Source organism: Primulina eburnea, chromosome 5 (assembly GCF_022965805.1).
Source record: "Primulina eburnea isolate SZY01 chromosome 5, ASM2296580v1, whole genome shotgun sequence".
NCBI lineage: Eukaryota > Viridiplantae > Streptophyta > Magnoliopsida > Lamiales > Gesneriaceae > Primulina > Primulina eburnea.
In genome coordinates, this window is record NC_133105.1 from 9698503 (window position 1) to 9770591 (window position 72089).

The window sequence follows — 72089 nt, forward strand, 5'->3', positions numbered from 1 at the left end:
TTTAAGAATTATTTAAAATTCATGTTTGTTTATGTTGATAATATTTTAATAGCATCTAAAAAATATAACATATCAAACATTTATAGACTTTTTCTAAAGTCTGTAAGAAAGAAAGACCGGTTTTATCTGAAAAGAAAGTAATCATTGCTACAAAAAATATTTATTTCATCGGAATAGAAACTGATTAGTCCAGAATAGTTCTACAAGTACACATAGTGGAAAAAGTATAAACTTTTTCAGGTAAATTGAAAGAAAATGAACAACTAAAAAGTTTCTTAGGAGTTGTTAATTTTGTTTGGATGTTTATTAAGAACCTAACAAAACACAGTAAAGTATTAAGTCAATTATTGAAAAACGATGCAAAATTTATATGGAAAGAAGACCACTCAAAATGGCCTAGCCAACTAAAAAAAATATGTAAAAATCTTCCAAAAATAGTTATTCCACATGATGAAGATGATATGATATCATATACGGTTGTCAATGATTATTGTGGACAACAGTTCTTACAAAGCTCACATCAGATGTAGAACAATATTTTAGGTATTCCGGTGGTTTATTATCAGAAGCAGAAGACATGAAATGACATATCAATGAAAAGAAATTTTATGCAGTAAAAGAGCTTTCAAAAAATGATAATTACTTTTAATAGCAAAAAATTTACTTTGAAGGCTGGTAATACACATGTTAAAGCTTTCTTAAAAAATAGAAGCCACTAACTAGATTATTAAGATGACTAGTGGAAGATGGATCACTCAACCACTCATAAAAACAAGCCACTACCTATTGTTAAAAGGGTCACCACTCACAAGATGCTATCAGCCACAACTAGCAAAAAAATTCACAAGATTTGAAGTCCGAATTTTAAATCTACCAAGAATTCTATATGTACCAAGACAGAAAGAAGATGAATATATCATTCCATTTCTTCATTTTTATTCCCCAAATATAAACTTGTAATAAATATGTGTGTTGTAATTTCGGCTAATATAAGTAGTTAAGAAAGTTCTTCTTCCTCTTCAATAAGTTATTATGTCTTAATAAATTATATGTTTAAATAGAAAGACAAAGTCTTATTGTCCCTCTCATGTATTATTTTTAAAATGAACTATTTACTTTACATAATGAAGTAAGAGACGAAACATGGCTATGCTAGGTGCTGTGGAAGCAATCTATGTCAGGAACCATATGTTGCGACTGTGTGGTTGGACTGTGATGAGAAATCTATAAAACCCGGTGGATACAACCTGACAACACTCCGGTCAAAGATGTAAAATGTTCAATTTATTATACGGAATCATGATGTGCGATTTTTTTTAAAAAAAAATCAATCATCTGAAATATGATGTATATTTTAGAAACCTTGTATAGCTGAAATGCCTTTGTGCTATATACCTTTAAAAAAAGGTTTGATTGATATAATAATGTCACATATCAAAATTACGAAAATTGATGGTATTTTTGAAAAAATTAAATGATTAGTGAGTTCAAACAAATATTTAGAGGAATAATGAGTGAAAAGAAAATTATCTACGAAGATGAAGTTTTATTAATAATCTGTCCCCGTTTCAATGTAGTTTATTAGAATATTATATAGACAATTTTCTAATTCTAACCTCTTGTATGATAGAAAAAATATTGTTAATTATGGAATTTATTTATATATACAAAAAAAATATATTAAATCAATGATAATTATCGTTTGATGTGTACTTTGTAATAGCTTAATTATTTAATTCACCAACTGGGATGTCATTGGTTTGCATGATCATTTTGTCTAACCACATGAAACGCTATTATAAAATTCGACATAGAACGGCGGAGTGATCTGCGCAAAATCCGAATCCACAGTATTCAGCCTAACAAAGCAGATCAGATCCTTCTGGTTTCTTCTGCTTCAAATTGTCAAAATAATTCAAATCAGTTGTATTTATTATCTGTTAATGACACATTTAAGCCGAAGATATTTTCTTTCCGCTTCGTCTCCCTAGTCTGTGAAAATGATAATGGGATTACAGTATTTTCTTCTTCAATGTGAGAAATGGGCAGCATGGTTTTCCACCTCTTTTTCTGCAATAAAAGCTGTTACTTTTACCAATTTCTCGATACCAAACGTGGTCTGTAGTCCTGCCACTGAAATACCAACTACGGTTTTGCTTGTCTTGTCTTGCTCCTTTGTCAGTTTAATAATTAATAATTATAAACTACTCTGGTTCGCACGTGCTTTCTGGCGACTCACTCATCAATCGCCGCTCCCCCAATAATATATTTTCTTTGACCAAATTCATACCACCACTCTCTCTCTCTCTCTCTCTGCGTGATATGATGTATTTCTATGTGTGATTTGGAGCATTGAAGCTTTGTTTTCTTGAGTCGTATTCTGGAAGGGAGGAAAAAGTCAAATGCCCAGATAGTGAAATCGATTTCATTCGTCTGGGTTTTCAAGAATTTGTAGTGAAGAAAAATGGTGATGGAGGTTTTGCATGAAGAGATGGGGGAAGGGAGCATGCAGTGTATGAATCATCTTTACAGGAACAGCACCCCAGGTGGGATCTGCGCCTTTTGCCTTCAAGAAAAGCTAGGAAAGCTTGTGTCTTCATCGTTTTCTGTGGGAGTTTTTCCTTCTTCTGCCTCGTCTTCGACTTCTTTCAGATCTGAATTTGGTGGCACCACCACCACAACCAATGCACGAGCCACCGCCACTCAAAGCCACCACTTCGTGTCTTCATCTACCAACACTGGGAGTGTCAAGTTCGATGACATTGGCTATTACAACAGGAGATCAAAACTGTCATTCATTCTGACTCAGAGGAGAAAGAAAAAGAAAGATGAAGCGATTATATGTTCAGATTCGAAAAGCGTTGTTTTCAAGAGAAGCAAGTCTACCTCGACTCTTAGAAATGGTGTGCAATTCTTGGATGATGAAAACTATTCTGAAGATTTTGACCGCCAGAAAAGAGGATTCTGGTCATTTCGTTTTTTATCAAAGCACTCAACCAACAAGAAAGCTGGTAAGAACTGCAAAGATATGAACTTTCCACCAGCCACTCATAGTAATGTGAGCAATAGCTCTGTAACAATTTCTTCATCTGTGAACAACTGCGGTGCTGCAGTATTATCAAGAAACAGGGAAGATTTGCTGGTAGTGGATGAAAATGGTAGCCCGGATGAGATCTCGTTTGAGGGAAAGGTGTCCAGATCTAGATCTGTTGGATGTGGCAGCAGGAGCTTCTCAGGTGATTTCTTCGAGAGGATTTCCACTGGTTTTGGTGATTGTACTCTCCGCAGAGTTGAGTCTCAAAGAGAAGGAAAGGCCAAAGTTACATCACTCCATAGAAATGGTGTCAATAACACCAGCAACGGGCAAGATTACATGAAGGAAAGAGTCAAATGTGGTGGGATTTTCAGTGGTTTAATCATCCCTTCATCATCATCTTCATCGTCCTCTTCAAACGAGGATAGTAATCTTCATGGAAAATCATCAATCTCCGCAGCACATTCATCCGTGAGAAATCCATCTCATGTCAGAAGTAAAAGCTGGGGATGGGTATTTGCCAGTCCAATGAGAGCTTTTGGTAAGCCTTCTACTGGGAAAAGGGTTACTGTTTCAAGTAAGAATGCTACTCCTAACTTGGCTGAGATCCCTCACTGTTAGCTGCCAGTGGCTAAGAAACAGGATGAAGCTCAGATTTCATGAGTAACTAAGCTAAAACTATAATAGATTTTCACATTCATGGTATGATTTTGACTCTATCAATCCATACTCTGGCTATGTTCAATGCTTGTTCGGGTGCTTATTTCATCCCTTGATGTGAATTATTTTGTTGTTAATGTGATATGGCATGAGATACATGAAATGTTGGGGGCAGCAGACTTGTATCCATTTGGTCAATTTTCATGATGATTTGACCTACAATGTGACATATTAGAAAGGATTTTCTTAATGATAATGGTATGATTGTTCCCTTTATGAATGGAGTTTTTGCAGAAAATTTTTCATGAGCTTGCCCTTGTTGGTTTGGGTCAGATTTCCTTGATGTCTCATTCTTTAATGCTTGCATTTGGATCAATGAAATTGGGATGATTTGCTTCGAATCCGAAGCCCTAATACATTACATTTGTCTGGCCTAATATAAGAGGAAGGGGGTTGGAAATTGGTTGGTCCAAAAATTTTTGACCACCAAATAAGCATCTAATAACCATTAGAACTTATACCTGTTGTCCCATGTATTTTGTTTACGGGTAAATTCGATGCTGGAGCTCGAGATCATTGGCAAGCATTTGTTCTTTCATGTGAGATTCACTTGAAAAATTATGTGCCCAATGTATGTCCTTAGATACAAAGTGAGGCCAGTGGTCTCGTTGGGATCGTCGTCCCATTTTCTTTGGTCGTGTGTGGATTGATGGATTTGATTTGAAAAAGGATTTGACTAATTTCGATGTTTCGTTCTTGACCATAGCGATGTTTCGTTCTTCTCCATGGATGCATTTCATTCGACGGATCCCCTTGCCGGACTTTTTCATGCTATAACAAGAGAAATACTCTACCACGATTGTAATATTCTCATGGTAGCATCTGAGCACCCAAAAATATATTGCCTCCATCTTATCATTGTAAGATAATGTAGGGAAGTGGAAGAAAAACTTGTGGACTCATTTCATCCTTCGTTGCAATTCATAAAAGTTTACCCAACATGTTTGTATCAGTTAAACTAAACCTTCCAAAAAAAAAAATACAACAAAATTAATATAGAAGATGAAAATATAGTTGAGATGGGTCACTAAAATTGTATTGATTCGGTTTATGATAAAAATTTGAATCAAATAAATATGACAAAAACTTGTGTGAGACGGTCTCACGGGTCGTATTTGTAAGACGAATTTCTTATTTGGGTTATCCATGAAAAAGTATTACTTTTTATGCTATAAGTATTATTTTTTATTGTGAATGTGGGTAGGATTGACTCGTCTCACATATTAAGATTCGTGAAACGGTCTAACATGATATCCACTCAATAAATATTATCAGTTTTGGGAGAAAAAAAAAACTAACAAAACCATTGATAATTACAAACTAATGGTTTGATTTGATTTTCTAGTTTGATTCAGTTAGGTCATCTCTACCTCAAAATTTTATTTTGGTGTAAATTCTGCATTAAAATAATGTGATTTCTGCCTCAAATACCACGTCTATTTCTAACCTATTTACTTCAAGATATCTGCCTCATCGTCTATTTCCAATCCATTTATTTATTTCAAATCTTATGGAAATGACTAACTGTGAATTTTACAAAAGAGATGACTACCGGGCAAAACCGGAAAAACATTTTGGTGTGTGTGACCAAGCAAAATCAATTTATTCTGACCCCAACTTTAACAAAATAGAATAAAATATTATCTAAAAAACAATTAATAAATATTTATAATAATAATTAAATATTTAATTTTTACCCCACCAGGGAAGTTTGATGACGACATAATTTTAGTTAAAATGTGGTAATTTTTTTTAATAAAATAAACATGAAAAATATTATAAATTCAAATGATCTTCAATAAACCTCATCCCAAAATAGGGTAGATGAGATCTTATCATGTGAGCATTACTTTCTCTTTATTTCAACAGATAAGATTTTGCCACACATATAATTTTCAAAAAAAAAGTGGGTCCTATATATGCATGGGCAATCTTGACCATCTATCATATCATGGAACAATGCCCACATGGGTAGGATAAAATGAACCCCAAAATAGGTGGATTTAATTCTTTTCGATGATGATATACATAGAATAATCGTCCTTGTGGAGCATAATCCATTCTCATTATAATTTATAGACAACGAGTCCAATTATTTGTGCTAAAATTGGTGAAAATTTGTTCGGATCAATAAATAATTGGCAAAAACTTGTATGAGATGGTCTCACGGGTCGTATTTGTGAGACGGATCTCTTATTTAGGTTATCCATGAAAAAGTATAAATTTTTATGCTTAGAGTATTACTTTTTATTGTGAATATGGATAGGGTTGACCCGTCTCACAGATTATGATCCGTGAGACGGTCTCACGTGAGACTCACTCTAAATAATTTATACCCATTTTAATAGAAGATAGAAGAATGTTTAAAAAACATAAAAATCCCATTCAAGAGAACTCCAAACATTATATTAAACATTGTCTTTTGAAATATTAAAATTTACACAAAAAAATCATATGAGATCATAATACGAGTCAATTTTGTAAGAGTAATATTAATCCGACCTGGTCCTTGACAAATTATTATTTTTTATGTAAAAAAATACTAATTTTCATTGCAGATATGAATCGTTCAACTCGTCTATGACAAAAACTTGTGTGAGACGAATATTTTATTTGTGTCATCTATGAAAAATTATTATTATGCTAAGAGTATTACTTTTTATTGTGAATAACGGTAGGCTTAAACCCGTTCCACAGATAAAGATTCGTGAGATCGTATCACAAGTTCGTCTATTCTAAAATTTAACGTATCATATCTTTAAGAATATAAGTTATTGGAATATAAAAGGATTAAGAGATATATTAATAGTAGAAGTAGGATTATCTGTTAGAAAATAAAAATAACAACACTGAAGAAATATTTGTATTAATTAATTAATAAATCAGTTTACTTGCTACTTATATAACTAGTATTTCATCAGCACGCGTAGCTTGGACTTTGTAATATTTTTTGTATAAAATTAATATATATACAAATTAACTGTCTGCTTAAATTTATTATTTTTATTTCTGATAAATTTTTTTTTTTACTTTTTTTATCAAGTTTATTTTTTTCAATTTGTGTTTTTGTTTTTTGTTTTTTCATAGTTATGGTTTTTTTTTTAAATATTTGGAATGTTTTCGTGTTTCTATTTTTTAAAGAAGTTTATTATGTTTATTTGTGAGTTATAGGTTTTGTTTTGTTGTGGATTAATTTTTTGATTTGAGGGGGTTAGTTTTGAAAAGAAAAAACACTTAAGAACCTTGTCAAAAGTTCATGTTTAATAATAATTAGTGAAAAATACACACACATTGTGTGTTAGTATTTTTTAGGTTGATCAAATAATACTAAACAATTAACACAAAATTATTTTCAATTTAGAAAAATCTCTCAATTTAAAAGGGACGTTTAGTTTAGAAAGTTTTATCTTATGTAAAATGTAGAGTGACTTGAATATGTTTTTAGTGAGGTAATGAGTTAAAAGAGTAATTTCTTATAAGATAATTACTATGATGGTATATTACAATATATATACAAATAATAACATACTGGTGGTTAAAAAAAAATACACGTTGTACGTATAAAAATCATCTATAAATCCGAATCATAGAGATTTGATGTGGTTATTATTTTTACTGGAATTGAGATCGTAAAAGGGTATGACAATTTAATTTTGATATAAAAAAAAAAGTGAATAAAAATGGGGGAAAATTTAATTAAATTTGCAATATATTTTACATTTAAAAAAATATATATGAAATATGTTTGTGGAATTTTTAAAAAGTTTTACCAACACACTATTTTTGGAGGATAATTTAAAAAAAAACCTCAGTCAAATATTTTTTTGAATTATGACATTTCTTTTAAATAATATTTTTGTAAAATGACTTTCAAACATAAAAAAAAAAAACATTTAAAAATTAAGAAGGTTAGATTCGAATTCATGGTTTCAAACGACTTTGGTGAAATATTAGTTTTGAACTATGACATTTCTTAAGGGTCGTACAATATTAAACTCGGCTGATGGACCAACAGCGATAAACTTACTTGATGGTCTAACCATGTTACTCTCTCATTCTAATGTTAAATGATGTGAATAAGGAGAAGATGTATTGAAATTTTATTGGACATTATGTTGTTCGGGAAATATATGATATGGATATAGCCGAAAACCAACACCATGCACTGTAAGAGATATAAAGCGGACAATTTTTCGCTCATACCATTTGGAAATAGTCACCATCAGTTTGTCTCGATCTCCCATGTCGTTCTCCTTGAAAAACATATCTCAACTTTCTATTTCATCACTTGCATGTTGATGACATTCTTTCCTATCTAGGTTGCGATGACCAATGTCAAGAGCAGATATTGGAATAAATTTTCGTATTTTGAATTGTCTCGTCATCCGATTGGGTCGATGTATCTCCACGATTTCAAAGCAAATGAGAGGGCAAACACATCGTCACATTTTGTTGTCTTATTATGAATAATTGTCTTTATATCTATGTGATTTTTCTTGTAAATGGACTAGTTAAACTGCACAAAAAAAGTTAAATTTTAAAATTCATATAATTATACAAAATTTAAATGATTCAAAAATATCTCATTATTGTTCATATTATGAAGACATTCCCTTATAATGTTTACATCATGAGTCGGTTGTGTGTAACTAAACACATTTTTCACCTATAATTTAACAAATATGATTACATATTGAAAAATTTAAAAATAGTCATTGATTATATTAGGACAACAAATTTAAAATATTACCATGCACCATTTGGAGTAACTGGAAAAAATTCACCGGGTTGACTTGGAGGCGCAACAGCTGTAACCCCGTATCGGTCGGGGTTAACTAATTTAATCATGCTCTATGTCCATATCTACTAATAATAATCCGGGAACTATATTCCTCCAATGATCATCAATTCTACATAGAGGGTATATTCACGACATTTACTTCAGAACTATTATCATCAATAAGAGTAGAAATGCAATGATTGTGTATGACCACCTTTAAAATACGATGATGACGACGCAAATTTCAACAAGTCAAGACATATATGTTACCATTGACCAACTGTATGCAAACATCTATTCCAATTATCCGGTCACCATCAATTGTTAGACCCCAAATTATCGAAACGTATTGCAACGTCACAGTTTGCTTCACTACATCTAAAATGAAATGTGTGTGTCTTGCGTAGCCGGCGTTCAACAAGAGCAGTAATCAAATTATTGCCAATCTCTCGAAAATTACATTATAAAATCTCATGACTTAAGTACGTAAATACACGATTGTGTAAATAATTTTGTACATAAAACATCTAAACCAGATTGTTTGATCGCTTAACTCTTACAATATCATCAATAGAACAGTTTCGGAACAAATTATTGATGACATATGTGATGCTTGTATGTAGATGATATCAGGATCTTTCGGACTTCGATTTTCTATCATTCTGAAATAAGTTGTCAAAACAATAAGTTAATACAAAATATTCTAATAAGAAATAAAATAACACATAAAAAATTAAACTTTAAAAGTTATTAAGCATAAATTTAAAAAATAATATAATATTTAAATATACAAAATAAAAAGTCAATCTTCATTTTTCATATAAACAAATACTTGATCTTATATGAACAAATACTAGTTCTTCTTTTTTCGTTTGATTATTTTACTCACTATTCTCTCTTTTTTATAGTAGAGTTTTGAAAAAGTTTCGGAGAATTATTACTAAAACGTTAGCTTACACCAATCGTGGCAGTGTCTCACAAGATCTGGGCAGTTGATTTTAAAGAATTTGATAGACCCCGCATATGAAATGATGGACCCAGCATATGTGTGGTTAAAATTAGGTCTTTGATCTTCTCATGGGGACAGTGCCCCCATAAGGTAGAGTGAAATATTCCGTCAAAAATTGGTGGTGTTTTGAAGCATTAAAATGCTACCATACACATTATTTTTAAAATTATTAATAAAAAATGGTCCAAGTATTTTGGTGAAAACACACAAAAATTGAAAAAAAAAAAAAGTAAATTAGTGTTGTGGAATCATGATCGGAACTTACCAAAAATAGAAACATATATTTATATTATCAAAAATATAATTTAAGTTTTTAAATATGAAAAAGTTGGGCTATATGATGCATATATAAAGTGTAAAAAATGTCATTTTAAAATAAACTAAATATTTGATGATAACATTAAATTATTTGTGATGGATTTAATTTAACTTATTTTTTTATTATGCTCTATAGAATTATATGAATGTAATCTATTAAAAAAAATCCAGGAAAGATCAATTTGATGAATACTTTTTGTTTATAATTTTTAAAATTTTTACATTTTAATATTTTAATTGTGCAAGATAGAAAAGTCCAAAACGAGTATTTTAAAAAATAAATTGAACACGGATAAAATAGACTTTTCATCCATATTTTTAAACTTCCAATTATTGATAGTGATATTATTTATAACTTAAATGGTTCGATATTAATAATTTTTTTCCAATTCAAACAATTACTTGAACATCAAATAAATAACACAACGACCATGAAAAGATGGAACTATAGTTCATTAATAGCATATGTATATAATCAAGAATTGAAAAATATGCCAAGTGCACGTCTAAGGATAATGCCTACGTACGAGTTTCATCTTCAAGTGAGACGATCTCACGAACCTTTATCTGTGAGACGAGTTAACCAAACCGATATTCACAGTAAAAAGTAATACTCTTATTATAAAAAGTTATATTTTTTCATGGATAACCCAAATAAGAGATCCGTCTTATAAAATACGATCCGTGAGACCGTCTCACACAAAATTTTGTGTTTTTTTTTAAAGTTTTAAACTTTAATACTAAGTACCCAAATAAAATGACCACAATGAAATAGTATCAAGATTTCGAACCTATATTTCAAGGTTAATTCAAGTATTAACATATTTAATTATAAACAATTTTTGATCGGACCACCTCTTGCTGACAAGGTTTTAAAACACATGAAACGTAACGAAGTGGAAGATTAAACGAATTAAGTACAAGATTAAACGTGAAAAATGTTTTAGTTTTTATTATAATTGTAATTATATTAAGTCAATAAATAGATAAAGAATATATAATTATAAAAATTTAAGAACAAACTATCAAAAGTAACTATCTAAGAACATTTAATATTAAAGATTTAAAAGTTAAATTTTCGAAAAAAAATTAACTTACAAAGTAATCTAAAAAGTTCTTTATTTTGTGCTTAATGTGGTCTTAAAACTTTAGATTGACCTAAGATAAATTGATGACTCATATTTGGAGTCAAAAATAACATTTTAAGTATAAAAAACAATATATTTTCATAGATAAAGTCAGAAAAGGTCTATATCATAATTTTTTTTTGAGTATGTCTTATGTGAGACGAATCTTATCTTTGAGACAGGTCAATCTTACCGATATTCACAATAAAAAGTAATACTCTTAACATTAAAAGTAATAATTTTTTTCATGGATGACCCGAATAAAATATCCGTCTCACAAAATATGATCCGTAAGATCGTCTCACAGAAGTTTTTGTCAATTATTATTATTTTTTTTTATTGTGTAATTTGAGAGATATTTCCTTATTCTATATGACTAAATTACACGACAATCCCAGCTCGATCGAGAGTACAGTGAATCTCAGGAAATGACTGCGAAAACTTATAAATTAGAAAGTATTTTTGAAAACGATCATTTGTGGGGCCCAGAACGATTTATAATTTTCAAATAAAGCGCGTTTCATGCCTCACATGCCAAACCAACAGCCCCCACATATATAACACGGCATCCAACTCCATTCACAGCCCACCAACTCAGAGAAAAATGATAGAAGACCGCCGCGCCGGAGCTCCCCACGCCGCCATCTTCGCTGTGGTGGTGGTCGCAGTGATGCTGCTGCCATCACTCATCGGCGATCAGGGTGAGGCCATCACAGGCTTCATCGCCGAGCTCCTCACCCCATTCGGCCTCCTCCTCCTCCCGGTGATCCTCATCCTGGTCATCCAGTTCCTCTCCTCCGACAGCGGATCCTTTGTCACCGGGTTGTTCTCCACCGGCGATCCCAACACCATCCACCGCGTCGGCGGATCGTCGGTCGGAGTCGCGCTGTTCCTCGCCCTCGTTCTTCTGCTTCTCTTCAGCCGCGTCTCCATCTTCGGAGGCGAAGATGACTCCGGAGAGTGATTTTTCTTCTGTATATATTTTGTATGGATATTTTTTCGTTTTTATTATTTATATATTTTAATGCTTTCTTCCCTAAATATTTAGCCTTCAGCTCGCCGTTCTGTACGGACGAAATGGGATATACACATATTCAGGCAGAATTTGTAAAATATCGTCCGTCATTTTTTTAATTAAATAATTGATCAAAATTTAAAAAAACAAAATATCTTATTTATATAATTTGAAGATTTATACCGAATATTTTCCAAAGCAACTTTCCATTTTTTGATTTGTTTTGGAAATATTAAAAAAAAACATTTCTCCATAAACTTTCTTTGAAGTTTTCATGATCTTCCATTTTTCAAAAGATAAATATTTAAAATGATACAAGGTTTATTTTCAATAATTAATTCTTCGGGAAATTACAGCGATATTTGTTTTTCTATTTTGATAAAAATTTGTGTGAAACGGTCTCCCGGATCGTTTTTTGTGAGACGGATCTCTTTTTGAGTCATCCATGAAAACTATTACTTTTTAGAGTGGTCTCATGTGAGACCGTATCACGGATCTTAATATCCGATATTCACACTAAAAAGTGATACTCTTAGCATAAAAAGTAATACTTTTTCATGGATGATCTAAATAAGATATTCGTCTCACAAACACGACCCGTGAAACCGTCTCACACAAGTTTTTGCTTATTTTTTATGCTAAAAAAATTATTTTTTAATGTGAATTTCGGTATTGTTGATCCGTATCACAGATAAAGATTCGTGAGATCGTTTCACAAGAGACCTACTCTTCTATTTTATAATATAATCCATGAAAATATGAGAAAAATATATTCAAAAAATTTGATTTCTAATATATCACCAGAGAGATCCAAAACATATAATAAGATTACGATCGAAGAGAAATTTTATTATAATATTTTTTGGTTGCATAATAGAAATATTATATGAATATTAAATTGATAATGATGCCATTTCGCTTTTGATGGGAAGCTACAAATACCCAAAGCCTAATGGCATTGAATTCCGATGTCCCAAAAAAGTTCAGAATTAATGATGGCAAGGGCATTATTGTCCTTACATTTAATGATGGAAAGAAGACGGGCATGGTTGACGTTTCCATTTCACCGACATAAAAACTCCGATCTAAACAACGGTGAGTGCAATGGTGGTTTCTACGTTAGAATTTATTATTAAATCCAATGAAAATAATATATATAAAATCTGACGAGGTTGGTGAGATTTGAACTCCAAATAACTTTTGTGAACTTAGATTTTAATAACATTTATGTTTTTTAAACTTGTGTTATGTTATAAATATGGAATTTATCCTAACTCAACCTAAAATTTAGTTTAAGTGGTAGATGGGATCCTATCTATCTGGGCATTATCCTCATTTCATTTTAACGGGTAAGATATTGCCACACATACAATTTCAAAAAAAAGTGGATCCTATATATGCATGGGCAAATCTTGGTCATCCGTCTTATCATGAGGGCAATGCCCACATAAGTAGGATGAAATAACCAGTTTAAGGGGTATATATATATCCACCCCACCTCATCCCACCCCACATGTCCAATAATGAACATTTGAAATATGAAATTTACAAACCATTTAGCGAGTGACCCAGAGTCGTACTTGTGTTAGATGAGGTTGGAAACGAAAATTTAAAAATGTGTTTTCTTGTTGCTATAAATAATGCTAAAATTCAGTTAGCAAATAATAAATACAATAAATACACAAGAAACAATGTATTACATAAAAAAACAAGTCGATAAATATTTGAAATAATTACATAAATAATAATTGTCTAGCTATTTTAAAGGAAAAATATATCGAATTTGTATAATTCAGTTTTCGAATCATTTCTTTATCAATTAACAACACAGATAGCTCATTTAGTCTATTTTGTGACTTTGTTGATCGAAGATAAGTTTTTATTAATTTCAATTTCAATAAGCTTCTTTCGCCTTATTCAATTATTATTAGGATAGTTAACAAAATCTTATAGATAATATAAGTATTTGAGAATAAATCATTTAAATTTTTCAACAATAGCATCTTAAAAAATTGATAAAGTTCTACACAATATTTCATCAAACTAGTTAAAGAATAACTCGTTAACTTCTTCAAACTCAACAAATGGCTCAAAGTGTCTTGATATTGTTTAAACCGAACTTGAAGAAAATATCGAGTTTTGATCAGTTATAAACCAAAATATTCAAATTACTTTCTTTCTATTTAATATTAGGCTAAATTTTTTTTATTTCAATAGGTCATAAACTCAAAATAAATGTGTTGAACCTCCTCAAGGACCGGCCTGAGGCGATGACCTCCTTGGCCTCATAAAAAGTTCGGCCCTAGGGTCGCCTATAAAACAGTCAAACACATAATGATGTGTCTAAACTACGAGATTATGTTATAAAGATGGAATTTGACCTAATTTCATATCAAAAGTCAGCTCAACAGGAAGATTGTCCAATTATACAATTATATATATAACTTAGTTATATATATATTTATATATATATATTATTTAGATTGTCCAATTATATAAATATATATATATATATATATATAAATATATATATAACTTAGTTATATAGTTATATATATCAACTTGGTGACGTTAGTGTGTGTGTGTGTGTGTATATATATATATATATATATATATATATATATATATATATATATATATATATATATATATTAAACTTTCAACTTGGTGACATTGACCAAGTCTATGAAGTTTAATCAGTCTCTTTGGACGTAATTAATTAAAATACATTTTAATTGCATGCATTCCAGGTCAGGTTTTTTTAATTTATCAAAAATATACTATTTTTATATTTAAATCTCCAACTGAGTTACGTTACTACTTGCGATTGGCGAACCAATTTGGTTTGAATATCTGCGTCAATTTATATCGAAATATTTTGAACAATATTAAATAATATATTAATAAGATTTGAATATTTTTATATGTTTGGTAAGATTTTTTAAAATAGTCAAAATATTAAACACCTAATTAGACAGAAAATAAATGCAAGAAATGCCCCCAAAAAAACTCAGCTTTGGTGAACCTGGGGGTAGCCAAAATTTTAAAATAAGATGGACTGTATATTAAAAATGTAAATATTATTTAATATATTTTTTAATTTTTTTGTTATATTTTGTATAATATAAACTATATAAATTTTAAAAATCATCTTAAGAATTTAATATATCAAGATACATGATAAATATAATTTATAATAATTAACTTTTAAAATAAATTAATAGAAAAAGTAAGTAAAAAAAAAATAATGTACATATGACATTATTTATTCAAATATGATTTTTTAACACATCTAATCCCATGTTTGGTACGTTTTTTATTTAACCAATTCAATCCCTCCTATGAATGATTAGGTTATACTAAGTGGGTTAAAATAATCACTGCTCACCCCATAAGATTCTTATCTCACTCTTAATCCATCTTATTTTTCCAATTTTACCATTCTTCTAAATCAAACTCACCACCACTCTCCTCCACCGACCACCCACCGACCGCCGGACTGTAACCCTCTCCGTTGGCCGCCCGCCGACTGCCGCCAACTGCCGACCCCCGTCGTCGCTACCACCACCAATCGCCTGCCACTGCCTGTCGCCGCCGACCGCCGACCACCGCCGTCGTCTGCCACTGCCTGTCGCAGCCGACCGCCGCCGCCGACCAACCACCGTCGCCGCCGACCACCGCAAAAGTGGAAGGGCAATTTTGTCAATTCATCAAAAGATTATTAATTATCTCATTCTTAATCATCATACCGAATATAATATTATTTTATTATTATATATTATATTTATACTTCAATCATTCTTTTTATCATTTCTTTATTTTATCCTCCAACCAAACGTAGCCTAATAATTATCACTTAATTTTATTATTATTTAGTACTTATATATTTTTAGTTTATTCAATATATTTATGTAAATACATATTTATAATCAGAACAACACAAATATATATATATTTATTTATTTATTTATATATATAAGTGTAGAATTAGCTAGAATGAGTAAATATATAAATTAATATAATCGCATAGATACCGAATAAGTTCAAATGTTAGATTAATTAAAAAAATTATTATTTAGTATTTTGTGAATAAAATTTTGTATAAAAATAACATAGCTTACATATTAATTGAAAATGCTAAAATGAATTTAAAAAATCATCGTTGTTACGAGACCATTCAATTATTAAGAATTAAGCAACATTTTGTTTGATCATCTTTTATTATTATTGAAGATTATATTAATTTGCATAAATCATAAATTAAAAATCACAAAATCAATTCTAGAATTCAAAATTTCTTATGATATTAAAATAACAAATTATTAAATGAGCAATCAGCCAAAAAATGAAAAATTTGAAAAGGTGAGATGAAAATATATATAGAGATACACTTCGAAAATTTGAGAGAGTAATAGAGATAGATGTGAGGAGATAAGATAAGAAGAGAGGTGATGTGAAGCGACAAAGAGAAAATAAATAGCTTGTGTATGAGTTAGAAGTTTTAAAAATCCGTCCAAATCTTTGGGTTGAACCAAATATAATTTTTTACAATTTATAGTTGTATCTTAGGCTTTAATGTTTGTATGTTAATGAATTCCATGAAGTTATTAAAAGTCTATGGAAAATTTGAATACCTATAGACTTTTATAGAGTTTTAAAACTCAAAGTTGAATACCACTTGACTTTTTAAAACTTTATGAAAGTATATTTTGAATACCACTATACTTCTAAATACATCTAGACTTTTAAAATCTACAAAAATAATTAAAAGTCAATACATCTCCTATATTGAATACACCACCCTATGTATAAAATTTTTGCTCAATCACTAAAATGCCTTAAATACATAACTATATATACATATTAATCCCGAGATTAGGCTTGGCTAAAGCCCACCCTAACCCATAGTGAAGCTACGCCCCTGTGGTGGACTAAAGTCTTCAATCTCATGTTGGTGTTTGAGCTAAGGTAAAATGTGATACGTTTGTCCCACATCTTAAAAAATGAAAGATTTAAAATAAGTTTATAATGGCTTACAATGGACTTATATAACAACTTGGATTAATCATTTTTGTAAAGCGAGGACGAATACGAAATAGTTGCTATAGGGGCCCATTATACAGTCACGCAGGCTCGGGCCCGGACTCGGGGAGTGACAAAATGGTATCAGAGCCGGTCACGGGCATGGAACACCGAGAAATAAGTGTTATACGAGGCAAAGTGCTACGTGCATGGGAGCCACCTCTTGACCTGCGGGGCAAAGTGCTATATGACGGGAGCCACCTCTTGAACCCGTATGAGCCACCTCTAGATTCTCAGCACTGGTGGATCAAGGGATCAAGCTGTGACGAGGACGTCACATTCACAAGGATGGGTGATTGTGATACTCTTATCCCACATCTTAAAAACTGAAATATTTAAAATGAGTTCATAATAGCTTACAATAGACTTCTATAGCAACTTAGGTTAATCATTTTCATAAAGCGAGGACAAATACGAAGTAGTTGCTATAGGAGCCCATTGTGCAGTCATGCAGCCGCGAGCCCGGGCTCGGGGCGTGACATAAAAACTTTATGCTCAAGCTTTTCCTCACTTTCTCTTTAATTTGATTTTTTTTAATATGTTTATACTTATAAAAAAAATCATGGAGATATGCTATATATCGTGTTCGAATTCAAGCCGGCGAAACGAAAAGTGTTAATTTTATGAGATCCATAATTTTAATTCAAATTTGATAAGTTACAAGCATAAATATTCAAGACAATAGGGTTGAGCTAAAATGCGTGTTTCGAATTTTGTAAATTTTATGAGAAAATATATTTCATGTTTAGATGTTATACGTCTATTTTATTGAATTTCAAACTCAAAAATAGCTCTTGCACAAAATGTTAAGTTATATGTTGATGGAATGAATAAAAAATGGAGAAATGGTTTTTTTCGTCAATCAAACCGGTTCCAGTTCCAATATTTAAAATCTTGGAACCAATACAATCTTGGACCGGTTCGATGACTGTTAGATCGGTTCCGGTTCGGTTTGGACCCGTTCTGAGTTCCTTGTCTGAATATTATTATTTATAATATATAATTACTTTTATTAATGAACATTTTTTTATTTAATATTTTGAGTGGAAATAATACTGAATAATCGTAAAAATAAAATAATTGAAAGATTAATTTTACAATCGAAAATCTAAAATTCATCACGATTTATTAAAATATATTTTGAATATTTCGGATCTTCATCGAAACTTGAGTTTAATGCCAAGTTTGTTTCGGTTTTGGGAAGATCGCGTGAAAGGGGTTTGAGTTGGCGGTGCAAGGGCCGATCCAAGGCTTGAAACATACCCTGGTGGGTTTGAGACATGGCTTAGGATGGCTCAAACGCTGCTGGAGCTGCCCCTGAAGCTGATCGATCGTGGATAAGGGAGGTTGGCCGCGGGTGTGCATTCCTTGGTGACTAGCGAGTGTAGGCGAGTTACGGCTTGCATGGGGCTTCGGCCGTGGGTTCAGCAGGTCCAGAGGGGTCTTTGGATGGTCAAGGTGAGACTGGTTCGGGGCTGGTCATCCTGGTCGTGAGCTAGATGAGAAATTATGGAGCATGGTTACATTAGTTGGAACTCGGCACTTGCTGGAAATTCCAGCAGCTTGTGGCCTAGTCTTCGTGGATCTTAGTGGGCTGGAATGTGAGGTTTAGAGGCTGGTAGGATGTATTTTAGGCATGGTGTAAGTTTGGAATAATTTGGCTAAGTTTCGGGTCGATTCGGGTTAAAACGGGGACCCCGGTCCAATTTTTAAAACGAATCGGATAAGTTTTGAAACGAGCTTGAGTTTACGTCAAGAAATACATTAAAATTTGTATTGAGATATTTTAAGGAGTTTGGTAAACTTCGGATCGAAATTTTGAGGTGTAGGGTTAAAACGGTCATTTTGGATCTCTAGGGGCAAAATTGTCATTTTGCACTCAGAGTGAGATTTTAGTCCTGGCAGCACCCTGAGCACATATTAGTCATGTTTTTAAATGTTTATGCATCTTGATTATGATTTTTACAAAATTATGAAAATTACGTTGCATGTTTGATTTTAAGAAAAGTTTATGTATTTGCATGTTTTATTAAGTGATGAATATAATGACATGTTTTTGAAAGAATGAAGTTGGTTGTGACTAATACGAATACGTTAATACACTTATATGTAAAGTCAAGGCTCAGTGGGCGGGTAATGCAGTCGTTGATGTCTCCGCCCTCGGGTACTGCGGTTATAAATAGATGGATCCATCGACTGACATGATAATACGAAATTCCCAGCTAACGAACGGAATTCAAGTTCAAAAAATGAACACGTATATGTTGATATGATGATATGCGCTATGGTTATTATTATGTTTTGACAAGTTACGATTATGCATACTTTTTCCATGAACATGAAATTTGTATGTTGAATATGATATTTTTCACTGCTGAGTGCTATGTATATGTATTCGTTATTAACTGTACAGGTGTGTTGAGTCTTTAGACTCACTAGGCATGTATGATGCATGTGAGCCATTGGATTAGGAGACTGGAGGTGCCGAACTCTGAGTAGGCAGAGCTGGATGTGCACGCACGACCCGAGGACCACATTTTCAGCACATAATGTTTTGAGTTAGGAGTGGACATGAATATTTTTTAAGCTTGTTTTTACATGTTAAGGATTTTGTCAAGAATTTTACTTGTTCCTTGTTTGCATGATTTCGAAACGTACGTCTAGGTTTGTCGACTTGTCTTTTATTTAAACTGCAGTACTTTATCAGTTAATTGAATGCTATTATTTTAAATGTGAAATTTTCAATGGTATTGCGTGCATGCATGAGTTAGTAATTTTCGAAAGTTGAGCTTACAAAAAAAAAATTAGCAGCATCTTAAATTAGTAGACGTTACATTCAAACTCGTCACCCTTTATGTATTCAAAATACTCCCTACATGGAGTTGCAAGTACAACACTTTATAAAGGATATTTGGGATCTTCAATATAAAATTTGTCTAGCCAAGATGAAAGAGTCAGATTTTAATCCAATTCTATTGAGGTTTACAAGAACTCAAGATCATCTATTGTAATACCACCATTATTCTCCACCAACTTATATTTAAAAATTGGAATTTGAAATTTGTGGTAATCAAGTAACCATATTTCCTCTATAACTCCATATAAAACCATATTTCATAATAGGATTTTTATCATTTGCACTAGCAACTTGCATTGTCTTTGTGACTAAGCTAACTCCAGAGTTTTGAACAACTCGTATATCATCACGCTCTTTTGTAGCATAAGTAACCCCATCAATCAAATAACTAAAGTACTTTAAGTCTTGTTTGCTAGGTTCGCGCGCTATCCACTTCATTCTTTCTGATACTTGATGTGTTGTGATAGAGGTGGATTTTACGTGTTTTTGCATATCGTTATGTCGCATTGTGTTGCATTTATCATTTAGATTTCATGCATTTTGTGTTATTTTAGCATTAGTTATGTTTTTGGTTATTTATGAGTTAAGTTGGAGAAAATGCAGGTGAGTTGGGAATAGATTGAAGCTTTAAAGAAGAAATTCGAGAGACCCTCTCCCGGGCGCACATTGCCATCCGCCCGGGCGCATCCAAGGTGTGGAAAAATAAATTTTGCGAGAAGCATCCGCCCGGGCGCGCCAAAGAAAAATAAAAAGGCCAGATCTGCGAGAGTTGTCCGCCCGGGCTGAAATTTATGTCCGCCCGGGTGCGATGTAACTTTGGAAAATATTTTGCGCGATTCCTTGCCATTTTCAGACATATTCAGACATCATTCTTCAGCCACCGGATGCCTTGGAGAGCACTTTTGCGCTTGGATTGAAGAATTGAAGATTCCGGGCATCGTTTCTCGCGTTTTTCGTCAATTCTAGTATTTCTAACTTAGTTTTTATCTTTTAAACATTGTTTTGCTTAGTTTAATTATGGATTCTATTAGCTAACTTTATTATTTGTTGGGATTAAAGGGGATCCTACCCCGAACGTTGATTTGAATTAATTTATATTTCGATTGTGCGTTATTCTTGATTTTACTGCTGTTTTACTGTGTCATTAAAGCGTAGCTAACTTTAACGACGTTTTCATATCACGAGTGAGTTCGAGAGAATAACGAGTGATAGGATCGAGTAGTATAATCCGCGGATCTACAATTTACATAGATATATGAAATTGGATACGTGCCGATAGTCATAGTCTTTAGGATCGAAAACTAGGGGATTTCATAGATCGAAATGCAATTTGCTCTTGATAAATAATTAGAGACATTTAATTACTTCATTGAGTAGAATTAGTTTGGCATAGCTCGAGAGAGTATGTTCAATAGATTAGGAAATCTTGTCGGAAGCGTAGATCACGATCGAACGAATCGATTAATAAACGAGGGGTAGGTGAACCGAGATTCCCAACAAATCCATTTCTTATTGAATTTTAACTCAACATTTTAGATTAAATTCTCATTCATTACTTATTGAATCATTTTAATTGCATATTTATTTGAGTATAGTAGGAATAATCACACAACTCAATTTTCGTTGCTAAATGTTAAATAACTGAAAATAATAATTGTTAAACACAGTCTTCAGTGGAACGATACTCGTACTCTTGTACACTATATTACTACTTGACATCGTGCACTTGCGATTAATTTTTGAGCATACAAAATCATATTTTTATTGGGGATTTTACTGTGCAAGTTTTGCTCGATCAATTTTTTGGCGCCGTTGCCCGGGACTATTAATCTACAATTTTATTTTAAATTATTTATTTTAGCATTCTCTATTTCACTTTAGTTGCACCTTCGATTTTTTCCGCAGATATTTCTCGTGTGCATGCCAAGGTCTCTAGAGTCTGAACTAAAGACATTCGATCCCGAGATTGAAAGAACCTTACGTAGAAGACGACAACAGCAGAGACTAAGAGACATAATGAACATGAACGAACGTGAGGAGGAGCATCACGAAGATCCAAGGATCGAAGAGCCAAGGCGCATGCCCATGCTGGAGTATGCGCAACCATCGCTTGATGGAGCACGTCCAAGCATAGTGCGACCAACTGTTAGGGCAAACCAGTTTGAGATCAAGCCAGCAATAATTCAAATGATCCCGAACACTGTCCAATTTGGGGGAAGTGCGCTAGATGATCCGAACACTCACATCGCCGACTTCTTAGAAATTTGCGATACTTTTAAATTTAATGGAATTTCAGATGATGCTATTAGACTACGTTTATTTCCGTTCTCTTTGCGTGATAAAGCTAAATCTTGGTTGAATTGTTTGCCTGCAGGTTCAATCACAACTTGGGAGGATATGGCCAAGGCATTCCTCTGGAAGTACTTTCCTCCATCCAAAACCATGAAGCTGCGAGCGGACATAACCACCTTCTCTCAATTTGAGCAGGAGTCACTCTACGAGGCTTGGGAGCGCTACAAAGACTTATTGCGAAGATGCCCGCATCATGAGTTGCCTCTTGGGTTAGTGGTCCAAACTTTTTACTATGGTTTAATTTCATCTAACCGAACCATGATAGATGCTGCGGCCTGCGGAAATCTGTTGAGGAAAACGGCCGAAGAGGGGTATGAATTACTAGAGGAGATGGCTGCTAGCAACTATCACCCTCAATCTGAAAGGAACCCTCAGCGAAGGAATGCAGGAGTACACCAGGTAACTGACCTTTCAGCTGTCACTGCACAATTAGAAGCACTCAACAGGAAAATAGACAGCATGAACGTAAATCGGACAGCAATGCGCCTGCAAGAGATATTTTGTGAAAAATGCGGAGGAGATCACTATGTTAAGGACTGTCAAGACAGTGGTCCTTTCTATGCAAATGAGGAGGCACCAGTGAATCAAGTGGAGGTTCAAAACCGTCCGAGGAATGATCCTTATTCAAATATATATAACCCTGGATGGAGACAACACCCAAATTTCTCATGGGGTGGTCAAGGCAGTCAGACTCGACCACAAGGGGGACAGCAGTATAGTAAGCAACCGATGTATCGACACGAGCCTCGAGATGAAAAATCTAGTCTGGAGCAAATGATGTCTAAGTTCATTTCAGCCACCGAGACTAGATTGCAAAACCAGGATGCATCAATAAAGGGCTTAGAGAATCAGATAGGTCAGTTGGCGAAAATGATAGCAAGTAGAGAGCCAGGCACCTTGCCAAGCAACACTGAGACTAACCCGAAAGAGCAAGTGAAAGCCATAGCATTGCGGAGTGGAAAAGTGCTTGAAAAAGAGGGTCAAGGAAAAGAAGCGGTTGGTACGCACACAGGTAAATGTCCTAACTCTACACCAGCACCCACTGCACAATCCAAAATTGTTATACCCCCTCCTTTTCCTGCAGCACTGAAAAAAGCAAAACTTGATGCACAATTCGGTAAGTTTCTTGAGATATTTAAAAAATTGCATATTAATATTCCTTTTGCTGATGCTTTGATGCAAATGCCGAGTTACGCTAAATTTTTAAAAGACATCTTAGCTAATAAGAGGAAGTTGGAGGATCACATGACGATAAAATTGACTGAGAATTGCTCTGCATTGGTACAAAACCAGATCCCACCAAAGCTAAAGGATCCAGGGAGTTTTTCTATCCCTTGCATGATTGGTGATGTTGTTTTTTCTAAAGCTTTATGTGATCTTGGTGCGAGCATTAATCTTATGCCTTTATCAGTATTCAGGAAACTTGGATTGGGCGAGCCTAAACCAATACAGATGTCCTTGCAACTAGCTGACGGATATGTCAAACATCCACGAGGAGTCAAAGAAGATGTGTTAGTGAAAGTAGAAAAGTTTACATTTCCTACAGATTTTGTGGTGCTTGACATGGAAGAGGATAGGGAGATGCCTTTGATTTTAGGGAGACCGTTCCTTGCAACTGGCAAAGCCGTGATCGAAGTGCAAGAAGGGAAGTTGAGATTGAGAGTGGGAAAGGAAGAGATTACTTTTGATGTTTTTAATGCACTTAAGCACACACTGCATTCTGATAGTTGTTATAGAATTGATGCTTTTGATGCCTTTGTGTCTAATTATGTGCAGGATGCTCTTAGGGACCCTTTGGAGGCCACTCTCACTACTGGAATGAGAGAAGAGGAATCGGATGCAGAGAAAGCTGCAAGGGTGGCGTACTGTAATGCCAACCATCAATGGAAGCCAGAAGGATGATCTTTGAGAGGGGAGTCACTTCTGTCCCTGATTTTTATTTCTTGCATTTCGTTTAGATCATTCTGTTTATTTCTATTTCTGTTACTTGCTTAGGTCATATTGCATTTGTTTTGTTATGCACTATCTGTCTCCTTTCTATCGTCTGTTACATTGGGGACAATGCTCGACTTTAGTATTGGGGGGTGAATGGTTGTTGTTGTTGTTTTTTTTTTTTTGTTCGTTTGGTGTTTTGTTGGTTATAGTTGTTGGCATTTAGAGTTAGTCATGTTTGCATTGGTGTGTGTCAGCCGACAGTGTTTGATGTAGTACTTGTTAGCCAAGGATGATTAAGAAGTGATGAGACATGCCCTGTTGATCGTGTACTCGCATTTCTTTAGCATTTACTGTGGTAGAGACATGAAGTTTTATTTCGAGTATTAAACTTTCTTTACACGAATGTTAGAACTAAAAGCATGCAGGATAAGAGGGTGAAAATTTTAAACTAAATTGGGGAACAAAGATGTTTGAAGGCGTGAATTGAGTTTGACTATATTCTCTCGAATCGAGGTATCTATCAGCAACCAAAAAAAAAAAAAGAGAAAGTTGGAGATGTAAGGTGAGGGGGAGCCGAATAAAGGAATGCAATCATATTCCTGGCTAAAGTTGGAGATGTAAGGTGTTGTTGAGCCGAATAAAGGAATGAAATCCTATTCCTGGCTAAAAATGAAAAAAAAAAATTAAATAAACTCATGTGATTTCACACATAACATTTCAAAATCTTTGTAGGACCGAGCGCTTGTCGTTTTACCGAAAGATATAGCTGGTGGTAATGGTGCAACTCAAATCTTTTAAACCTCAGATCAGCTCAAGCATCACGGTTCGATTGTTCTTCTTGAAAGGACAATTATTACACCCAACAATATCCCTCCCAATAATTACACTCCTTGCAATAAATCGGAATCGAATCCATGACCTTGGCTCTGATACCAATTGTAGGATCGAGCGCTTGTCGCTTTATCAAAAGCTATAGCGTGATAATAGTGCAACTCAAATCTTTTAAACCGCACAGCAGCTCAATTCGGTAAGTTTCTTGAGATATTTAAAAAATTCGGTAAGTTTCTTGAGATATTTAAAAAATTGCATATTAATATTCCTTTTGCTGATGCTTTGATGCAAATGCCGAGTTACGCTAAATTTTTAAAAGACATCTTAGCTAATAAGAGGAAGTTGGAGGATCACATGACGATAAAATTGACTGAGAATTGCTCTGCATTGGTACAAAACCAGATCCCACCAAAGCTAAAGGATCCAGGGAGTTTTTCTATCCCTTGCATGATTGGTGATGTTGTTTTTTCTAAAGCTTTATGTGATCTTGGTGCGAGCATTAATCTTATGCCTTTATCTGTATTCAGGAAACTTGGATTGGGCGAGCCTAAACCAATACAGATGTCATTGCAACTAGCTGACGGATCTGTCAAACATCCACGAGGAGTCAAAGAAGATGTGTTAGTGAAAGTAGAAAAGTTTACATTTCCTACAGATTTTGTGGTGCTTGACATGGAAGAGGATAGGGAGATGCCTTTGATTTTAGGGAGACCGTTCCTTGCAACTGGCAAAGCCGTGATCGAAGTGCAAGAAGGGAAGTTGAGATTGAGAGTGGGAAAGGAAGAGATTACTTTTGATGTTTTTAATGCACTTAAGCACACACTGCATTCTGATAGTTGTTATAGAATTGATGCTTTTGATGCCTTTGTGTCTAATTATGTGCAGGATGCTCTTAGGGACCCTTTGGAGGCCACTCTCACTACTGGAATGAGAGAAGAGGAATCGGATGCAGAGAAAGCTGCAAGGGTGGCGTACTGTAATGCCAACCATCAATGGAAGCCAGGAGGATGATCTTTGAGAGGGGAGTCACTTCTGTCCCTGATTTTTATTTCTTGCATTTCGTTTAGATCATTCTGTTTATTTCTATTTCTGTTACTTGCTTAGGTCATATTGCATTTGTTTTGTTATGCACTATCTGTCTCCTTTCTATCGTCTGTTACATTGGGGACAATGCTCGACTTTAGTATTGGGGGGTGAATGGTTGTTGTTGTTGTTTTTTTTTTTTTTTGTTCGTTTGGTGTTTTGTTGGTTATAGTTGTTGGCATTTAGAGTTAGTCATGTTTGCATTGGTGTGTGTCAGCCGACAGTGTTTGATGTAGTACTTGTTAGCCAAGGATGATTAAGAAGTGATGAGACATGCCCTGTTGATCGTGTACTCGCATTTCTTTAGCATTTACTGTGGTAGAGACATGAAGTTTTATTTCGAGTATTAAACTTTCTTTACACGAATGTTAGAACTAAAAGCATGCAGGATAAGAGGGTGAAAATTTTAAACTAAATTGGGGAACAAAGATGTTTGAAGGCGTGAATTGAGTTTGACTATATTCTCTCGAATCGAGGTATCTATCAGCAACCAAAAAAAAAAAAGAGAAAGTTGGAGATGTAAGGTGAGGGGGAGCCGAATAAAGGAATGAAATCATATTCCTGGCTAAAGTTGGAGATGTAAGGTGTTGTGGAGCCGAATAAAGGAATGAAATCCTATTCCTGGCTAAAAATGAAAAAAAAAAATTAAATAAACTCATGAATGTGAATCTGAAATGAAAAGTTCTAATATAGTCCTTTCATTGCTGTATTCCAATTCAGAAAAATAGAAAGATAGTTGCCGATGAATACCAATTGCAGAGGAATATAGGAGAGTAAGATTTACACTAACAGGCTGATTTAATTCTCTTACAATAGTTGGAAATGGATCTCTCTGTCATGTGCGCTGCTAGGACTAACAAAACACACACACACGTTCATGCTTTATTTGAAACCATGTCTAGACCTAAGGAAGTGCGAAGATTTTATATTTGTGTTGATCGACGAGGGAATATGTTGAGTTTCGATGAGGCTAGTTGCTGACTATGAATTCACTATCGAGCTATTTTGTGTCATGATATATTTTTTTTGTCACCTGTTTTGCTCGAGGGCGAGCAAAAGGTTAGTATTGGGGGGTTGATAGAGGTGGATTTTACGTGTTTTTGCATATCGTTATGTCGCATTGTGTTGCATTTACCATTTAGATTTCATGCATTTTGTGTTATTTTAGCATTAGTTATGTTTTTGGTTATTTATGAGTTTAGTTGGAGAAAATGCAGGTGAGTTGGGAATAGATTGAAGCTTTAAAGAAGAAATTCGAGAGACCCTCGCCCGGGCGCACATTGCCATCCGCCCGGGCGCATCCAAGGTGTGGAAAAATAAATTTTGCGAGAAGCATACGCCCGGGCGCGCCAAAGAAAAATAAAAAGGCCAGATCAGCGAGAGTTGTCCGCCCGGGCGGAAACTTATGTCCGCCCGGGCGCGATGTAACTTTGGAAAATATTTTGCGCGATTCCTTGCCATTTTTTCTGGAGAAGGCTGATATGGAAGGAAAAAGGCATGAATTCAGACATATTCAGACATCATTCTTAGCCGCCGGATGCCTTGGAGAGCACTTTTGCGCTTGGATTGAAGAATTGAAGATTCCGGGCATCGTTTCTCGAGTTTTTCGTCAATTCTAGTATTTCTAACTTAGTTTTTATCTTTTAAACATTATTTTGCTTAGTTTAATTATGAATTCTATTAGCTAACTTTATTATTTGTTGAGATTAAAGGAGATCCTACCCCGAACGTTGATTTGAATTAATTTATATTTCGATTGTGCGTTATTCTTGATTTTACTACTGTTTTACTGTGTCATTAAAGCGTAGCTAACTTTAACGACGTTTTCATATCACGAGTGAGTTCGAGAGAATAACGAGTGATAGGATCGAGTAGTATAATCCGCGGATCTACAATTTACATAGATATATGAAATTGGATACGTGCCGATAGTCATAGTCCTTAGGGTCGAAAACTAGGGGATTTCATAGATCGAAATGCGATTTGCTCTTGATAAATAATTAGAGACATTTAATTACTTCATTCAGTAGAATTAGTTTGGCATATCTCGAGAGAGTATGTTCAATAGATTAGGAAATCTTGTCGGAAGCGTAGATTACGATCGAACGAATTGATTAATAAACGAGGGGTAGGTGAACCGAGATTCCCAACAAATCCATTTCTTATTGAATTTTAACTCAACATTTTAGATTAAATTCTCATTCATTACTTATTGAATCATTTTAATTGCATATTTATTTGAGTATAGTAGGAATAATCACACAACTCAATTTTCGTTGCTAAATGTTAAATAACTAAAAATAATAATTGTTAAACACAGTCTTCAGTGGAACGATACTCGTACTCTTGTACACTATATTACTACTTGACATCGTGCACTTGCGATTAATTTTTGAGCATACAAAATCATATTTTTATTGGAGATTTTACTGTGCAAGTTTTGCTCGATCATGTTGAATGATCAACTACATGTGCAACCTATATTTTTGTATGTGATAAATTATTTTTCATGCATAAATCCAACCAAAGAATGTATGCAAATATGTAATACTAAAGGAACTTACACGATCACGCAACCAAATAACAAAAGTTCAGTTATGCCCATATCGTAACCACTTCTTGGACTTAGCCCTATGAAAAAATTTTGCGATCAAATACTCCATGAGTTCCCTAATAAAATTATTATTAAAAGTATATAAACAAATAGAATGTAAGCAAAGCGCATGAAAGTATTATTAATTTTGAGAAATTAACAGATATAAAGATCAATCTCAACATCATTTGCCAATACATAACGAAGTGTTTGCTACAACTCACCGTGACAAGCGGAGTGCACTAATGCACCTGAAAGGCTTCGGAAGTTCTATTTGTCGATGACTTGATGGGATCCCAATTGTGTGCACACTAGACAGATATTCTGAGCAAAATTCAATATCATCTTCAGCAATATAACATTAATCTATACAACCTTAAGGTCCATTGTGATTTCACACATAACATTTCAAAATCTTTGTAGGATCGAGCGCTTGTCGCTTTACCGAAAGATATAGCTGGTGGTAATGGTGCAACTCAAATCTTTTAAACCTCAGATCAGCTCAAGCATCACGGTTCGATTGTTCTTCTTGAAAGGACAATTATTACACCCAACAATATCTCTCCCAATAATTACACTCCTTGCAATAAATCGGAATCGAATCCATGACCTTGGCTCTGATACCAATTGTAGGATCGAGCGCTTGTCGCTTTATCAAAAGCTATAGCGTGATAATAGTGCAACTCAAATCTTTTAAACCGCACAGCAGCTCAAGTACCACGATTCGATTGATCTTCCTGCAAAGACAATTATTGCATCCAACAATTTTCATGTATCTTTCAACTGGTACATGTACCTATACTAAACCGGTCCACAAAATTTCAGCTACCGTACAAGATGAACAGTCTGATGAATCATTATATCAAAAAATGAAGTTGGAAAATACTTTTCAAGTAAACACAATATAGTCACAATCTCTCTTTGCATTTCATCCAACTTTTACACATCTACCACTTTATTACATAATACATTGAAGAAGAAACAATCGAGTGATAGTGTCTCTGACATGTTTGGGCAAGACACAACGGATGGCCAATGGAAGAAATTGTTGTATTAAATTGTGGTAATTGTGTGACTTAAGGCCAACAAATCTCAATTCCTTCATCGATACAAGGTTTCTTTGGATGTGTTACATGCAGGGAATTGTATTCCAACCAAAGTATTAAAAATCATTCTTTTCTCATCCTTACTAAGTGTATAACAGGTTGCTAGCAAATATGTTCTCTTCTCCCCAATATTTGGTACCAAATCTGTCCGCATATTCATTTCCACAAGGTTTAATCTCGCGGTTACTCCATCCTTTGTTTTCTAGGAATGTCAAGTAACGTACCAATGAGACTTTCATGGACATTATTTTTCAATGTGCATCATATCAAGAACATGTCGAACATGTAGATATTACTAATAATCAAGTTCAAAAAATATTGATTTCTTTTTCCAGCAGGATTTGACATCATCCTTCTTCAACTTAAGCTTCCCAATACTTTTTCCCGAGTGACAATTAATTCTTTCAAGACTTTCCAAAACTTCATGGCCTCGCAGTGGTTTTGGTCTAGGGTGGAACTCTTGGTTGCCATTAAATTCCTTTCTTTACCTTCGATAAGGATGAGTTGCATGTATAAATCTTCTATGGCCTGTATATGACATTTTCCTATTATGCTTCAATCTCGTTGAACATGTTTCTTCACCACAAATAGGACATGCATGATATTTTGTCACAATACATCCTGACAGGTTCCCATATGCAGGAAAGTCATTGATCGTCCATAGTAATACAGCTCTCTGTGAGAAAGTTTCTTGTTGATATGCATTATATGCTTCAACGCCTGTATCCCATAAGCATTTTAAGTCATCAATAGAGGTGCTAAGTAAACATCAATATCATTTCCCGATTGTTTGGGACTAGAAATTAACAAAGTGAGCATCATAAATTTTCTCTTCCTACATAACCATGGAGGAAGATTGTAAGTGATCATTAAAACTGGCCAAAAACTGTATGCACAACTCATCAAACCATGGGGATTGATCCCGTCAGCTGATATGATCAATCTAAGATTTCTTGACTCATTAGCAAACCCAGGTCACTTGCGGTCAACTAATTTCCAAGATGGCGCATCGGCTAGATGACGTAAGTAGCCATCAGGAAGTCTTTTATCAGCATGCCAAGTCAAATCCTTCGATATCTCCTTAATCCGAAACATTCTTTGAAATATAGAAATAGATGGGAAGTACCACATGACCTTCGCAGACACTCCTTCCCTTATTTTATTTTTTGGCCCAACTTTCACCTTGAAATCCTGCAAGTAAGGAAAGTGATCAAATTGGCATACTCCTTTCGGTATAAGATACAATCATTAGGGCGTAATCATGAATTTTCATGTAATCCATCCCTAATGTACACAAGATTTTCTTTGCATCATATAAGGATAAAGGCAATTTATTGTCATCTGGAAGAATTTCTCCAAACAAACTGAGAAGGTCAGTGAAACTTTTATCACTCCAACCATATTTTGCCTTCAAGTTGAATAATTTCACAATTTCAGATAACTTAGTAAATTTACTGCATCCAAGATACAAAGGTTTCTCTGCATCTTCAAGTAGCTTATTGAATTGGGTTAGATTCCCAGCATAACTATCTTATGCAGCATGTAACATATCTATCGGTTCCTCATCAAAATATTTTTGTCCATCTTGCCCTACTCGATCACTAGCATTCATTGAGTTCCCTATCATAAATCTTTCCCCATGCCATATCCATGTATGATATGTCAAATCTATACCATCAGAATACATATGTGCCCTTTTAGTTTCTACATTTTTCTTCTTTAGATTACCACATTTTGTACATAGGCAAGATATTGTGTCAAGATCGTTTGCGTTTTTCATTGTAAATTGCAAGAAAGACTCTAATCCAGACTCATATTCACGTGATAGTATATCATTTGACATCCATTCTCGGTAATCACAAATTCCCCAGAGCTTCATAGTGTAGGGAATTTTGACAAAATGTCTACTAATAAAATGGAACAAGAGCTCTTGAATTCCTAAACTAGTAAAATGGAACACACGCTCTAGATGGAAAAGAATCGCATTAACCTCTTTTTTGCTCGAACAATTAGCATTGAAATATTCTCGTCTCGATTATTTACAGTTTATCCAATCAATTTTACCATGGCGGATTTAACAGAGATTTTGAATGAATTACTATCGTTCATTTTTATACAAGAACAAAAAAATTAATTACATTATGGTTATAAATGAGGAATACACTAAGAATAATAATATGGATAATACAAATTGTACTATGAAACAACAACAATAAAAATAATAATATCAAAAATATAAAAAATAACCATATCAACAAATTGAACACTAATAATATTTGTATCTATTCGTTGGAAAGATCGATGCTACCTGTGGGGGCAGTGCCCCACTGGATCTGGGTCGTTGATTTTGAAGAATTTGGTGGACCCCGTATATGAATTGGTGGACCCCGCATATGTGTGGTTAAAACTGGGCCTTTGATCTTCTTATGGGGGCAGTGCCCCATGAAGTAGGGTGAAATATTCCCTATTTGGGAAAGCAGTTAGGGTGAAATATTCCCTATTTGGGAAAGCTGTAAATATATCTCATAAATTCCAACAACCAGAGAGAACCGATGATTCTGGCATGAAATCGAAGAAGAATCGATTTGGGGGCGGGAAATAAAATTTGGGAATTGAGCTTCTCTTTCTTTCTTCACTTTGTTTAAGAAACGATTTGGGGCTTAGCAAATTTTTTTCTGAAAAAGATCCACAACATCGGCTTTTTTTTTTTTTAAACAAACCGTTGTTAATAAAGGAAAATTTTTAGTATATAAAACAACTTTTTAAAAAAAAAGTTGTCATAGATAAAAAAAAATTAGATAGACAATAGTTGTAAAAGAAAACGTTGTTTTATACAAAAAAAACGCTCATAGACAACGATGGTTAAAACCGTTGTCATAGATAAAAAAACCACAACAATTTTACCAAAACCGTCGATGCAAAAAAATACATAAAAGACAACGCTTTATTCCAAAACCAATGTTGTCTTTTAACCGATGTGTATGAACAAATTCTTTGCAATGACGTTTCATAATATCTATCAATTCTTTTAATAAAATAAAATTATATTATGCATAATAAAAATTTTGTGAAGATATACTTCATATACAAAATTATAATAACATCATGTTCAAAAAAAAAATAAATAATTATAATAACAACAAAATATGTTTCAATATATCATCTATTAATATATTACAAACGATGAGCTTGACGTGAAAGCCGGCTGTGGATTCCAAAGTCTTCATCAACCGTGTGTCCACACAGCTTCCTCTTCATTTCCTATTCGTTTAAATAAATAAATGACTGTTCTGGCCATGAATCATTGAAGCAAAAGGAAAATGGAGATTCCTGCGAGGGTTTTCTTCTGGTTTTGTTGGCTAATTGGCTACATATTCATGGAGATCGGATTACATGTGGCAGAAAGACATTCTCAGACTCTGTTTCTCCAGGAGTGATGAATAACATCAATACCTTAATCCGAGTCTCCTCGGCCTTTTTAACACTGTACACTATTGTGCTTCATCCCCACTGTGGCGTAATCGCAGGTACGAAAATTTTGATTTCAGGTTTTATCTCTTTTCGAATTCATTTGGCCTCGTCGATGCAGTATCTAGGTTTAAGCTCATCGTTTTGCTTTAGCTCTTCTTCTTCTGTTGTTTATTTCTTGGAAAGAGACTACAAACATGCTCCATCAGAGGAATGTCTTCATTTCAATAGAAGTAAGGTGAAAAGTGGGTTGAATTTGCGGTGGGATGGCGGGACTTCTTTTCAGAATTTTTAAATACATCGTTCATCAAGTGGTGCGTTCCTCACTCGCGTGGTGGCTACCATCGTGCTGGTTCAGCTTCGCATGATGCGGGGTTTTCAACTTTCTGTAGGAATCGTGGTTGCCGGTGAGTGAATATGGCTTCAGGTAACTGATTGCTAGGGCTGCTAGTTCTTACGGCTGAAGTAATACAGAGCTCGTTTGTTATGGTAAATAGAATTACGAGATCACTTTGTTAGACACGGTTCCATGAATAAAAATGCTGTTATTACTATCTTTTTTAAAACAACTGCACAATGCTCATGTACAATTCGAGATTGCTAAATCCTCCTGTCAAAAAAATAATTTATGAATTCCATGTGTTTTTAATAGAATCTCATCCTTGACCCGTTTGTTTTGCAGGGAGGACATGTGTACTCAAATTTGAAAACCAGAAGTTTGTCAATGAGCTTTTCAACAATCTCGTGATTCATAAGGATAAATATGATGTATGTGTTACAATGGCAATTTGTATCTCATTTATTGTGGATAGTGTTGGAACATATAGTTTTGGTGTTTGGTAAAAAGATCCCAACTGAATTCGAGCAAGAAATTGAAATCAGCAACCTAACTGATCGCAAGCCCAAACTGATATCCAGCGTAAAATCAACTTACCAAACTGATTACTCAAATAGTGAAACAAATCTTCCTGGTCTGGTATGACACAGTTGCTTGTGTTCTCATCGCAACTATAATAGGTAGTTTCTTCGCCTGGGAATTTAGTTATAAGAACATCATTTATTTCGTAAACAAATTCATTCCTTGTCGTAAGTATTGCTCGATTCACGAACAAAAAAATATCCAAATTGGGATCTGTAATGTTTGGGAATACCATGTCAATTAATATATTCAAAGACGTAATGTCATCTATGAATGAAATGTTTATGCAAGATGGGATTTCGATTTCATTGTCTTTGTTACTGGGCTCAATACCATTACCTACTTTCGACAACCATGATGAAAAGTCAAAATCAAATAATGCATGCATATTTATGTCGAGTTTTATTTTCTACTTAACTGACTCCATAACGGTGACATGGCAATAAAAGAATCTATGATTTCATCCCTTGTGCTCTTTAGAATAAGAGGCAACGTTTGCCGGAAATCACCTCCAAGCACAACAAGTTTACCGCCAAATAACATTTTTGAATCCATAATGTCTTGTAACATTTCATTAAATTTTTCAAGAGTACTACGCCTAGCCATCGTAGCCTCATCCCAAATAATGAGTTTTGAAAGGTTTATTAAATGTGCTAATGCGCTTTGTTTACTAATGCTACATGATTTGATATTGCTTTCTTCTAGAGGAATTTTAAATCTTGAATGTGAAGTACGGCCTCCTGGAAGCAAAGATGCTGCAACCCCTGAAGTTGCTGTAGCAATTGCTACGTGGCCAACTGATCGAACTGTAGCAAGAAGCGATTTATATAGAAAAGTTTTTCTAGTACCTCCGGGGCCATCAATAAAGAAAGCAGTGGGAAAATAATTGTAAACATGATGTAAGATTCGATTGTAAGCATTCTTTTGTCCTAAATTTAATTGGTCAACAGCTGATAAGTCGTCTGCAGGTATAGCAATGTCGCGTTCAGTTTGTAACTCTTTTTCTAAGCTATCATCGAAACTTTGGCTGACATCTTTGTTTATATGGAAGAAGTTGTCCAATTTTTTTCCCATGGAGTAAATAATTGTTAACTATGTCTAAAACTTTGTAACTGATTACATCTGGAGTAAGAGATTTGTTTTGAGAGAAATCTTCTGAAAGGAAATCTTGATATTTTAGCCATAGCTGAATAGGATTTTTTGGGGAACAAAAAACAAGAACGGTAGCAAACAATTGACGCAAAGCATTAAGGCATTAGATAAGGAGCAGCTTCTTCAATACATAGATCAGCAGTATTGTCACTTTCTATCAGGCCTAACATTTGTGCAGATTCTCTAAATGTTGTAAAAGTTACCTTATTGACTGTTCTTAAAGCTGTAAAAGAAGATGGTTTCCTAACATGCATTAGCAGCAATTTCAAATAAAACTTTTCATTGTCTAAAGGACGACAACTAAAAATTCGGCCTATGACCTTCTTCTTTTTACGGGGTTCCCACTCTTTGGAGTCGTTGTGCCAAGTAAAATATTCAGGAAATTCCACATACAAGCAATTTAGATTTTGAGCGTAGTTGTATATTGTTCATATGGAAAAATTGTGTTAACATAGTTTTTTAAGTATTGGATCGTTAGCAATGCTACACAATGATTGATTACCAGCAAATGTAACAACCTGTTCATTTTCTAAATGAATTGGTAAACATATAACAGATGGATGTACATGGTTAAGATCAAAACAGAAAATTCGCCAAGTAGGTTCAGGAGGTGATATCCATCTAGCAGATTGAAAAATCTTTGCTTCGTCAACAATATGATGTTGTTCATTCTCAAGTAATATATATAAGATCTTGTCATGTCCTTTGTATATATACTTGTAGATATATTTTATAGCTTGGATTGTTGAACATATTTCGACATTAATATGACAATTAAATTTGCAAGTAAATATGAATTGTAAGGAACAACCCAACGGCTATCAAGTAATGCGCCCTTTATAGTAATAGCATGTTTGGTGTTTTGGGCGCCGATATATCGGGTATGAATTTGTCCCATATCTAGTGCTATCTGAGAAATATTTAGGGTAACTATATTTGCAACAATTTTTTTCCATACAAGGACATGTTGGATTAAATAAACCACATGGACCATGTATCATATGTTTAGCTACCAACGAAAACAATTATGGATTAGAATGTGCATCAGGCAACTCCACACAAACAATTCTATCAATTGCCTTAGGATGAAACAATTTTGAAGCTTGATTTAAAATTAACAAAAAATGAGCATGAGTTAAGCCTCTTTTTTGGAATTCTATTACGCTTGTGTAAGCAATAACATGCCCGAAAATATCTTTCTTAAATAGTTCATCTCTCAAAATTTGAAGCTTTGCATGAAAAATCCTAGATATTAAATCAGGTCTATTCTGGATTTCATCAAAAGAAGAACAAAGAGATTTTATTTCAGGCCAATTTGGATTTGATGTTATTTTCAGGAAAATGTCAGGTTTCCCATAACGTTGAACTAAAGCGATAGCATCCATATATCTTTTACACATATCTCTAGGGCCTCCAATGAACGATGTAGGTAATATTACACGTTTCCAATGTCGGAGCCTATTTCACACCCTTGTGTAATGCTATCTAATAAGCCATTGTAAACTTCATTTCGTAAACGATTTTGCATGTCTGAAGTTCTATGTATTGCTGTAGAAGCCTACCGATATGCAATAAGAAAGACTTACCATTATTTCTTACTTGCAACTTGTAACAATAGTACTCATGAAGCTACACAATGGAAAAAGTATTTATAAGTACAAAACACCATAACAATCATATAAGGGGCTTACAATGTTAAGTAGAAAACACCTTGTGCATCACTATCTATAAAAGCTTCTGTGTTGGTTGCGTTTCCTATGCAGTTGATTATTTGTATATGTTGGCTAATGTATTGATTTTCATCGTTAGCTTCTAACCACATTCCAGCAACATGAGACACAGTGGGTCGATTAAAAACCCGTTGATCAATATCAGGGTCAGCCAGCAGAGTAAGCTTATAGTCGTTTAGATTCTCAATGCTATTAAGGCTACGGAAAAATTTGCCATACGGATTGTTTGCTAAGATGCATATTAATTTTTTCGTAAGAGTTTCCTTAAATTTTGAGCTAATACACACCCGATTAGACAATTCATGTTCAGTGTCAAAAAAATATGATTGTAAGTTTTTTGGATTTTCATTTTCTGGAGGGGTTAATTGGTCTATGAAATAATAAAGCTGCCCTTGGACACGAAATGTATAAATTCCAGCATTTCTTCTAGCAAAAGTCTCGTCGCAATGTACTCCCATTGAAGTGAAAGCAAATATGTTATTATAATTACGAACACACGTATTAAACTCCTTTGCATCGTCATCATTACCAACATACAGTTGCACCAAATCAGAAGGCATTTCTGAAGAAAAAAGATTTATTTCTCCCGAAGAACAACAAAATGTCGGTGGTTCAGCATATATACGCTTGGCACCACAATATTTACAATCTGGCACAGCAGGTAGCACATCCGGAACGCTCGCTATACACATTAGTAGGTCAGTCATAGTATTTTCCAATGTTCTAAAAACCGTGAAGCATCCCGAAGCGCGGATGTTGAGCTCCAAGCTTTTCAAGCTTAATCGAGATTAGCACATGCTTAAGCGTGAAAAAGCATTTTTTATCTTAAATGTAATTGTAATTATCTCAAACCAATATATAGATAAAATAATACACAAATATGATAAATTTAAGTCTGATGCATTAATTCTCATATTTATAAAATCATAAAAATATCAAAATTACCATCTTTATTTGTTTTTGCAACTAGACCACATTAAAAATGTTAAATATTTGTCAGATCATTATCAGGCACGCTTAATCATAATAAAATTAAAAAATAAACATCTAAATTACAAACCTAATTTATTATTTTAAAATAAAAAGACATACATTCAAAATAAAACAATTAATAAATAAATAGATGCGATTAATTGTGCTTCAGCACGCTTAATTAAACACCTTAATTACACTTAATTCGGTTAAACTACACTTTGACCGCTTTCTCCGAAGCGGGGGCAAAAAAGCTTCAAGCTTAAGGGGACTTTTTAGGAACACTGGTATTTTTTACATCAACCTTATGCAAAACATGTGCCTCATTTTTTTGGCGCGCCATTTTTTTTTCTAACCTACGATCGTTTGGACAAACATATTTTCGTTTACGAGAGTTATTAGTCCTAGTTTATATCAACTGCGCTCTCTTTTCTTTGACACGACATCGTAGTTAATTCGTAATTTTAATCAATTTAAAATAACCGAAATCTAATATTGTTAGCCTACTAATATAAGAAAACGTAAAATAAAGATGTTTATGACAAGCAAAAAAACAAATTGAATTATGAACTATGGATTGCCAACACAAAAGCTAATAATTAAAAGCTGTGTATAATAATAATAGTAATAATAAACATGGACAAAAAAATCCAACATATGTAGCAACAGAGTAAGAGTGCTGGGATCTGAATTAACACCTCAGTAATAAAATATCAAACCTGTACGCAGCATGAGTAGAAGAAACGACCGTAGGTTTTATTTGCTGAAACTTCTTAATAAGAGCATGGCTACTTCAATATAGCACACTCAAATTAACCCTACATATATCAACAAAATAACAACTTAGTTAAACCAAGCAATTTAACAAGTCAGCATCTAGCTAGCAAACGAAGTAATTTATAACAAGACACCATAAAGCAAACAGAGCCTGAGTTCTTCAATATTTTCTAAAAGCATTCTATTTTTTCCTTGTAAAAGCAGAAGAAGTTAAACATTTTCTCTATAAGAAATATAGAAAGGAATAAAATACCCTAAATGGTTTAGTTTGTCAACCATAACGAATCCGAATCTTCCAGATGGAAGACAAATATACTGGAACTCTTTAACAAGCACAGTAAAGACTACAAATACATTATATCAAAGCAAAGTTAGTTGATTTGGTTACCAGAAATAAGCATTAACGCAGATAAAAAAAAACCAAAAAAATCAGAAAGCATAAGCAAAGAAGCATAAAAAACAGCTAAACTACATTTAATCGGGAAGTCGGATCTTGCTAGGCAATAAGAAATATACTAAAGCCCTTTAACAAGCACTACAAAGAATATAAATTCCTTATATCAAATTCGGCCTAGATGAGTTCGTTGCCGGACCTTAGCGTTAAAACATACACCAAAAATCCAAAAAAATTGTGAAACAAGCATTAAAAATAGCTGTACTACATATAAACGGGGACAGAAAGAAAATCACAAAAAAAAAAAAAAAAACCAAGCAAAGAACACCAAATCCAAACAAATCAAAGGGAAAATGCACCGAGTAACCGGTTCCCAAAACGAAGGAAGGCGTGCTGTGGACAAAACGGTAAACACAGAAAGACGGGAGGTAGACGGAGACCAAGAGAAAGGCGAACAACGTATTTTCGAGACAAAGTAGAGGGAAACACAGGCAGAACGATGCACCAAGAAAACTGAAAGGTAGACGGCGATAAGGAAGAAGCCGAACAACGAACAAGAAAGAGGAAGGAAGAAATTGAGGAAAGAAGGGTCGCAAGTAGATAGGAGTGGAAAAAGACTAAGGAGAAGGGAAAACCGGTTACAACAACTCTGACACAAGAAACTCTCTCTTGACAGCGAATCATCCCCGCGTTGTTAGAAGGCCCGCAATCGAACACGTGTTTTTTGGGTGACCAGCTACGGAACAAAAACAGGCCCATTTCAAATTTTTCATACTTTCATATATGTAGATATAGGGATTCAATCCCAAATTGAACTATTGATAGTTATTACAAATTTAACAAACCAACACATGATAATTCTTGAAGTCCAAGAATTTTCTGGTTCTTTAATATAAGATTTTTTTCTTTTTAGTGTAGTGAATTAGATAATACCCGTTAGAATCAAGCGTTTACCATTAGATCAAAAGATATAGCTTTAGCCAAGACGAAATTTTATTTTTTTTATACTTGTGACAACATAGAGTTCACCTACTTAGATGCTAATAGATCGGGCTGTTATGCCTATGAGTCTGGGCAGGTGTGTGTATCTGCTGGTGATGTTTCATATCCTTTAAAGATCGGTTATACATTTTCCTTACGGTCGTATATGTCCCCAACAAAACATTATTACCCGTTAAGATCGACATCACTCTTTTACGGCCCACCCGTTAAGATCTGACGTCACTCTTTTACAGCTCACCCGTTAAGGTCTGACTTCACATCTCATTAATACTCTCACTCATCTATACTTAACCCAACATTCTCCCCAAGAAATATTTAAACATGCTTCTTTGGAGACTTGAACCCATGACCTCGCTTTGATACCAATTGTTAGGATCAAACGCTTACCTATATGCCAAAAGTTATAGCTGTTAACCAAAGCATAACTTTATTTTCTTACTTTTATCAACTCAGAGTGCATATTTGGGTGCTAATGGGCCGGGCAGTTAGGCCCATGAGTCCGGGTATGTACGTGTTTATCTATTGGTGTTGTCTCATATCCAAATTCATCTTTGCCCTTTCTCTACCGCGCAGGACACGTCCTCATTGGAATAGTAGTACCTATTAAGATCTGATGTCACTCTTTTACATCTCACCTAGCCAACTAGATCAACCGGTACAACGTCAGCAGCTTGATGCACAAGAACTTTTCATTCATCCTAGTGCTACTCTCCTTCATGTTGAATCTCGATTTTCTACGCGCCCAAACGCAGCGGAAGTTTAAAATATTTTTATTTATTTTGACAATCAAAATATGTTTTGCTTTGGGCGCTCGTATGATTTTATCATAAATATTCATAGGATGTCAGAAAATTATACCTTTGGTGAATAATTTTCACTTGGCTCCAACTACTCAGGTATCAGCGGACGTAGCTCTTGTTACAAATCCCTACGAATGTTCTTCGATTTCCTTCTTTAATCTTCGAATCAAGTCCCCGACCTGATTACTTGTTCACCTTCTAATTTGAACTAGAAAATTAGAATATGTTTTGCGTAGAGATATAACACAAAAATTCGACTCAATAATCTAAGCCAACTTTTTTGCCTTTTTGAAGGAATTTTCGAGAGAGCTTTTTGGCTGCTGGAGACTTTCTCCCTTTTTAAAAACCTTCGGTCATCACTTTTCAAAGTATGACCTATATTTTATTAATTTAATTAACTAATTGTTGTTACCTTAATTAATCACATTAATTAAACAACTTAGATTTCAACAAATCTATTTGATTCTCAAAAATCTCATCTCACAATCCAAATTAGTGGAGGCTTTGATTTTAGGTCAAAATTTTAAAAAAAAATTCCATGACCTAATTATCATAATAAACATTAATGGACTTGATTAATTAATTGGGTTAGTCCAACTAGTTTAATTAATTAATCAAAGTCCATTAAGAATTTTAATTATTTAGTATGTTGGACTTGTACTCCTACAAGCCCATTAAACATACTTCTCACTATATTTAATTTAATTTTTAATAAACTCAACTTTTGAGTTTAATAAATTAAATCTATTATAAATTCAACATTTGAATTTTAAAATATAAATTCAACTCCTTAAATTTATCACCTCCAAAATTTAATATTTAATAAACTCAACTTTTGAGTTTAATAAATTAAATTCTCAATTTTATAAATTCAATTCCTTGAATTTATTCTCTCCAAATTTCATAAATTCAGCTTCTTGAATTTACTATCTCATAAATTCAACTCTTTGAATTAATTATTTTTCTCAAAATTTAAGTATCATAAATTCAACTCTTTGAATTTACTATATCATAATATAAATTCAACTCTTTGAATTTATTCTCTCAACGGGAACAAATAATCCAGTGTTTGTGTGACCCTCAATGGTTCAGGGATACAGCTAGCCGTGGGTTCACAACTCTTTGTGATTCAGAATAATATTTATTCTTATTCGGGCTTACCCTAGTCATCCCCATTCTTTTCATCAACACCTTGATTAAGAATGTCATAACTCATTTCTGATTGCACCCATGGGATCATGGTAAGAGCGTCTAGTAGCATCGTCCCATGGTCCCCTAGGTATCACTGATAGTGCCTGCAAGAACCAGTTGATTATGATTAACGTACAGTACGGTCCCTTCATCTCATATATCCCGATCGAATCTGTAACCATTGGTTCATCGAGGGTTGCATATTAATTCGATAGTGTGATAACTATAATACATAGTGGCATCGCGTGTAATATTTGAGAACTCCTTCTCTAACGTACATCTCATACCCTGGCCAGAGATTCCATGCACTATTATTTTATCAGATCACACAGGATATCCACACCTGTAGGTGAGCGGTGAATCCCCGACTACAATACACTGGCTCCTATATGTGTCGCAACTGTACCCAATCTCGCCACCTGATGACTCTCCTGGAGCCGGTAAACGAGTCAAAGCACAAACCTAGCATATAGAGCCTCAGTGTTGTCCCGAGTCGTAAGGGCTAATGGTGTAAATTCATAACCACAGACTTATCCTCTCGATGAATGATAACCACTTGGAAAGTCCGAGGGAGGAGTGTTCCGTATAATCATCATATGACTACCCATCTGCATGTTTGGACATCTCCATGCCCTTACCAAGAAACGCAGTATACAACATCACAGAAGCTAGTCTCGAGATCAAGCGACCTTTATCCCAGTTTTAGGTGGCTGAATCGACTAGGAACGAATTTAGAATATGCAGTGTTTACAAATGAGTTTCAACATCGAATTACGATTCATTTGTATTAAAGCATAATCAAGGACTTTATCTATGTTGTTTGCATGGGTATACAGATAAAGTATAACGAAACCATTAAAAGTTAAATTATATTAAAATAAAGATTGTTTATTACAACTGAGTCAATAAAATCCCTAGCCAACCGTTGGCTTGCAGGGCATCTACTCTAACAATCTCCCACTTGTCCTAGAGCCAACTACCCTTAACCTTAATCACATTGCTTCGCGATGCTTCAGAAACAATGGTCCTGGAAAGGGCTATGTAAGTGGATCAGCAACATTATCTGCAGAGGGGACTCTTTCGACTGATATGTCTCCTCTTCCCACAATCTACCGTATGATGTGGAACTTCCTCAGTACATGTTTGGATCGCTGATGAGACCTTGGTTCCTTTGCTTGCGCAATGGCACCAGTGTTGTCGTAGTACGACGGGACTTGTCAACTCCATTAGAAATAACGCCCAACACTTGGACAAAATTCCTCATCCAAACTGCCTCTTTGGCTGCATCAGATGCAACAATGTTGTAGTGACCCGTTCCAGAATCACCTACTAATCAAAAACTAAGCATGCAATTAACCTAATTAACAATAATCAGAGATAACAGCGGAAAAAGTCGACAACTATAATTATACAACCCAATCGAAGTCTAGAATAACTCAAAATAAAAATACCCAATACAACCATATCGAATCAAAACAATACCGATAAACTAAACCAACCAGCTACTCAACGTCCTCCTCCTGCTCCTCCTGAGCTGTCCAACCTGAGGCCTGCCCCGTGGGAATGGGGTGTCCAAGAATAAACAAAACCGAGGACGTGAGCGATAAGAACGCCCAGTACAAAAGTATGAGTATACAGACCTATATGAAATGCACATGCTATGATCATGATACCGGGGTAGTCAAGAAACAGGAATCACAAAAGGATCTCAACAATGCTCAGTCTAGAGGCGCCAAGTGGATAGTGCCGCGCGGTCCAACCTCTGGGTCACTGCATCCACTACAAGACAGACGTGGACCTAAAATGTCCCGGACCACCGAAGCCCTCCCGACCCGTCGGCCACTGTGTACTCTCGGTGTCCATGCGTCCACAAGACAGGGCTGAGCGGCCCCAAGATATAGCTTATCTCGAAAGAGATACAGCTCAACAGTAAAGGCTATCTCGAAGAAGAATACGGCTCAACATGAAATGCAACGTGCAGTAATAAACGTGACATAATAGCATGCATCATATGACATATATCAATGCACCACATAATCATGCAACACATATATGAATGTATACTCAACCAGGATATCTCGGATAGTACTTTCGTACCTCTATCACAGCAATCCTAATCTACTGGAACCACCAGACAACAGGTCTAATCCAAGCCTATTCATCAAGTGAAAACCATCACTAAACTTATCTACCAGACTTAGCTAGATAATCCTGAGATAAATACTGATAAAATTCCAAACCTTCGTCCGTCGCTAGCCCGCTGATGCCGCTAGCTCCCAACTAGAGCACAGCTCTGCTACAAGACCAGCAGCTCCCCGCTAGTGCCCAAATCTCGGAACAAGACTAGAACCTGTCAGAAACGACTGAAATGCTATGGAATTCTCTGAATTGGCGAGTCAAAATGAGGAAATCCGACCACTATTTATAGGCCATGTTCGGATCCTCCGAACACCACTTCGGAACGTCCGAACGCTACGTGTCCATTGGCTCTTGACAGCTCATGATCGGATCCTCCGATCATACACTTCGGACCGTCCGAACTTGCACGTGTCCAGCTGCTCTTGACACCTCATGATCGGATCCACCGAACCCACTTCGGACCTTCCGAACTCCCACGTGTCGATCAACTCTTGACACCTAATGATCGGATCCACCGAACTCACTTCGGACCTTACGAACTCTTCGGTGTTTCCGAACCATCTTCGGTCCGTCCGATCATGACTCGGTCAAAATTACACCTTAAACCTTCTTAATCACCATTACTCCGTTAATTACCCAATTTGGAATTCGGGCTACTACATTCTCCCCCCCTTAAAACGATTTCGTCCTCGAAATCTAGGCAAGAGAATGAACAAAACGAAATAACAACATCATTACCCTCCAAATCTAAGGAACAACCCATCACTAGACGCTTGGCTAAAACCGAATGACCCATCGGAGTAGAAACAGAAAGAATGACGTCTAGAGAAACATGCGGTAACTTATGACGCTTAACAGATCGTCCTGGTCACCCCAACGACCTACACTTCCCTGACTACTCTCATCACCAAAGTGGTCAGCCATTGCTACAACATAGAATAGGGAAACTAGTAAATTGGTCAACGGAAATCCCAAAACAGAATCTATATCCCAAAATCGTATGCATGCTCTGATACCATAAATGTAGTGACCCGTTCCAGAATCACCTACTAATCAAAAACTAAGCATGCAATTAACCTAATTAACAATAATCAGAGATAACAGCGGAAAAAGTCGACAACTATAATTATACAACCCAATCGAAGTCTAGAATAACTCAAAATAAAAATACCCAATACAACCATATCGAATCAAAACAATACCGATAAACTAAACCAACCAGCTACTCAACGTCCTCCTCCTGCTCCTCCTGAGCTGTCCAACCTGAGGCCTGCCCCGTGGGAATGGGGTGTCCAAGAATAAACAAAACCGAGGACGTGAGCGATAAGAACGCCCAGTACAAAAGTATGAGTATACAGACCTATATGAAATGCACATGCTATGATCATGATACCGGGGTAGTCAAGAAACAGGAATCACAAAAGGATCTCAACAATGCTCAGTCTAGAGGCGCCAAGTGGATAGTGCCGCGCGGTCCAACCTCTGGGTCACTGCATCCACTACAAGACAGACGTGGACCTAAAATGTCCCGGACCACCGAAGCCCTCCCGACCCGTCGGCCACTGTGTACTCTCGGTGTCCATGCGTCCACAAGACAGGGCTGAGCGGCCCCAAGATATAGCTTATCTCGAAAGAGATACAGCTCAACAGTAAAGGCTATCTCGAAGAAGAATACGGCTCAACATGAAATGCAACGTGCAGTAATAAACGTGACATAATAGCATGCATCATATGACATATATCAATGCACCACATAATCATGCAACACATATATGAATGTATACTCAACCAGGATATCTCGGATAGTACTTTCGTACCTCTATCACAGCAATCCTAATCCACTGGAACCACCAGACAACAGGTCTAATCCAAGCCTATTCATCAAGTGAAAACCATCACTAAACTTATCTACCAGACTTAGCTAGATAATCCTGAGATAAATACTGATAAAATTCCAAACCTTCGTCCGTCGCTAGCCCGCTGATGCCGCTAGCTCCCAACTAGAGCACAGCTCTGCTACAAGACCAGCAGCTCCCCGCTAGTGCCCAAATCTCGGAACAAGACTAGAACCTGTCAGAAACGACTGAAATGCTATGGAATTCTCTGAATTGGCGAGTCAAAATGAGGAAATCCGACCACTATTTATAGGCCATGTTCGGATCCTCCGAACACCACTTCGGAACGTCCGAACGCTACGTGTCCATTGGCTCTTGACAGCTCATGATCGGATCCTCCGATCATACACTTCGGACCGTCCGAACTTGCACGTGTCCAGCTGCTCTTGACACCTCATGATCGGATCCACCGAACCCACTTCGGACCTTCCGAACTCCCACGTGTCGATCAACTCTTGACACCTAATGATCGGATCCACCGAACTCACTTCGGACCTTACGAACTCTTCGGTGTTTCCGAACCATCTTCGGTCCGTCCGATCATGACTCGGTCAAAATTACACCTTAAACCTTCTTAATCACCATTACTCCGTTAATTACCCAATTTGGAATTCGGGCTACTACAAATGTATTCAGCTTCAGTGGTGGAATCCGCAACGGTGTCTTGCTTGGAACCTTTCCAAGAGACAGCCGCACCATATACCCTGAATACAAAACCAAAGGCCGATTTCGAATCATCTACGTCACATTGGAAGCTAGAATCCGTGTAGCCTTCCAATTTCAATTCTCCACCCCCATAGACCAATAACAAGTTCTTAGTCCTTCTCAAGTACTTAAGAATATCTTTCACGGCCTTCCAATGCATTGGACCAGGGTTCGCCTGATATCTGCTTGTAACACTCATAGCGTAAGCAACATCAAGACGTGTCGATATCATACCATATATGATACTACCAATGAAACATCTACTAATTTTAAAAGAGCGGAAATATATATATTTTTTTTATATAAAAGCTCGCATTTTAGAAATAACATTTAAAAATATCTTAAGTATTTGACAATATAAATAGTGCGTAAACATAAACGAGTAAAAATTGTGAAAATCATCAGCGTATCAAAACCAGCATATAAAAATGTTCATATCATCTCAAATCTCATAAAAACAAAATGCGGAAAACATATGGTCCTCGGGTCGTGTCACCCCACCAGGTCTGTCTACTCAGTGTTCAGCACCTCCAGTCCTCTCAATAACAAGCTCACCTGCATCACACACGCCTAGTGAGTCTAAAGACTCAACACACCTGTACCGTTAATAAACACACCTGTACCGTTAATAACAAGTACATATACATAGCACACAACAGTGAAAATATCATACTCAACATATCTTTCATGAACTTAAAAGCATAACGTAAACGTGTCGTATAAAATCATATCGTGTCAACTCATGTCATCTCATATCATCATATACGTGTCAAAACAGCTCATCGTGTCATAAACTTAACCATTTTCTTTTACTTGAATTCAGTTCATTAGTTGTGACTTTCGTATCAGCTCTATCGTATCAGCTCTATCGATGGATCCATCTATAAAAACCGTGGTACCCGGCGGCGGGGGACATCAGCGACAGCATTACCCGCCCACTGAGCCCGGGCCTCAGCTCATCATATCTCATGTCATCGTATACATATACATCGTCAGTCACAACCAATTCCCATCTTTCAAAAATATCATCATTTTCATCACTTAATAAAAACATGCTTATGCGTAACTTTTCCTTTAAAACAAGCATGCAACGTATTTATCGTAATTGCGTAAAAATCATAGAAATGATGCATAAACATTTAAAATATCATATATTTGTGCTCAGGGCGCTGCCAAGACCAAAATCTCACCCCGGGTACAAAATGACCATTTTGCCCCTGGAAACCCGAAAATTATCATTCCACTCCTGGACTTCTAAAAATGACCCGAAGCTTACCAAACTCCTTAAAATATTCCAAAACATATTTACAAGCGTTCCTAGACATAAACTCGAGCCCATATTACAACTTAACCAATTCGTTTTAAAACTTAGACCGAAGTCCCATTTTTAACCCGAATCGACTCGAAACTTTATCCAAATTTTTCTCAACTTTTACCACATCTTAAAAACGCTTAAGAGGCCTTAAATAAAAGTCATTTAGCTGCTAATCCACGGCTGAAACATTCAGAAATTGACAGCATCTCTCGTCCTATCACATTACACCAACACATGTGCACTCATCTCCCAAAACTCACACCTCACGCTAAACCGACTTCCCCAACCTTAAGCCAACCTACTAAGGACCACGATCAGACCTTAAGCCATCTAACAAAACCAAGACACCGACCCATGCACGCACCTAACCACTAGGAATCAAGAAAAACGCACTAAGCTCCCTACCGAGACTTCTATACCCAACATGGCTCGGTTGTTTGCTCCTTCGACCCCAGCCTTGTTCGAGCCATTCCAGCCCCCACCACAGACCCATCAGGGTCTGGTCTAGGACTGGAGAAGGTCCTCCCACGGCTGGTGTACAAGAATTCAAGGAACCAACCCCTACACCAAGTCTCGATCCGCATAACCTTCACGACTTTGAACCAAACTCAATCAAATTCCTACTCCTGCATCTACCCCTTCTCACACCCGATATTAACCAGCTCTTGACAACCCAACCCAGCAGCCCCTTGCACCACATATCAGAAACGTGAGTGGTTGATTCAAAAACGATGCTTGTTACACGATAAAAACTCACCAAAGCACACTCACATGCATGAACGAGATATGAACCTACACATACCTGTTTTACAGAATATTTAGGGCGTAAATGATGAGAAAAGAAAGTAAAAGCATGCCTTGATGAGTGGGAGAATAAAAACCGATGCAAAAATTGGAGATCCGGAGAAATTTTTCTAGCAATCCAACGATCGGTGAAGCTTGTTGCTGGGAAAATGTGAAGCCGAGAGGAATGAGATGAGTGGAGGAGGTGGGCAGCTTTTGAAACGTAAGTAGGCTTAGTGGGGAGTTAAGGGAAGTAATTAGGTAATAATTATAAGGTTTAGGATTAATTAAATGATTGAATAATAGATAATATACTTAAATTTGATAATTAAAAGTTTAAAAGTTATGTACGCCAAATAAGCTTAAAAATAGGCCCATTAAATCTAATCATACTACCGAAAAATATTTCATGTTGAAAAAGTTTTGAAAATAATAGCCGAACCCTTAAAAAGTTCTCCGATTCGCTAAAATTTACGTACCGTTAAAAATAAAATCATGCGGGTAAAAACACCCAGAAAAATCTCATTTTTGAAAAATACCTTTAAAACATCTTATATTAATTAATAAAAATTAATCTTGTAATAAAAATAATTTCTTGATAAATCTCCGGTCTCCGTTCCTCGTTCGAGCGCGAAATGCAACTTAAAAATCTTTAATGCATGAACCTTTAAAATTTCATGAAATAAATTCTATCATGCATGAATTATGCATAAAATGCATAAAATAATTAAACACATAATTAATAAAATAAAAATTCATTTTATGCTTTAAAAGAATTTAATAAAATACCAAAGAAATTTAATAATTTGCATGCATATAGTTCACGTGGACTTTCCGATTTTCGGGACGTTACAATCTCTCCCCCTTAAATTGAATTTCGTCCCCGAAATTCGCTTATCTTTGATAATCACGAAGTTTAAACTTAGTTCTAATATCTCAATGGTCCCCGCTTCCGCGGCGCTACTCTGATAAAATAATAAATCTTAAGATGTCCTTATGTATCCCCAATCCTAATTATTTTTCTTTTCAAAATCCTCGTTTTCGAATCGCAACTTAAGGCGATTTATAGGGACTTAGTTTTATTCTACTATGTCTCGAATTTTGAGTTATCTCGCAGTTCTTCATGCTAGAAATAGATATCCAAACTTATAGCACTTTACTTTTCTTATATTATACCCATAATGTTCATCGATCTATTACTTTAGCGTTTATGCAGTTCGACTTAGGAAATCTTAACACCAAAATTTACTGATCGACTTCTATCTTCGGCACTGCACTTTAAAAGTTAAACCTTATCTCAACCCCATAATAATATTAGCCTAAGATCCTTGAATCGAATCTTTATCTTATGACACCAAACTTACATAGCTTAACTATTTACAAGTATATCCCACTTATTAAATTGTGTCAAATCTTAAATCTCGAGTACGTTAATCCATGAAACCCAAGATAATATACAATACCGATTTTACACCTAAATAATAAAACCTTTCCAACATAAATTACATGCATAAACTATTCTTTCCCCAATTACAATATAGTTGAGACCTAAGATCCTTATACTTTCCTCATTGGAACGACTGTCGCATACTTACATATCTTCCATGCTCACTTAATTCTAGCGTATAAAATTTACTAAGTTATCCCATGTTAATGTTGGACTAACTCTAATATATCAACTTTACTTATAACCCATAGAATTCTAAAATTCTTATTTCAAGATTTTGGATTTTTTTTACTAGATAAAAATCTTAGCATTCGTCCATTGGTAACCTATGTAGAACACAACTAATTCCCTTTTGTTTTTATTTCACCTAAAAATTTTGTATGAACGCCTATCTCAAAAAATTAAAATTCAAGCTTACGCAACCCAAATAGTATTAGATAACATAATTCCAACACACATATTCACTTATTATCAAGTTTCTTAATGACTTACCAAAAATTCTTCAAGACAAGGTATCTACCTCAATTTCTTACATGTGTCTATCGAGTAACCTAACCATCCGATATAGCCAACTTTCTAGGAAAATTTAACCCTAGCACATGTATAACTTTTAACTATTAAAATTATGATTAAAACTTATGCTACATCAAACTTAAGTTCCCAAAATTTTGCGAACTCAATGTTTATTATTATAATTAACTAACCGATCAACTTTATCTTAAGTTGTTATCACTTTAAATTCTTAATTTGCCACAACATTATTCTACTAATGCTTAGATTTTCGAGTCCAATATCGATTCATGCTACAATGTCCTTGATTACCATTCCTTATAACATTATAACCCAAATGTTTTGAGGTTTTAAATATCCCTTCGAGCCTAAATCATCGAAAATTTCTATCTTTTAAACCGTTCGATTCTCACTTATTGATAAACTAGTCTCCAAATTTCTTAAAAATTACAAAATTAATTATTAATTCCCTCGAACATCATCCAATTTTTCCTAAATCTCGAAAATTCTATAATTACCCATAAGACCTTGGCATTCCCAATTTCATGTTATAGATTTCCCGTAGCATAAAGTTCAATAGCATTAAATTTATTAAACTCAAAATTAATTCACATAAGCCGTCTTATATTTCTATAAATACTTAAATCCCAAGTGTTCCTCAAAAGTTTGCATTTAATCCTTAAAAATTTTGAACATTGCAATCTGGCCCTTAAATTTCTCCAATTTACATTTTTGTCCCTACAACTCATCGAAATTTGCATTTTGGTCCCCATAAAATTTTCGATTTTTTTTTCCTCATTAAACCTTAAAATCTTCGAACTCAAAATTTAATCCCAAAATTCGGTAAATTCTAAAATAGTCCCTCGGATTTTTATTTTTACACTTAGGTCCTCAAATTATTGGTCATTCCAATTAGGTCCTTAAAATTCTCAATTCGTGCTATTAAATCCTTAAATCTCACTAGGTAGAGCATGCATCCTAAATAAATTCTACGTTTTTATACTTTCAAAAAATCGTCGTAGTCTCCGAATCATTATTTCTTACATGAAATCCTCAAAATTTAATTCAACTAGTAGTCACGAACCATCAATAATTTCTTAGGAAATCTATAAGTCCCAAAAGCATTCATAATTTTAAAGTTTAACTTATAACCCACAAGTAGAACATCAGTACTACTAACCAAAAATTAATATAGTAAAATCATTTCTAACTTTTCCTAATGCTCAATAGCAAAATTCTTATCATGTCCAATTCCACCACAAAACCAGTATGCATGAAAATCATATAATTTCTCATTTCATGTCGTAACATGCATAAAAATTTTAAAACATTAAAATTCAAAACATAGCGACCGATAAACATGTATTGTAAGCATATATCATGTAAACATGCAGATGATAGCATTAAAAACATTTAGAATATTTAAATCATAAAAGCTTACGGACTTGAGGCTTGAAGATTGAGCGGCAGAAGCTGGCGGTGGCACAACCCTATACAGGACCCTTGCTCTGATACCAACTGAAACATCTACTAATTTTAAAAGAGCGGAAATATATATTTTTTTTTTTATATAAAAGCTCGCATTTTAGAAATAACATTTAAAAATATCTTAAGTATTTGACAATATAAATAGTGCGTAAACATAAACGAGTAAAAATTGTGAAAATCATCAGCGTATCAAAACCAGCATATAAAAATGTTCATATCATCTCAAATCTCATAAAAACAAAATGCGGAAAACATATGGTCCTCGGGTCGTGTCACCCCACCAGGTCTGTCTACTCAGTGTTCAGCACCTCCAGTCCTCTCAATAACAAGCTCACCTGCATCACACACGCCTAGTGAGTCTAAAGACTCAACACACCTGTACCGTTAATAAACACACCTGTACCGTTAATAACAAGTACATATACATAGCACACAACAGTGAAAATATCATACTCAACATATCTTTCATGAACTTAAAAGCATAACGTAAACGTGTCGTATAAAATCATATCGTGTCAACTCATGTCATCTCATATCATCATATACGTGTCAAAACAGCTCATCGTGTCATAAACTTAACCATTTTCTTTTACTTGAATTCAGTTCATTAGTTGTGACTTTCGTATCAGCTCTATCGTATCAGCTCTATCGATGGATCCATCTATAAAAACCGTGGTACCCGGCGGCGGGGGACATCAGCGACAGCATTACCCGCCCACTGAGCCCGGGCCTCAGCTCATCATATCTCATGTCATCGTATACATATACATCGTCAGTCACAACCAATTCCCATCTTTCAAAAATATCATCATTTTCATCACTTAATAAAAACATGCTTATGCGTAACTTTTCCTTTAAAACAAGCATGCAACGTATTTATCGTAATTGCGTAAAAATCATAGAAATGATGCATAAACATTTAAAATATCATATATTTGTGCTCAGGGCGCTGCCAAGACCAAAATCTCACCCCGGGTACAAAATGACCATTTTGCCCCTGGAAACCCGAAAATTATCATTCCACTCCTGGACTTCTAAAAATGACCCGAAGCTTACCAAACTCCTTAAAATATTCCAAAACATATTTACAAGCGTTCCTAGACATAAACTCGAGCCCATATTACAACTTAACCAATTCGTTTTAAAACTTAGACCGAAGTCCCATTTTTAACCCGAATCGACTCGAAACTTTATCCAAATTTTTCTCAACTTTTACCACATCTTAAAAACGCTTAAGAGGCCTTAAATAAAAGTCATTTAGCTGCTAATCCACGGCTGAAACATTCAGAAATTGACAGCATCTCTCGTCCTATCACATTACACCAACACATGTGCACTCATCTCCCAAAACTCACACCTCACGCTAAACCGACTTCCCCAACCTTAAGCCAACCTACTAAGGACCACGATCAGACCTTAAGCCATCTAACAAAACCAAGACACCGACCCATGCACGCACCTAACCACTAGGAATCAAGAAAAACGCACTAAGCTCCCTACCGAGACTTCTATACCCAACATGGCTCGGTTGTTTGCTCCTTCGACCCCAGCCTTGTTCGAGCCATTCCAGCCCCCACCACAGACCCATCAGGGTCTGGTCTAGGACTGGAGAAGGTCCTCCCACGGCTGGTGTACAAGAATTCAAGGAACCAACCCCTACACCAAGTCTCGATCCGCATAACCTTCACGACTTTGAACCAAACTCAATCAAATTCCTACTCCTGCATCTACCCCTTCTCACACCCGATATTAACCAGCTCTTGACAACCCAACCCAGCAGCCCCTTGCACCACATATCAGAAACGTGAGTGGTTGATTCAAAAACGATGCTTGTTACACGATAAAAACTCACCAAAGCACACTCACATGCATGAACGAGATATGAACCTACACATACCTGTTTTACAGAATATTTAGGGCGTAAATGATGAGAAAAGAAAGTAAAAGCATGCCTTGATGAGTGGGAGAATAAAAACCGATGCAAAAATTGGAGATCCGGAGAAATTTTTCTAGCAATCCAACGATCGGTGAAGCTTGTTGCTGGGAAAATGTGAAGCCGAGAGGAATGAGATGAGTGGAGGAGGTGGGCAGCTTTTGAAACGTAAGTAGGCTTAGTGGGGAGTTAAGGGAAGTAATTAGGTAATAATTATAAGGTTTAGGATTAATTAAATGATTGAATAATAGATAATATACTTAAATTTGATAATTAAAAGTTTAAAAGTTATGTACGCCAAATAAGCTTAAAAATAGGCCCATTAAATCTAATCATACTACCGAAAAATATTTCATGTTGAAAAAGTTTTGAAAATAATAGCCGAACCCTTAAAAAGTTCTCCGATTCGCTAAAATTTACGTACCGTTAAAAATAAAATCATGCGGGTAAAAATACCCAGAAAAATCTCATTTTTGAAAAATACCTTTAAAACATCTTATATTAATTAATAAAAATTAATCTTGTAATAAAAATAATTTCTTGATAAATCTCCGGTCTCCGTTCCTCGTTCGAGCGCGAAATGCAACTTAAAAATCTTTAATGCATGAACCTTTAAAATTTCATGAAATAAATTCTATCATGCATGAATTATGCATAAAATGCATAAAATAATTAAACACATAATTAATAAAATAAAAATTCATTTTATGCTTTAAAAGAATTTAATAAAATACCAAAGAAATTTAATAATTTGCATGCATATAGTTCACGTGGACTTTCCGATTTTCGGGACGTTACAATCTCTCCCCCTTAAATTGAATTTCGTCCCCGAAATTCGCTTATCTTTGATAATCACGAAGTTTAAACTTAGTTCTAATATCTCAATGGTCCCCGCTTCCGCGGCGCTACTCTGATAAAATAATAAATCTTAAGATGTCCTTATGTATCCCCAATCCTAATTATTTTTCTTTTCAAAATCCTCGTTTTCGAATCGCAACTTAAGGCGATTTATAGGGACTTAGTTTTATTCTACTATGTCTCGAATTTTGACTTATCTCGCAGTTCTTCATGCTAGAAATAGATATCCAAACTTATAGCACTTTACTTTTCTTATATTATACCCATAATGTTCATCGATCTATTACTTTAGCGTTTATGCAGTTCGACTTAGGAAATCTTAACACCAAAATTTACTGATCGACTTCTATCTTCGGCACTGCACTTTAAAAGTTAAACCTTATCTCAACCCCATAATAATATTAGCCTAAGATCCTTGAATCGAATCTTTATCTTATGACACCAAACTTACATAGCTTAACTATTTACAAGTATATCCCACTTATTAAATTGTGTCAAATCTTAAATCTCGAGTACGTTAATCCATGAAACCCAAGATAATATACAATACCGATTTTTGATCAAAAGAGTGAGATAGCCATACAAAAGAAAAATGAGAGGAAAGAAATTGAGAGGAAAGAAAATGAGAGGAAAGAGGCCAAAAAGAAAACATATATGGCCCAAAAAGGTGAGTTGAAAAAATTGATGCACACACAAGAACCACTTGTGTTAATTCTTTACAAGGAGATTCTCCTTAACACAAGTGATATAGCCGGGTCCCTTCCGAGCATTGTTGTGTCACTTTTGCAGGAATTTGAAGATGTGTTTCCGGAGGAGTTACCTCAAGGCTTACCACCATTGAGGGGAATCGAGCACCAAATCGATTTCGTGCCGGGGAGTGCATTGCCAAATCGTCCAGCCTATAAGAGCAACTCGGAGGAGACTAAGGAGCTTCAACGGCAGGTAAGTGAATTGTTAGATAGGGGTTTTGTGCGTGAGTCCATGTCCCCTTGTGCTGTACCTGTTCTATTAGTTCCTAAGAAAGATGGCTCATGGCGTATGTCTGTAGATTGTAGGGCAATCAATAACATAACCATTAAGTATAGGCATCCCATACCTAGACTAGATGATATGTTAGATGAATTGCATGGTGCATGTGTCTTTAGTAAAATTGACTTGAAAAGTGGGTATCACCAAATTAGGATGAGGGAAGTTGATGAGTGGAAAACTGCATTTAAAACCAAACATGGGTTATATGAGTGGATGGTCATGCCATTTGGCTTAACTAATGCTCCTAGTACCTTTATGAGGTTAATGAACCATGTCTTGCGTGCATACATAGGAAAATTTGTTGTTGTTTATTTTGATGATATCCTAGTATATAGCAAAGACTTGGATGAGCATGTTGGTCACTTGAAACTTGTGCTAATCACACTAAGGGCTGAAAATTTGTATGCAAACCTAAATAAATGTGATTTTTGTACAAACAAACTTGTCTTTCTTGGTTTTGTGGTAAGCTTACAGGGGATACAAGTTGATGAAGACAAGGTAAGTGCTATTCGAGATTGGCCAACGCCTACTACTGTTGGTCAAGTTCGAAGTTTTCATTGTCTTGCAAGCTTCTATAGGAGGTTTGTAAAGGATTTTAGCACATTGGCAGCACCGATGACGGCGGTAATTAAGAAGAACGTTCCATTCTATTGGAGCGAGGAGCAAGAGAATTCTTTCAATCTTATTAAGCAAAAGTTAATTAATGCTCTTTTACTTGTTTTACCTGACTTTGCTAATACTTTTGAGATTGAATGTGATGCTTCAGGTGTAGGTATTGGTGGAGTGTTGATGCAAGGAGGGCGGCCGGTGGCATACTTTAGTGAGAAGCTCAATGGAGCAGCGCTGAACTATCCCACGTATGATAAGGAGTTCTACGCACTTGTGAGGACCCTAGAGACATGGCAGCACTACTTGAGGCCTAAGGAGTTTGTGATTCATACGGATCACGAGTCTCTAAAGCACCTTAAGGGGCAACAGAAGTTGAACAAGCGGCATGCCAAGTGGGTGGCATTCATTGAAACATTCCCTTACATCATCAAGTACAAACAAGGTAAGGAAAATGTAGTGGCCGACGCACTATCACGAAGGTACGTACTAATCTCTATCTTGGAGTCAAAAATTTTGGGGTTTGAGCATGTGAAGGAACTGTATGTGCTAGATGAGGATTTTAAGAGTTTGTTTGAAACTTGTATGCATGGTCCACATGATAAATATTATTTGCATCATGGTTTCTTGTTTAGAGAAGATAGGTTGTGCATCCCTAAATCATCCATTCGTGAACTACTTGTTAGGGAGGCACATGGGGGTGGCTTAATGGGATATTTTGGTGTGGCTAAAACTTTAAGTGCATTGCATGAACATTTCTATTGGCCACACATGAAACGTGACGTTGAGCGTGTTTGTTATAAGTGCATTACTTGTAGGCAAGCTAAATCTAAAACACAACCACATGGCTTGTATACACCACTTCCCGCCCCTAGTGAACCGTGGGTTGATATTTTTATGGACTTTGTTTTGGGGTTGCCTAGGACAAAGAAGGGGAGGGATTCAATATTTGTTGTTGTTGATAGATTTTCTAAGATGACACATTTTATTGCTTGTCACAAAACCGATGATGCTTCAAACATTGCGGACTTGTTCTTTAGAGAAGTCGTTAGGTTGCATGGCATGCCTAGGACTATTGTATCTGACCGTGATGTTAAGTTTTTAAGTTACTTTTGGAAGACTTTATGGGCTAAACTTGGCACAAAATTGTTGTTTTCTACTACTTGTCATCCTCAAACGGATGGGAAAACTGAAGTTGTTAATAGGACTTTAGGAACACTTTTGCGTGCTATTCTTAAAAAGAACTTAAAAATTGGGATAACTGTTTGCCTTTTGTTGAATTTGCTTATAATTGTTGCGTGCATCGTACTACAACTTATTCGCCATTTGAAATTGTCTATGGTTTTAATCCTTTGACTTCGTTGGATTTGATGTCTTTACCTGTGAGTGAAAGGTTGAACATGAATGGGAAAAAGAAGGCTGAATTTGTTAGGAACTTGCATGAAAAGGTCAAGGCCAACATTGAGAAGAGAAATGAGCAATATGCCAAGCAATCCAACAAAGGGAAGAAGAAGGTGATATTTGAGAAATGAGATTGGGTGTGGTTACACTTGAGGAAGGAAAGGTTCCCCGAGAAGAGACGTTCAAAGCTATTACTTAGGGGCGATGGACCATTTCAAGTCCTTGAATGGATCAATGACAATGCCTACAAACTTGATCTATCAGGTGAGTATAACGTCAGTTCTACTTTCAATGTTAGTGACTTGTCGTTGTTTGATGTAGGTGATGAGAAAGATTTGAGGACAAATCCTTTTCAAGAAGGGGAGGATGATGCGAACACGGGTGGTCAAGCCCCAAGGAAAGCATGGGATCCTTTGCAGTTGTCGGACGGACTATTCATGAGGGGACGATTAAAGAAGTTCAAGGATGCACTACAAAGAGTCATGAGCAAGCATGAAGGGGTCGTGATGCATGGGAGTACGTTGGGAGGCCAAAGGAACATCATTCAAGCATTGTTGGAGTCGGCCGAGACTACACGGATGTGTACACGGACCTGCACACGGGGTCCGTGCCCTTTACAGCCAAGGATGGAGAATTCCAGAGTCTACACGGACCCAAGCATGGACCAGTACACGGGGTTCGTGTCCTATGATATTTGCGAAGACAGTGTCTACACGGACCCGTACACGGAGGTGGGCACTGGGGTCCGTGTCCCTTGTTTCCAGCTGAAGTTTATTTCTCGAGTGTACACGGACCCGGGCACGGAGGGCTACACGGGGTCCGTGTATGAGTCGGCTGCGCGAAAAAGTTTCCTTTCTAGAGTTTTATTATTTTGGGAGACTAGATTTTTGATATCTTTTGTTATTAAAACATATTTTGGACGAAATTTTGAACACTTTTCAGATTAATATTGATATTTTATCATTGTTCTTGAGTTTTTCTCTCAAGCAATTAAAGCTTTTGTTTTGTCAAACAAAATCAAACTTATCAAAGTTTTTAACTTTGTGGCGTTTTTCGATCGTGCTTGTGCGGATTGTCGTCGACTTGTTCTTCGAAGGTTCGTTATAATTTCGGTTGTTTATCTCGTGATTATTTGTTGCTAGACTTTTCATAGTTTAGAGGTGAAAATCACAACACACACACTTGATTCAAAAGATCGGGACAACAACGATTCTTTGTTCGTTATTGAATTGAGGGCGCGATTTGATTTTAATCGTGTTTGCTATTTGTCGTACAAAGATTCACATCACAATGAGTAGAATATCATCAATATAAAGTACTAGGAATGTCACTGCACTCCCACTAACTTTCTTGTACACGCATGGTTCCTCAGGATTCTTAGCAAAACCAAACTCTTTGATAGTGCTATCAAATATGAGGTTCCAACTCTTTGATTCCTGCTTGAGACTATATATTGATCTCTGAAGTTTGTATACCTTATGCTCACTTCCTACTGATGTGTATCCCTCAGGTGGAGACATATAAATTTCTTCTTTAATGTCTCCATTGAGGAATGCAGTCTTCACATCTATTTGACATATCTCATAGTCGTACCATGCTGCTATGACTAGTAGTATTCTAATGGACTTAAACATAGCAACTGGTGAAAAGTTTCCTCATAGTCAACTCCTTGACTTTGAGTATAACTTTTTGCAACCAGTCTTGCTTTGAAGGTCAATACCTTCCCATCCGCCCCAAGCTTTATTTTGTAGACCTATTTGCATCCTATGGGAACGATTCCCTTAGGTGGATCCACCAATGTCCAGACTTGGTTTGAATACATAGAGTCCATTTCTGACTGCATGGCTTCAAGTCATTTGGTTGAATCTGTATTAGATATTGTTTCTTTGAAATTCATTGGATCACATCCAATACAAGACTCATCATGGCCATGTTCATGAAAAAGCGTATATCTTGCAGGTGGTCTAATAACCCTATCAGACTTCTAGGAGCTTGTAATTCAACTACTGGTTCTTGGGAAATTGGTTCAACTTCTATAGTTGAGGGAGTATCTTGAATTTATTCAAGTTCTATCATCTTGTCTTTTCTATCTAATAGAAATTCCTTTTTCAAAAGGTTGCATTTCTTGAAACAAACACTTTTGCTTCATTGGGATGATAGAATAATATCCAACAGAATTCTTTGGATATCCTACAAAGTAGCACAAAGTGGATCTACTATCCAATTTGTCTCTCACTGTCTGCTTCACGTAAGTAAGACATCTCCATATTCTCATGTAAGAATATTTGGGAGTTTTTTCCATCGACATCTCATATGATGTTTTATCCACTGCTTTAGTATGGACATTATTCAACAATGTTGCCGCAGTTTCAAGCGCAAAGCCCCAAAACGATGTAGGCAATTCAGTGAATCTCATCATTGATCGAACCATGTCCAACAAGGTTTGCTTACAATGTTCAGAAACACCATTCAATTGTGGTGTTGCTGGTGGAGTCTACTGTGAGAGAATCACATTCTCTTTTAGATAACCCAAAAATTCAGCACTCAAGTATTCTCCACTTCGATCAGATCGAAATGCCTTAATACTTCTTTCTAGCTGGTTTTTTTACTTCGGATCTGAATTCTTTGAACCTTTCAAATGCTTCAGATTTGTGTTTCATCAAATAAACATGCCAATACCTCTAATGGTCATCACTAAAGGTAATGAAGTAGGATTGTCCATATTTTGTGCTAACACTTAGTGGGCCACAAACGTCTGTGTGGATCAAATCCAGTAGACAATGTGCACGTTCTACGTTTCCATTGAATGGAGCCTTGGTCAATTTTCCTTTTAGACATGACTTACAAGTAGGTAGAGAATTTATGTCTGACAAGTCAAACATGCCTTCTTCCATTAGCATGTGCATCCTTCTTTGGGAAATATGACCTAGTCTAGCGTGCCATATTTGTGTGGAATTTGTATCATCTAACTTTTTTTTTTTTTTTTGTTGAAATCATGTTTACTTGGACATTCACTTATCATTTTCAGAACATTTCTGACGTATATAATTTCTTATGTTCGGACTTCTTGCAGGGAAATAAATTATTCTGACTTATCGGGCTTTGTTGGCCTTTTAAGTGTCCTTCAGAGTTTGCCTCTTATTGGGATTGTTTTTTTCTTGTGAGGGGCAGAATATTTCTTTCCCTTACCTTGTAGGCCATTTTTCGTCTGACGAGAGGCCCATTAGAAAAACAATAATTTTCTATTTTATGGTGATCTCATAAGATATAAGCGTATTGACTAGCTCTTCAAGGCTATCATGTATCTTGTTCAATTCACCATAACCCCGTCAAATGAGGAAGAGAAAGACAACAAATTGATGTTATCTAGTAACTCGTTAGGAATCACATATTCCAGGCCCACTACATTCTCAATAAGCTCAGTCATACATACACTACGCTCATGGGCCAAAGCCCCATCTTGCATACATGTAGTCATGAGCTCCTTGAAAGTGGTGTGCATCATTGTATCAGTTTCATAAACCATGAAACTTTTGCACGTGTATTTGAATGTCATCAGCATTCAACATTTTCTCAAAATGTCCCTACAGTTCATGACGTAAAAGCGATCATGTTACACTTTTGCTTGCATACTATGGTCATACCATCTTGCATGCTTTGTAAGTGCAACAGGACTGACATTAGTGTGTCATTTTCTCTGAATTCAGAAAAATTTTCCCAACCAGTCTTGAAAATTAGATTCGATTAGCTTGTTAATAATAAAAATTTATTACGTGACGAAATAAAAAATATATTGATATAGAAACAGAATAATGGTTGCTGATTATTTTAAAATAATTTTAAGATATAAAATATGGATTTTTATTTTATAAATTCCCTCCCACTATTTTGACATTTTCACCATCCTCTGATGAAAAATAGAAATCGTATTTGCTTAGTGGGCACGTAGAGTCCAATTAGCCAATTATAATCCCGAATAATATCAGCCAATTATAATTTCTAAAAGGTAGAATCCAATTGCATCCCTATGCAAACTCCGCGTGTTTTGGCTCACGTTTAATAAGGACCCAATAATATGACGCCGTTTATTTTCGCGTGTCAAACCGACCCATCAATATTGAATTGTAGTAGACAGTCGCCATAAGTTCCCCCAATAATATGAGCCGAAGTCATTGGAGTTCCACTCAATTCACATCATATATGTCCGGTGGAAGTCACAGCTTTCAGGCGTCCAGGACTCCCCAATAATATGAGTCAGACATTGTCCGCAGGTAGGATCAACATGCAACCACGGTTGATGGAAGGCAAGGAAAAATTAAACTCTTTTAATTTTGAGGGATTTTAATTTTAAAATTATTTCATCATTTTAATTTCAAAAACTCGTGCCAAGTTTGTATGTTTGTCGGATTCATGCAACTATATTATTTAATAATATACATACATGCATACTACTATATATCGCATATATCATAATATGATATTCAACAATAAATAAGGATGATCGATCGCCAACACTATTAGATCCATGTGAGCCAAACATAGATTCAGGTCCAAAACCTAGGTGAATGCAGGGATGCAAAAGCAACTATTACAAGAGCTTCCAATATTTTACATGTCTTCATCTCGTTCATCGGGCCCACCATCTTCCAGTCTTGATCTCCCACTATTTCTAATAATTACATTTAAATAGCCATGACATATAAGGGATACATCTCATGGGGTGGGAACGGGCCATAAACCAGACCTACTTTAATAATATCAAATATTAAAAACGGATAAAACAGTAAAATATCCTAACATACACCTAACACATTGGTAAATGCTCCCGATCATCCTTCATGCATTTAATATCAAATATTAATATCAATTTAATTAAACAATTTAATTAATTGATAACTCATATATCTAATAATTTTATCACTAACCATTACAATTTTTAAAGAATTTAATAAATTAAATAAACTCCTTTATTTAATTTTCAATTAAATCAACAATAATTGATTTTTGTAAAACTCAATTTTACTATAAATAATTAAAATCATATTCTAATTATTTATTTTACAAGAAAATTATTAATTTTCCAAAAATTAATTTTCAAAAAGAAAAATTGAACCATTTTCAAAAATATCAATTTTACCCAAAAATTTGAAAAATCAGAAAATTGCACCCTAGACCCAAACAATTCAGGCCCATCATCTAGCACGGTTCCCGAGACACTCCCGGGCAGCCGTCCGCACTGCCCGCACACTGCCCGAATGTTTCGGGCATTCGCAGGCCTGCTGTGCGCACATAGCGTTGCAGGCCGGCCGCGCGCAGTTTATATCTATTAAATCTTGTGATATGTTTCATTACATCTTTTAATAAGATGATAATACATAATGCACAAATTTTGTGATATGTTTCATTACATCATCTGGTAGTTTATTACATGTTTCCTTTTATGCATACATACAAAACGTTGTTCTCCATATATAGTTTGTATTTTTAGCGATTTTATTACTATGATTAGAGCTTAATATATATAATATATGATTATTTTATTTAAAATAATAAGCATGAGCTTGACATGAAGCCGGCTGAGGATTCGAAAGTCTTCAACCGTGTAACCACGCAGCTTCCTCATCAGTTCCCATTAGTTCAAATCATGATTGTTCTCTCGATGCTTGGATCACTGAAGCAAAAAAGAAAATGGAGATTCCCGCGACTTTGTTCTACGGGGTTTGTTGTGCAATCAGCGTCATTTTCTCGTTTTTCGGATTAGATGTAGAAAGAAAAACATTCTCAGATTCTGTTCCTCCAATAGTGATGTTTGTATTTGAATCCATTTTCATCGTCTCCTTGTGCTGTATTTTATATATTTACAGTTTAGCTTTGAATCCCGGCTTGGACCTAATCACAGGTACGAAACAATTTCATTTTAGATTTTATGGGCAATTCATGCACTATACTCATGAAATCACGTGATTATTGAAAATCTCTTATTACTGTTAAATCCATGTATTTTCAAATTTTGAGCACGCATGCCCCGAAAACATGCACGAGCAAAGGGAGTATGTACTCAAAATTGAAAACATGAGAATATATGTGCTCAAGATTTCATAGATGGTTTTTTGGAATCTCATAATTTTACAAGATGTATTGTATGTAACAGGGACGGATCCAGGAATAGAAGTTGGGGGGGCTTGAACTCAATATAATAAGTTATATATTATTAAAAAAAATTTACATTATATCGTTCAACGAAGTTGTGCTATACGAGATTTTAAAACATAAAATTCATCAATAATAGAATTTACATCAATATGTTTAGGTAAATCTCGTTCAATATAGAGTGTCAAACAATCGGCAAGAAAGTCATCCTCCATTTTATTGCGAAGTGCCGTCTTCACATGCTTCATTGTTGAAAAAGCCTGCTCAGTAGTGGCAGTAAACACAGGTAATGTCAAAACAAGATTAATGTTCCATTTTGAAATAGTTCAAGTTATAATCTTAAACAAGAATAAAATAATTATTAAACAAATAAACAAGTAATAATCAATCAACAACTCAACAACAAACAATCAAGAAACAACAAATCACGCACAGAGAAGCTATAAAAAACAAAATAAAAAATGTATAGCCGATTCTTACCTGGATTGTTGCCTTGCCGATGAGCAATTCGATTTCTTCGGGAGTCAGCAATTCTATTTTGTCGCTAAAGGGCTTGGGACTAGGGAGAGAAATTTTGTAGAATTGAGGTGGGGCGGATCAGAGGATATGGGATGAATTTGGTCTCATCCTTGTAAATGGACGGGACTTGATTGGACTAAAACATTGATGTACGACGGTTTTTGAAACAACCGTCGCTATTAGCAACGGTTTTTCAAAAAACAGTCGCTAATAGCGACTGTTTGAATTTTAACCGTCGCCGATCCACATCGGCGACGGTTTTACTCAAAACCGTCGCAAGTATTAGCGACGGTTGTTGAAAAACCGTCGCTAAAAAAAGTACAGCTTATGCATAAATCCGTCTCTGGTATGTAACTAACCCTAGATTTTATACCCGTCTCATTTTACCATATCACCTTTGGATCTCCATCAAGATTTATACTGCTAGATTAAAGGAGCTGATTTTTTTTTTCCCCTTCCGATTGGAAACCAAGCGTACTTCGAAGACAAGATGTTGCTTGTAACTGATCCCACAAACAGAAGTATTTTCATCTTCAATAAAAGCAAGGTGAGAAAGTGGATTGACTTTGCGGTTGGAACGGCGGGAACCATTGTCTTTCAGAATTTCTACAGAATAACATCGTTCCATCAAGTGGTGCCGTTCATCTATCTTGCGGTGGCGTGGCTGGCTAACACCGTGCTGTTGGGGGTTTCGCATGATTTCGGGCTTCTCGACTTTCTGCTAGGGAATGTGATCGTGGGCTGCACGGTGAGTGAGTACGGGCTTCGAGGTACTACTTGGGTTGCCTATGGGGCTGCTGTAGTTCTCCATGGTTTGAGAGTCAAGCTCGAGTCCGTCGAGTTGGTGCATAGAGAAGGAAAAGGAGTTCGAGTTGTGATATGGTAAAACGGAACTCTTAGATTTAAGACATATATGTTTGGTTTTTATTGAATAATTGAAATGGGAAGATTTGTAGCCAAGGGCCTCTTGACCTAGTGGCACCATGTATGTATCCTTAAAATGGGACATATTTTATACGAACATATTTTAATTTTTGAATTATTATGTTGTTGCTTTATCATTAGATAAAGTTAATACATAATTTATTATGCATTTTTATACGAGTAGGTCTCTCGTAAGACGGGTCGACCCTATCGATATTCACAATAAAAGTAATATTTTTTCATGGACGAGTCAAATATGAGATTCGTCTCACAAAATATGACTCGTGAGACCGTCTCACACAAGTTTTTATTTTTTTTATATTTAATCCCATTGTTATTGTCATATGATATTTCAATTAAATCTTTAGGCCTTTTAAAATCTTAGCTTGAGGGATCTCTTTGAAAAACATAAGCAATCTGCTGGCATCAGTTAAGATTAATTTCAAATCAGGAATATAAATATAGAGTGCGTTAAATCAAGTGTGGAATATAGTAATCTTCTATTACATTGTAGGAATGTCATATCTGAATATTAAAATTTTCAATTCAATTATGAAATTAATATTTCCTTTGCAACCTGTTTGCACAATATTTGGTGTTGCGGGCGTGTCAGATGCGAAAATGCACCGATTTGTGTGAAAATGATAAAAATCTAACTTCTAAAAACAAACGAAAGTGAGTTCTAAATTTGACCGTCGGTTCTAATCTCCTAAAACAACTATAATGCCAAAATGAAGAAAACTATTGGAATTTGAGGAATAAACCCCTGACATTGTTTATATTTTCAATAAACCGTAGGAATTTACAAGACATAAAAATATAACAAATAGAGTTGATGAAATCTAAAACGAGAAGACGTAAATTGCTAGAAATATGCTGAAAAAAGCTTGAAAAACTATTGCTTGAATATTGAAATTTTGGCAGAGAGCTTTTGCATATTTGGCTGTAGAGTTGAGTTGTGTAGAGTTTTCTGTCAGTGTTTGCCGATCTCTTTTCTCCCCATCGATGTGCCGTTTCACTCCACTCTCCCATGATCCACGTTCCCCGCTTTTCACGCTACGATCTCAACCTCCCACGTTCTTCTCTCTTTGGCGCTCTGTGACCAGTTTTTGAATCGATAAAAATCAATCCGCCACACTTAACGGGCATATATAATTTAATTGGGCTTGTGATTAATGTGAGCTTCATAATTAATTATTTTTAGCCTAAACACAACCATTACAAACGATACTAGACAAAAATAATATCCCACTCCCTCACTTTAAAGCATTGTTCTACAAAAAAGTAAAAAAAGTGGTCAATTTTTTCGTTGATATATTAATATTAAGTATATAAAAAGTACGAAAAAATAACTCGAGGCATCAAAATAAAATATTTCCCCGTAGATTGCAAACGCCGTCACGTCGACGGACAAGGCAGTCCAAGCCCAGTGCGACTACTTGAGGTCAAATATCTTCTCTTGGAGGGGTTGATTAGTGTCCTAGTACGTAGTAGGGACATCGCACGGAGCACCCATTCATCCCTATTTGGCGACTCCCACGGTAGCGGCTGCTGGTTCTCACATAGAGTCGACAGATTCGATGATCGGTTCAATGACGGCTCCTGATCACATGGTGAGGATATAGTTAAATCCTAGATGTGGAAATTTACTTGATGAAGAAGACCATGACGACGTTAGTGATGGTTTTTAAATCCGTCGCCATAATTAGCGATGGAACCCTAAATATCATCATTGTAGCGGAGCAACGACCAAAATCATGATACTTGGTAAACCGTCCTATTTGTAAAGTGCGATGGTTATATTCGTTGCTTCTTGTCACTTGTTAGTTATGCTTTTATTTCTAGTTTTAATAGACAATTATGGATTATGGAGATAGGCGTGCAACATCAGTGCAAATTAAATTTTGAGTGGAAAAAATTTAAAATATATACATATAATATTGATAATTAAAATGGAATGAGTTGAAGATATTTTTGATCACTTAAAAAGAGATGACATAATGCAAAATTCGTGCACAATTGTGTAATATTGTTCAACATTAGTGCATATTTAATTAAGATGTTCAAGTTTGTATATCGAAATATTTTATTCCATAAATTTTTCTTAGTAAAAGTTGTAGCAATTTCATATCTGAAACATTTAGTTATTAAAATGTATGGTTTATTTACAAAATAATTTTAAGCATGAAATTAATACTTCGTTACAAATAATAATAATAAAAAATTATTTACCTCTCCGTCACTTTACGGTACTCCTCCCATCACTTAACCAAATTCATCATGGAAGAAAGCAATGGAGGCAGTGCACGGGAACCGGGTCACCGCTCTACCAGAGTCGTCGAATCTATCGGTGGCCGCCTCCACTTCAGAGTGGAGCTGACTCCTGGAGAAACGACTAGAATCCCATCCTAGCCGTAAACGATGGATACTAGGCGCTGTGCGTATCGATCTGTGCAGTGCTGTAGCTAACGTGTTAAGTATCCCGCCCCTTTGTCTAAAGCTTCGAATGAGACTTCAGGTTATTCGTCAGGCTATTCGGGCATAATTCTCGAGCTTTGGATCAATGTCCTTCTTGTTTCCTGGAAAAAGCTTGTTAAGGAGGCTATAGCTCTAGTAATCTAGGTCGGCACCTCAGTTTTGGGTCCTTCAATAGATGCACAACACATGCACATTACCTTTTGGAATTTGGTTCTACGTACTTTTTGATCATCCATAATTTGATACGAGATATCGATCCATTCCCTCTCCTTTCTGATAACACAAAAAATTTTGTGATACTGTTGAGACAGATATCTGACCCGATTCAATCCACGTAAAATATTTTTTTTTGTATAAAAGTATTGTTTTTCGATGAAAGTATAGATAGGGTCGACCAATACAATGATATAGATCTATGAGACCGTCTTACAAAAAACTTAATCTTCGATTAAATTTTTTTATCTAAGTTTGGTTAATTATTATTCAAAAAGCGAACCATGCATTGAAAGTGCAAAATTTGTGCATAATTAGTGTGTGTGTGTGTGCAACATTAGTGCTTTTCTATAAAAAAAAAATAAAAAAAGCCGATCCATGCATTGAAAGTGCAAAATTTGTGCATAATTAGTGTGTGCGTGCAACATTAGTGCATTTAAAAAAAAAAAATTGGTATGAGTTTGGATGTTAATTTTTATCCAATGACCAACCCTCGATTTTTATTGATAATTGTGATGCAATAATGGATTAATATTAATATTAATCACGATAGTACATTATAAATATTTTCTTTTATAAAAAGAATAATAGGTGTACCATACAAGTTTTCAATTTAAATTATATATTATAATATGTTAAATCATGTTCGATTATATATTAGAGATAAAAACATTCAAGAATTTATATCTATAACTAATCATTAAATGCAATATAATTCGTGACAAAACAAAATCTCGACGTTATACATATGTATTGGTGTGTGCGGGGAAGTGGATTGTTGGGATATCAGGAAAATAAACGAGGTAATATCGCAATGAAGCATCACAGGTAATGTCAACAATGAATAAGATGAACACGGATATTTATAGTGTTTTACCCCTAAATTGTGCTACGTCCACTTCAAACTTCTCAAGGAACTCATTTCTTTATTAATAATAAATAAGACAACAAAATTGACAAAACAAAGTATTTCACTTAGAAAACTTTAGTTTAAAACTCAATTTCTCTCCATTAATCATATTCTTTCCAAAGATAAACACTACTTAAGAAAATATCACACTAAATCATTTATCTCACTTCTACACTTGTGATTGTAAATGAGAGGATATTGTATTTTGATACAATTTTGAAATGAAAAATTGATAGGTATTTATAGGTGAAGTTTATGGAAGAAAATAAAAAATATACATTATTGTATAAATAATCAAACCAAATAATCTTTAACTAATTAACACGTGTATTTATAATTCAAAAATGGTATTCTTTGAATTCAAATTTAGCATGCTTTGAATCCAAAGTTTTCTTGATTACATAGAAATTCTCCCCCTCGAGCCATTATATGAATTCGATCAAACCTGCCACAGTTCTACAATATTCCAACTTCCATCTAGCAATGTCTTGGTCATCATATCAGATTTATTTTCATCCGTGTAAATTTTTTTTAAAGATATAAAAAAAACTCTTCTCCAATATATCACATATCTAATGATAACGAACATCAATATACTTAGATCTTGAATGCATTGAATGATTTTTCCCAGATAAATTTCACTCCGAGTGTCATAAAAAAACTTGTATTGATTTTGCACAAAACTTAGTTCCTCCAAAACCGCTGTCATCCATAACAACTCCTTGCATGCCTCAGTTGCTGCAATGAACTCAGCTTAATTGGTTGACAATGCTACACATTTTTGCAACTTCGACTGCCATGACACAGCCCCCCTTGCAAATATTATCAGGTTTTCCTATGTGGATTTTCAGGAGTCAACATCTCCTTGTAAGAAAAATGACACATTTCAGAAGAAGAACAAATGTGTAGGAAATAACAACGGTACGTAGCGTTCGGACGTTCCGAAGTGGTGTTCGGAGGATCCGAACATGGCCTATAAATAGTGGTCGGATTTCCTCATTTTGACTCGCCAATTCAGAGAATTCCATAGCATTTCAGTCGTTTCTGACAGGTTCTAGTTTTGTTCCGAGATTTGGGCACTAGCGGGGAGCTGCTGGTCTTGTAGCAGAGCTGTGCTCTAGTTGGGAGCTAGCGGCATCAGCGGGCTAACGACGGACGAAGGTTTGGAATTTTATCAGTATTTATCTCAGGATTATCTAGTTAAGTCTGGTAGATAAGTTTAGTGATGGTTTTCACTTGATGAATAGGCTTGGATTAGACCTGTTGTCTGGTGGTTCCAGTGGATTAGGATTACTGTGATAGAGGTACGAAAGTACTATCCGAGATATCCTGGTTGAGTATACATTCATATATGTGTTGCATGAGTATTTGCTGCATTGTTATATGTCATATGATGCATGCTATTATGTCACGAGTTATGATGCATATTGCATATCATGTTGAGCCGTATTCTCCTTTGAGATAGCCTTTACTGTTGAGCTGTATCTCTTTCGAGATAAGCTATATCTTGGGGCCGCTCAGCCCTGTCTTGTGGACGCATGGACACCGAGAGTACACAGTGGCCGACGGGTCGGGAGGGCTTCGGTGGTCCGGGACATTTTAGGTCCACGTCTGTCTTGTAGTGGATGCAGTGACCCAGAGGTGTACCGCGCGGCACTATCCACTTGGCGCCTCTAGACTGAGCATTGTTGAGATCCTTTTGTGATTCCTGTTTCTTGACTACCCCGGTATCATGATCATAGCATGTGCATTTCATATAGGTCTGTATACTCATACTTTTGTACTGGGCGTTCTTATCGCTCACGTCCTCGGTTTTGTTTATTCTTGGACACCCCATTCCCACGGGGCAGGCCTCAGGTTGGACAGCTCAGGAGGAGCAGGAGGAGGACGTTGAGTAGCTGGTTGGTTTAGTTTATCGGTATTGTTTTGATTTCGATTGGGTTGTATAATTATAGTTGTCGACTTTTTCCGCTGTTATCTCTGATTATTGTTTATTAGGTTAATTACATGCTTAGTTCTCAACTAGTAGGTGATTCTGGAACGGGTCACTACATTTATGGTATCAGAGCATGCGTACGATTTTGGGATATAGATTTTTGTTTTGGGATTTCCGTTGACCAATTTACTAGTTTCCTCATTCTATGTTGTAGCAATGGCTGACCATTTTGGTGATGAGAGTAGTCAGGGAAGTGTAGGTCGTTGGGGTGACCAGGACGATCTGTTAAGCGTCATAAGTTACCGCATGTTTCTCTAGACGTCATTCTTTCTGTTTCTACTCCGATGGGTCATTCGGGGTTAGCTAAGCGTCTAGTGATGGGTTGTCCTTTAGATTTTGAGGGTAATGATGTCGTTATTTTCGTTTTGTTCATTCTCTTGCCTAGATTTCGAGGACGAAATCGTTTTAAGGGGGGGAGAATGTAGTAGCCCGAATTCCAAATTGGGTAATTAACGGAGTAATGGTGATTAAGAAGGTTTAAGGTGTAATTTTGACCGAGTCATGATCGGACGGACCGAAGATGGTTCGGAAGCACCGAAGAGT

At 35.5% G+C, this 72089-nt stretch overlaps 2 protein-coding genes and 2 long non-coding RNA genes across 4 annotated transcripts; 3 read left to right on the plus strand and 1 right to left on the minus strand.

Moving 5' to 3' along the window:
* The first annotated feature begins 2002 nt into the window (after positions 1 to 2002).
* On the plus strand, positions 2003 to 3779 carry LOC140832951 (uncharacterized). The gene has a single exon (XM_073197277.1). It carries the CDS (start codon positions 2465 to 2467, stop codon positions 3653 to 3655), a length of 1191 nt encoding a protein of 396 aa, XP_073053378.1. The 5' UTR covers positions 2003 to 2464; the 3' UTR covers positions 3656 to 3779.
* Positions 3780 to 20539: 16760 nt separating this feature from the next.
* Positions 20540 to 26071, plus strand: LOC140831351 (uncharacterized). Its single transcript, XM_073195103.1, has 6 exons — positions 20540 to 20545; positions 21848 to 23306; positions 23661 to 23929; positions 24071 to 24156; positions 25588 to 25804; positions 25946 to 26071. Exons 1-6 carry the CDS (start codon positions 20540 to 20542, stop codon positions 26069 to 26071), a joined length of 2163 nt encoding a protein of 720 aa, XP_073051204.1.
* A 6966-nt stretch (positions 26072 to 33037) lies between these two features.
* LOC140832953 (uncharacterized) lies at positions 33038 to 36922 on the plus strand. Its single transcript, XR_012118200.1, has 2 exons — positions 33038 to 33369; positions 34935 to 36922. It is a non-coding gene; the product is annotated as an uncharacterized lncRNA (long non-coding RNA).
* A 1754-nt stretch (positions 36923 to 38676) lies between these two features.
* Positions 38677 to 39943, minus strand: LOC140832952 (uncharacterized). Its single transcript, XR_012118199.1, has 2 exons — positions 39614 to 39943; positions 38677 to 38901 (listed from the first exon to the last, which is right to left on the minus strand). It is a non-coding gene; the product is annotated as an uncharacterized lncRNA (long non-coding RNA).
* Positions 39944 to 72089: the final 32146 nt, after the last annotated feature.

Bases quoted from the DNA above. Each gene is read 5' to 3' on its own strand.
- LOC140832951 (XM_073197277.1), top strand. From the start codon at position 2,465: ATGGTGATGGAGGTTTTGCATGAAGAGATGGGGGAAGGGAGCATGCAG.
- LOC140831351 (XM_073195103.1), top strand. The intron at 23,930-24,070 runs GTGCAAGAAGGG...AATTATGTGCAG, and splicing joins CTGGCAAAGCCGTGATCGAA to GATGCTCTTAGGGACCCTTT. The intron at 25,805-25,945 runs GTGCAAGAAGGG...AATTATGTGCAG, and splicing joins CTGGCAAAGCCGTGATCGAA to GATGCTCTTAGGGACCCTTT.